The 71,496-nt window shown below is 38.1% G+C and overlaps 5 protein-coding genes across 11 annotated transcripts in view; 4 read left to right on the forward strand and 1 right to left on the reverse strand.

The window, feature by feature from the left end:
• The first annotated feature begins 3,239 nt into the window (after window positions 1-3,239).
• On the forward strand, window positions 3,240-12,704 carry mtmr8 (myotubularin related protein 8). 3 transcript variants are annotated; one of them, XM_084415322.1, is made up of 14 exons: window positions 3,240-3,393; window positions 4,807-4,929; window positions 5,278-5,440; window positions 5,839-5,996; window positions 6,695-6,823; window positions 8,017-8,151; window positions 8,593-8,725; window positions 8,889-8,998; window positions 9,084-9,209; window positions 9,903-9,952; window positions 10,172-10,372; window positions 10,540-10,668; window positions 10,942-11,068; window positions 11,153-12,704. In XM_084415322.1, exons 1-14 carry the CDS (start codon window positions 3,370-3,372, stop codon window positions 11,444-11,446), a joined length of 1,902 nt encoding a protein of 633 aa, XP_084271448.1. In that variant the 5' UTR covers window positions 3,240-3,369; the 3' UTR covers window positions 11,447-12,704. The 3 variants fall into 3 exon arrangements, with proteins under 3 accessions (XP_084271448.1, XP_084271449.1, XP_084271450.1); XM_084415323.1 differs by having other exon boundaries at window positions 11,156-12,704; XM_084415324.1 differs by lacking the exon at window positions 3,240-3,393 and having other exon boundaries at window positions 4,861-4,991.
• A 79-nt stretch (window positions 12,705-12,783) lies between these two features.
• Window positions 12,784-16,637, forward strand: asb12a (ankyrin repeat and SOCS box-containing 12a). Of its 2 annotated transcripts, none has more exons than XM_084415473.1 (4): window positions 12,784-12,889; window positions 13,724-13,924; window positions 14,012-14,584; window positions 15,915-16,637. In XM_084415473.1, the coding sequence occupies exons 2-4, from the start codon at window positions 13,735-13,737 to the stop codon at window positions 16,067-16,069; spliced, it is 918 nt and encodes a 305-aa protein (XP_084271599.1). In that variant the 5' UTR covers window positions 12,784-12,889; window positions 13,724-13,734; the 3' UTR covers window positions 16,070-16,637. The 2 variants fall into 2 exon arrangements, with proteins under 2 accessions (XP_084271599.1, XP_084271600.1); XM_084415474.1 differs by having other exon boundaries at window positions 12,853-13,624.
• A 1,173-nt stretch (window positions 16,638-17,810) lies between these two features.
• Window positions 17,811-27,467, forward strand: amer1 (APC membrane recruitment protein 1). The gene is made up of 2 exons (XM_084413438.1): window positions 17,811-17,919; window positions 23,125-27,467. Exon 2 carries the CDS (start codon window positions 23,230-23,232, stop codon window positions 26,086-26,088), a length of 2,859 nt encoding a protein of 952 aa, XP_084269564.1. The 5' UTR covers window positions 17,811-17,919; window positions 23,125-23,229; the 3' UTR covers window positions 26,089-27,467.
• A 5,163-nt stretch (window positions 27,468-32,630) lies between these two features.
• Window positions 32,631-58,552, forward strand: arhgef9a (Cdc42 guanine nucleotide exchange factor (GEF) 9a). Of its 2 annotated transcripts, XM_084414401.1 has the most exons (11): window positions 32,655-32,834; window positions 41,953-42,132; window positions 42,481-42,564; window positions 53,557-53,772; window positions 54,172-54,351; window positions 54,445-54,677; window positions 54,856-54,985; window positions 56,106-56,237; window positions 57,059-57,302; window positions 57,477-57,545; window positions 58,250-58,552. In XM_084414401.1, the coding sequence occupies exons 1-11, from the start codon at window positions 32,826-32,828 to the stop codon at window positions 58,420-58,422; spliced, it is 1,650 nt and encodes a 549-aa protein (XP_084270527.1). In that variant the 5' UTR covers window positions 32,655-32,825; the 3' UTR covers window positions 58,423-58,552. The 2 variants fall into 2 exon arrangements, with proteins under 2 accessions (XP_084270526.1, XP_084270527.1); XM_084414400.1 differs by lacking the exon at window positions 42,481-42,564 and having other exon boundaries at window positions 32,631-32,834.
• A 5,252-nt stretch (window positions 58,553-63,804) lies between these two features.
• The window catches only part of gab3 (GRB2 associated binding protein 3), a 23,321-nt gene continuing 15,629 nt past the window's right edge, over window positions 63,805-71,496 (reverse strand). Inside the window, exons 4-10 of one of the 3 annotated variants that reach the window (XM_084414399.1) lie at window positions 68,894-69,297; window positions 68,708-68,757; window positions 68,332-68,563; window positions 66,021-66,111; window positions 65,675-65,753; window positions 64,566-64,673; window positions 63,805-64,250 (exon numbers count right to left, since the gene is read on the reverse strand). In XM_084414399.1, coding sequence (XP_084270525.1) covers window positions 64,134-64,250; window positions 64,566-64,673; window positions 65,675-65,753; window positions 66,021-66,111; window positions 68,332-68,563; window positions 68,708-68,757; window positions 68,894-69,297 — 1,081 coding nt within the window. In that variant the 3' untranslated portion in view covers window positions 63,805-64,133. Of the gene's footprint in view, window positions 64,251-64,565; window positions 64,674-65,674; window positions 65,754-66,020; window positions 66,112-67,256; window positions 67,457-67,587; window positions 68,564-68,707; window positions 68,761-68,893; window positions 69,298-71,496 lie in introns of those variants that run through there. The other 2 variants (XM_084414398.1, XR_014627965.1) reach the window with 2 other exon arrangements.

Consider the following 71,496-nt stretch of genomic DNA (forward strand, 5'->3'; position numbering starts at 1 on the left):
GCCTTTTGTATGTGGGGGTAAAGGTTACAGACTTGTCTGTCTCTGTTTACTTTCTCTGAGACAGGGAGGTCAATTCACTATCAATGCACATCTAAACACACACACTTAGTTTCCAACTATGAAACTTTTTAATGAGAAGGGCTCAAGTCTTGCTTCTGAATCAGATTCAGACATCAAGAAGTGAAGAAACAATATACCAGGGTTTATTGTACAAAATATATCAAATTACCTGAAAAAAAAGTTGTGTATTATTATTGAACTGCATCATTCTATTATTAACATGAGGCAGATTATAGGAAAATGTATCATTTTTAATAAAAAACTTTTTTAAATAGCTAATTTTTTGTGTGGCTTTGGCCAATAATTTTCACTGCATAAAACAAAATCATTAGTCAGCATTCAGCATGTATATTGTTGCTAAGTGAACCTTTATTTAATGCAGTCTGGGTCATATTTATTAATTGTGCTTATATTTAATCTTTTCTTGCTGTCTACACCATACCTTGTGTGTCACCCCTTTTGTGAAAACTTTAAACCTCTAAAAAGACAGTTCTTTCATATACAGGAAAATCATGTGATTCCTTTGTTTCACTAAACCTACAGACTATTCAAATAAATGCATGTTATACGTTCTATTCATTTTATTCTGCCAACACGTCTCAGAATGTGCACATCTGTGTCTTCATTGTTCATTTCCAAATAGGTCCTACCCCGTTAAAACCGATTTTACCTTCATTCAGATTTTACATCTTTGGCTGTATCCAAAAAAACAACAACGTACATTGTCGTTCACATACATCTCTGTTGCAGCTGGGCAGACCTGATTGTGTCAAGCTAACAGAGATTAGTCCTCACACAAAAGACAATAAATTGCCATTGTCTTAGAACTAACAAATTAGCATCAGGTCAACAAAGCCTGTCTCCCGGTGTGACAGACTGGGCTTTCTGAGTGTGTATGTGTGTGAATGTGTGTGTGAGCTCCAGATGGTAAATGTATTTTCTAAAAAACAAAATAACTATAGTAATGTGACACCATTTGGCAGATTTTCTGGTTGGATTACAGAACTGGAAGGGAGACTAGAGAGAGAGAGAGGGGAGAAATAGTGAAGGAAAGAGGAAATAGAGGAAAAAGAGCCCGTTGGAAAGAGAGAAAGTGAGAGGAGCTGAAAGAGAGACTGAGAGTGGAATAGAACTAGTTTCAGGTTGATCTAAATATCTTCATTCACACCTTAATTTCTAAAAAGCAAAATGTTCAGTTTACTTCACAATTCTAAAGCAAATGCAATTTTTATAGAATTTTATTTAAAAAAAATACATTTCCATTCTAAGTAAACTAATATCTACTTTATTGTATAGTGTCTAAAAGTTTTTAGGTGACTTCTTATAACATGAAACCATTATCATACCACAGTACATGTAAAATGAGACAAACATCTCTGTCCTTTCTATAGCTTAACCCTTCTGACATGCTCAAACCTGGTATGCATTGCTCACATGCTGAGAGTGCAGGAATGACATGAAATGATATAGTCAGATGGATCTGAGGTAAGCGTTAGACAGCATTCAAATCTGTCTGCAGATTCTATCATTATCCTGAAGGGTCTGATTCATCTCTGTTTTCTTTATCTGATTCTCTGCTCGGCTGAGAGTCCTAAAAACACATTAGCGTCTGAAGGCCTATCCATCAGAAAAATAATCTCATGGGCTGCGTCCAAAATCACATATCTCTCTGAGTACTTCTTTTTACTTCACAATCATTCAAAAAAAGTATGTTCTATTCCGCATGAATGTGTGAACGTGATACATCTGTAATGCTGTCAATTTCATGGGATCTACAGCATCAGTTGCATCACTTCACTATTTACAACTTCTCTCCCTTGAACTCATACTAAAGTGTCCATGGATGCACACTTCAGAATCTCCCTTGAGGTAGTATCATTTGCCCACTGTTTTTTAAATAATTTGAATTCAGACATAATCTTTTCACATACTGTTTATCGCGAGGAAGTGTGCATATTCGGAGGCAGTAACACTGTATTTCTTGAATAAACAGCCTTGATTTGAATAAAACCCTTGCAGTCAATAATTGTTGTCATTGTGTCAGATTCTACAGCATGTGTATTTTGTGCTTTTGTGTGCAGGACATTGGCAGGTATTTGAGAGGGAATTTGGCTTAAGCTGGGTGAGCTGTATGTTAATGTTCTTCATTAGTGCTCCTGTTATCAGATAACTGAGCCTAAGAGTCGGGAGGTCGTTAAGGTGACAATGGGTCAAGCGATGGGGGTCCACCCCAGCAATTAGACAAATCTGGTTGGGCCACCCTGCAGGAGCAACCCCCCTGTGCTGCGTGTGTCTGGGTGTAAGTAAGGGTTAATGACGTTTCCAGATATGTTATGACTTGTCTTGGGGTTTTCGATCTTTTAGATGCCACAGAACCCCAGACATGATAATCCTCATGCGAGGGACCCCCACACTGTACAAAAATTGTATTATCAATACGTTATGACAACATATGTTTTACATTGCTTTAATTAAGTCATCAAAATAAGTTTGCAACTTTTATGCAAGATTCAACTAATTTTTAATTCAGTTTAATGTAATTTAAGTTGAAATGACTTAAAGATCCAAGTTGATTGTACTTAAAAAATCAAGGCATCAACATTTTTTTTTTTTTACAGTGCATCCTAAAATTTAAAAGGCTATTATATTATATTTTCATGAATAAAGACCTATGCAATTAATAGGTCTACTGGGGGGAAATCATATTATAAACATGAGTACTCTACTATTATATGTATTGTTTGAATTATTTTATTTATTTTATGTATTTTTATTTTTATTAATTTTTTTTATAAAATGTAGTTACTTATTATTATATTTGTACATTTTTACACTGTTTTTCCAAATTTTTCAACAAGCCACCAAGCACTCTGAAAACTTCAGCTCTAGAGTCATGTCAAAATGAAAAGCCAACTTTTATTTGTCCCTTTCACGTAGCCTATAGACTATTTATAACTTTTTATACAACAGCTGTTGTAGCTATAGGAATTATTTTTACTAAAATAATTAGCTTAATTTATTTTTAATTAATATGTTTTTATTTACATACATACTGCAGTGTTAAATTATTACAGCATCCTTCATTAATGAACTGTTGACGACCCGTACATCAAGTTGGCGACTGAAATCTCGTTGCTCTTTGACTTATCGCGATATCTGCTCCCGTCGGCTGACATGATTGTAGTCCTCTTCATGTTAGGGTGGAACGCTAGCAACGTATAACGATTTCCCGAAACAAACATGTCAACCACTAGACACACAAACAGCGAAAGTTTAACGTGGACAGTTAGATGATAACCCAATGAAAATATGGAGCACATTATAACGCCAAAGGTAGGTCTGAATCTGATCAACAGGTGTAAAAGTTACTCGTGTAAAGTTGGCAGAATCTCATGTAATGTCAGACTCAGTAACCCTCGGTAGGTGTAAAAACATGCAGAAGGAAGCGTTTAAATGGGTTGTTTAACACGATTCCGAGCTTTAGTATGCTGTTAAATTCATCCAATGCATTTTAAAGTTGGTTGCTTAATGTAATCTGAATGGACTTTGAAGGTGTTTTCAGTTGGCACTTCAAAATTCCACTTGTATGTTTGATCAAGGGAACCTGTAGGCAAAGGGAGAGAAAATTATTCTATGAAGCTTTGCCTGAAGCAGGGGTTTTCAATATTTTAGATGCCATATGATCATACTCGTGTGAGGGACCCTGCTCTAAAATTTAAAAGGCATCTATGTAGTTTATTGTATAAAGACCCAGTTTATACTGTGAAATAATAATATTATAAACATGTCTAAAATATTATTTAGAAAATATTTAGTTTCTATTAAGTTACATAATATTTTTTCCTACACATTATAGTACTTCATTTACTGAGTGGTTCTCAGTCTTGGTCATTAAGTATCCCGTCTACCTTATTTAAACACACTTGATGCTCATCATCTTATTTGAAATTTGCATATCCAAGATGTGCAGTCTGGGTTGCAGACCAGGACTGAGAAGTAATGCATAGAAAAAATGTTTATTTTGTTTATTTTTGCACCCTTTTGTATTTTGTGTGTTTGAGGGATCAGCTCAAAGGATGTCATATGTTGAATCAGCAGTATCGCAGGAACTGTGGTCAACATTAGCATCTAACAACTCTGGTTAGATCTGCTCTCCCCGTTCACAGAGAATTATTAGTTTGAATCCTGATCAATATAATCTTAATTTGACCTACTGTGATTTAGCTTGAGTTTCATGTCATGCAGAAATACAGGATCTAACCTGTTCACTTTATGGAGACAATAGAGATCTCACACCTGACCAGCTTCATTTTGCTATCCTAAAGACCTGAAAAGATTTTTCTAATCACTTACTGAAAAGAGTAGTTCTTCATCAAGTATAAACGAGCAGAATACATTAGACTTTGACTCATAATAAAATGTTCCTTCGTGCTGAAGTGGCATCTTGTGTTATTTTATGTGTTTCATCGCTTGTTACTCAGTAACAAAAGTGCAGAGATGGAGCAACAGGATGTGCTGACAGTAGACTTAAGTTAAGAGGTTCTGTAGGATTTCCTCTCCATTGTGTTAAACATAGTCTGGATGATGGCTTCTGCTCCCTGAGGGGCACATCCAAACCCAACAGACGTGATTCTGTCTGCTTAACCCCTTCAGTCATTGGCTAGTGCTTTGTTCATTAGTAGAAGACCGTTGAGTCAATAATCCTGCGCTAATGCTATTCTTACTGATTTTATTATTTTTTTGCAGGTGGAGTATGTGAAACTACTGAACAGGTACACTGAAAAGTCATCAGCTCTGGGCACTCTTTATTTGACCGCTACTCACCTTATCTACGTGGAACAAACCAACAGCACACGCAAAGAAACATGGGTAATGTAGGCCAGTGGGAACAGAATGTCATGGGCTGCATCCGATATCGCATACTCTGTTGAGTAGGTACATAATTTGAATAAGTAATCACTTCACAACTGCTAAGAAAGTATGTTCTATATTGTGTGAATGTGTTCAGTATGAATGTAATCCGGATGCACTACATTCGCCGTGTTGTCATTATCATGTGACCTACCAGAGAATTCGGACATACTACTTTTGTTTCTCGCCTGATTTCGGATGCAGCCATCTCTTCCACCATAGGGCATATGTTGTTGAGTCTTTTAGAAACACACATCTAGATATGTCTGATAACACTGGTTATATCTCAATCCTGCGTGTTTGAAGGTGCTGCATCATCACATTGCGTCAGTAGAGAAACTTCCTTTAACCGTGTCTGGTTGTCCGCTCCTGATCCGCTGTAAAACCTTCCAGATGCTTCATCTGCTGTTCCAAAGAGAGAAAGATTGTCAGGATGTCTATCAGTCAGTTTTGCGCCTTTCTCAACCAGGTACACACACCGCACACATACTGATGGTTTGCTCTATTGGTATGAGCAAAGTAGGTATTTATGAGATTTCCTTTTTTATTTTTGAATTGATAACCCACAGAAAATCAAATGTTTAAGAATGCAAGACATGAAAACACATGAACATGACAGTGTTATTTCAGTATTACGTATGTACTATGTATTTATTAATATTTTGAATTTGTTTTTATTTTATATTTTAATTTTAGTTTAAGTTTAGTATTTATGTGCATTTTTATTAGGTTTCATCAAATATTTTATTTTATCTTTATTTCAGTTAGCGAAAACAATTCTTAATCATTTTGCTTAACAACACATGCTTAATGAATGTAGCGACAGTGCAGGACTGGCCCAATAATTACATGCTTATGTCATTTCAGTCAAAGAAGATGAGCTTTATGCCTTTCTCTATAATCCACAACAAAATGAGGAGGACAGGAGACGGGGTTGGGAATTCATCAGTTTGGCGAACGACTTCAGCAGGATGGGTCTCTCCAATGAATATTGGGAAATCAGCCACCTCAACAAGAACTATAAGGTAGCATAGTAAACATAGTAAAGTGAACATGCATCCTGTTTAGGACCATTTAACCGTAATCAGCCAAACTTTTTTTCATCCACTGACCATCATGATAAATATGTTTTAGGCAGAACCAGCAACAGTTTCAATCAAACACACTACCGTTCAAAGTTTGGGGTCAGTAAGATTAAAAAAAAAAAATGTTTTATTCTGGAAGGAACCATAATATTAATAAAAAGTGTTAGTAAGGACTACATTGTTATTTGTCTGTTTTTAAACTGTTTTTAACATTGATGATAATAAGACGCAAGGACCAAATCAGCATATTAGACTGATTTCTGAAGGATCATGTGACACTGAAGACTGAAGTAATGATCCTGAAAATTAAGCTTTGTCATCACAGGAATAAATTACATTTTAAACCAATGATTTTAATAAATTGTAATAATATTTCATGATATTATTATTTATTTTTTTCTACTTTATTTTTTTTACTGTATAATTGATCAAATAATTGGTCTTGGTGAGCATAAGAGACTGATCAACAAATCTTGTGGACCCCAAACGTTTTAACTGTAGTGTATGCACCCAAAACTTTGACCAATTTTTATAATTAAATAATTTATAAATTGTGTTATATTATAATTATTTGTAATGTTTTTTTTTTCTGTTTCATAGATCTCTCAAAAATGTCCCTCTGTCTCTCTTTCACATAGATCTGTAGCACTTATCCATCCATCCTTGGACTCCCTAAAAGTGCCAGTGTTGCTACGGTAACAGGCAGTGCCAAGTTTAGGAGCCGAGGGCGATTGCCTGCTCTGTCTTACTATCACAAAGATACAAAGGTGTACAAGCGCATGGCATGCACTTTATAAATTCACACAATGGCTCTGTTCCACAATCTAGTGGGCTCCCCACCTAGACAGAATTCTAAGGCATCATAGGCACACTCCTAATGCAAAGGCTATTTCATACAGTAGACATCGTAATGCTGCTGTCTAAGACAAATGGCCAAATTCTAAGAAAGCATTGTTTGTATCCTTAAAGGGTTAGTTCACCCAAATATGAAATCGTTCTGTCGTTAATTACTCACCCTTATGTTGGTCCAAACCCGTAAGACCTTCATCTTTGGCGTTCATCTTCGGAACACAAATGAAGCTTTCTAACCCCCCGTAGACTGCAACGTTATTACCACTTTAAAGGCCCAGAAAGGTAGTAAAGACATCGTTAAAATAGTCCATGTGACTATAGTGGTTCAACCTTAATATTATGAAGCGACGAGAACACTTTTTGTGCATGCATGAAGACACACCATGGGTATATTCCAGGATGACAATGTCAAGATTCATCAGGCTCAAATTGTGAAAGAATGGTTAGGAGGGAGCATGAATGTTGAATGTTATTTCCATCAAGGGGTGCATCAATTTCTGGTCAAAATCTCTGGTCAAAGTCGAGCACTCTGTAAAGTCTACTAATTTAAGGTCTGGACTCAGAGGTGCCGAATTCATGTGTGAAAATAATTCTTCATGAATTATTCGTCATTCCTCACTCAACCATTCTTTCACAATTTGAGCCTGATGCATCTTGACATTGTCATCCTGGAGTATGGCCATGATGCGTCTTCCTACATGGTTGTTAAAGAAATGAAAAGCTACACACTCCATCAATTACGGTTAAAAGAACTGTTGGCAAACATGTAACATGCTGGAAACAATCACTGCAATAATCCATTTTTATTTATTTTTCAGTCTATTTTAAACAATATTGCAAAGTTATTGAATAGTCCAAAATAGTCCAATCTATTAAATTACATTTAAATTAATAATTTATAGGTAGGTTAAACCTAGATAGTAGGCAGCAAAATGCCTTACTAGGCTTTTTAACAGCTTTAACACCTCGACATATTTCACACAGTCGACAGTTTGCACCATGTTGAGGACATATAAATACATCAACAGGTTTATACTGGAAAGATGAGAAGTTGTGGTGCTAACAATATCTTTGTCTGTTCTTTGTATTTTGTGTGACTTTCTTGCAGGCTGCGATCTGTCGCTGCAGTCAGCCTTTGTCCGGTTTGAACTCTCGCTGTGTAGAAGACGAGCAGATGCTTCAGGTCATCAGCCAAGCAAACCCCAACTGCCCTTTTATATATGTAGTGGACACACGGCCTAAGGTGTGACCTTTAACCTTAACCTTTCTATATACATTAGAGGACAACTCATGATGGAACTTGTAAATGTTTATCTTTAAACATTCAACCCCAACTGCCCTGGCATATATGTAGGAGTCACATAGGTGTCATGTGTAATCTTTCACCCTGTGACCTCTGACCCCAACTACTCCTCTATTTATGTAATGAGCATTTACAGAATCTGATTAGTTCACCAATAAATTCTGGTCATAGAGTTTAGTTATGCAATGTATTTTATTTTTGTATGTATTGCAAATATTGTAAATACAGTACTGTTCTATTTATTGTTGCCCATCTCATGTTTCACCAATATAACTAGAAAAACAACATAATATTCCTTTCCCTATTCTTTTAGTAAACCATAACCTGATCATCTGGAGAAACGTGTGCATGTATTTATACACGGTTTTTTGTCTTTGTCAGTTGAATGCAATGGCGAACCGCGCAGCTGGTAAAGGCTATGAGAATGAGGACAACTACTCCAATATCAGGTTCCACTTCCAAGGAATTGAAAACATCCACGTCATGAGAAACAGCCTGCAAAAACTGCTGGAGGGTGAGAGGACAATCTTTTACATTTGTACTGGTATATGCAATATTAACTCTATATAAGCTGATTACGCTTGTGTTTGCAACTTTATGCTCACTTGAGTGTTGGTTGTACCTTTTAAGCAAGTAGTAGATAAAGTGATGGTTGGTTGTACCTTTGTTCTTTGCAGTGTGCTCTATGAAATCCCCTTCCATGAGTGACTATCTGATAGGTTTGGAGAATTCCGGCTGGCTGAGGCACATAAAATCTGTGATGGATGCAGGCGTGTTCCTCGCCAAGGTACTGACCTCAAATCTATAATTGCATGGAGAGACACACCAACACAAATGATCATCAAGTATTTCTGATTTACTTCGTGTTATAGGCTGTCTGTGAAGAGAGGGCGAGTGTGTTGGTACATTGTTCTGATGGATGGGACAGAACGGCTCAGGTGTGCTCTTTGGCTTGCATACTGCTGGACCCATACTACAGAACCATTAAAGGCCTCATGGTAATGAGCTAGTAACCTATAACCTCTACACTCAACACAGGACTCCTATGAATTTTAAGTGCACGCTCACATTTATGTCACTGTTAGGCAGGTCATGGCTTCGCTAAATAAGTCATCAACTATTCCTGTGTAACTAACTAAATATATACTGCTGTTCAAAATTTTTGGATTGGTAAGATTCAAAAATACAGTAAGACTGTAATATTGTGATTTATATATTACAATTTAAAATGAACTGTTTTCTATTTTAATAAGTAATGTGAAATGTGATGGCAATGCTGATTTTCAGCATTATTACTTCACTCTTCATTCTAATATGCTGATTTGATGTTCAAGAAACATTTCTTCTTATTATTATTATTATTATCAATGTTGAAAACAGTAGTGCTGCTTAATATTTTTTTGTGGAAACCATGATACATTTTTTTCAGGATTCTTTGATGAATAGAAAGCATTTATTTGACAGTGGCTTCACTGTCACTTTTGTTAAATTTAATGTGTCCTTGCTGAATAAAAGTATTAATTTATTTTACAAAATCTTACAGACCAAACTTTTGAACAGTAGTGTATATTAAAAGGTAAAACACCTAGACTTATGGAAAACGTTATGGTCTTGACTGTCTTGAAAATGTTTATCAAATAGCAGACTGAGGGAAATTCATTCATTATTTGACTCTTTTTTTTTTTTTACAGGTTTTAATAGAAAAGGAGTGGATCTCTTTTGGTCATAAATTCAGTCACAGGTAAGAACTTTCTCTGCTGTTACATGAATAACAGCAAATATAAATATTATATAGCAGTATTATTAAAATATTAAATAATATTAAAAGTGTTATATGTAATAATTACCTTTTGTATACTATATAAAGGCTGACTTTATTAATGGTGATCTCTGTAGTTGTTAATAACTGTTCAGTTTTTTTGTGACATCATGTGCTCATTTGTATACGTTTGTGCTCTAGGTGTGGCCATCTGGACACTGACCCCAAGGAAGTGTCTCCGGTGTTCACCCAGTTCCTGGAGTGCGTGTGGCAGCTGTCAGAACAATTTCCCTGTGTGTTTGAGTTTAATGAACGTTACCTCATAGAAATACACAATCAAGTCTACGCCTGCCAGTACGGAAACTTCATCGGCAACTGCCAGAAAGAGCGACTGGAAATGAGGTGAGGGTAGAATTCACATACACACACTCATTGATTTAAAAAAAAAAAAAAAAAATTACTCAGCATTTATTGTGTGACAGAAGTGAAATCAACCATACTCGTTTGTTTGTTTCCAAGTCTTGAATGATTTTAAATGCTTTGCTTCAACATTCTGTGTGGGATTTTAGGTTGCATGAAAAAACTTTTTCATTGTGGACACATCTTCTGGAGAACCAGCATCAGTATCGAAACCCCTTGTACCGACGTACCGTAGAGAGTACACTTCTCAGACCAAGCACTTTACCCCTGCACTTCAAGTATGAATACACTCTCAAACACATGAACAAACCACCTTTCCACTTGTTACCCACAAACACAGATGGGTGTAAATGCACAACATCACTCTCCACTGTGCTTACTGCAAACAAAAAGACAATAGTTGTGTAATACTGTTAGTGAAACCAAAATTCATTTGATGTCTCGTGTTTACTGAATAGTTTAGCACCAAAAGTGTGGTAAAGAAATATCACTGATGTATTCAATCAACACAGTTTTAATGAAGTGCTGTATTGTGTATTTGTGTTCCCCAGGTTCTGGTGTGGGATGTATAACCACTATGACAGAGGCATGCACCCAAAACAGTCTGTTCTAGACCAGCTGCTGTCCCTCACGCAGAAGCAGGTAGAAGGAGAAAGAACCATGACTGAATTACAGCGAGTAAGTGGGGTTGTGGGAGTTGCAGTTTTTGAGTGGAGAGGTATTTGTTTGGCATGTCACTGTCTCCCTCTCCTCAATTTACAGCAGCTGGCTGTTGCAGATGGAGTTCTTCCTGATCCATCTAGACCAATCGACGCACCTGCAGAACAGGACAGTCCAAATGAGAACACTCCCACTGCTCCTGTTGTCCAATCAAACGGAAGCTGTGCTCCTTTGAGTAATGGTGACGAAGAGGAGGCGGGTCCAGGAGCTGAGAAGTGCAATGAGAAAGAAGGGGCAGAGCCTGCGACCACCGAACACGATCTGACCTCCTCTAAGGACAAACCTGTTTCTGTGGAAACAGAACATTCCAAAGAGGAGGTACAAGAATCCCATTGAGTCTCCATAGTAACAGATTGGACATTTTTTGACTGAAACCCCAAGGAACAAATGTCCAGAGAATTGAAAAGATTCATGCAGTACTCTTTTCACAATTGAGGCTGCCATAATCAGAAAAAAAGTCCACACACCAGTTTGTGATTTGTGTATCATTGTACATGAGATTTTTCTAGCACTGTGTGTATTCTTTTACCCTATTATTATCTGTTCTGAACATTCCTGAAATGTTCTATATATTTTTGTGGACTTGAGTGTGTTTGTTGGCCTTCAGACCATGAGGATTGAAGCTACATGCTTTGACCAGAATAATTTATGTTTTGTTTAAATGCCATTCTGATCAAATTTGACCTTGTTTCATTGGAGTTATTTTGAACGGTAGTTTTTTAATGTCTTTCTTTTAATATAATATATGTAATATGTGTAGTACATTTGAAACCAGACCCTGATACTGATTTAATCAGACACACAAGCAGCTGTTGTGAGATTCCGGTAGATAAAGGGAACACACTATTAGAAAACGGGTCAAATTGATTAACTTTTTTCTTTTTTTTTTGTTGCTCAAGGGCATAGTATTATTTTTGTGGTTTTCTATATTGCAAACACTGTTTATTTAGCATGCAAAGAAACACAGCTGAAAAAAATGCTGCCGATTTGTTAAAGCCTAGCTCTACTGCCAAACAAATAATTTGATGCACATAAAACAGTTGATGATGGGCCTTCTAGAATATTACTTGTGTCCTTTTGTCCAAGCCTTTTGAATACATTGCATATATAGGTTTGCAAAGCAATATTGTTTTTTATTGTTTTCTACTGGATGTGTAAAATGAATGTATTGCTTGTGTATGTGGAAATGATTTGACAGCTTTAGTTCTAGAATTTAAGTTCTTGAACCCTGCTATGGAGCTCCAGACAGGCTTTTCTTATTATGTGAGATGCAAAATCAATGTGTTTAAAAATGCTTCCTTTATTGAGAAGCATTTGTTTACAGTATAATTTTTTGATTAAATTAGAAAAAAAAATGTTATTAAATGTTCAGCAATAGTCAAAAGGGAATTTTGAAATAAGCAATGAGTGATGTCACTGATAATGACAGCCTGTTGGTTACATTACATATATATTTTTAAAGTTTTGCTGTGTAATTAACATAATTTTATACACGCTTGTTTTGATCATTGCACTGTTTTGTACCTCTTTTGTACACCATTCAATTTAAATGGATATTTTCTTTAAATAAATATAATTTTTTGGTAAAAATGTGCATTGTATTATGTAGTCGTATTATTTGCATTATTATGTTTGTGGGGAACATTTAACCCACTCATTACACATAGAGGAATGACCGAATCCCAATGGCGGTGTTTGCGCGCACAGCGCCCCCTCTGGCCGCCCGCAGAACATCTTCTTCCGCTACTCGTCGTCGGTGTTTGGCTTATTATTAGCTCGGTGAGTGTCCTTGAGACGAAAACACACTTAAAATATCTGCTAAATGGTCATGGTGTATATTCGTTGTCGTTTGTACCGTTAAAATGTATGTTTGTTTGACAGCTGGTCGGAGAGAGCGAGTCAAACTCTCTGCGTTATTTACAGATAACGTTAACGTTACTCGAGTTAAATCTACCGAGCTCAAAGCTTGAGAATGATTTTTCTTCCGTGTATGCTCAGTAACTCTCAGTTGAGTTTAGAAACATAAAGCCTTTAAGAATTCAGTTTTGCTTGTATTTATGGGTTTTATCTCATTTGCTAGTCGGCTAACCTGTGTTGTGTTTGCTTGCTAGTAGTGCGTTAAAGCTAATGCAGATATATAAAGTTCATCATGACAAAGCGTTTTGAACGCTGTCACACATAGTATTATGTAATCATAATTTACTCAATAATATAAGACAAGATAAAACAATATAAGGTTTTGTTTTTATGCACACCTGAACTTAAAAGTGCAACACTTCACGTATTGGAAGAGAATGCAATTCATCTGGAATATTCTGGCTGAAAATCTAGCCACCAGTGTTGTTTTTGTTAACTAATTAAAAATATACATTTTGTCAGTTGAAATAAATCTGAAACAAAGCAAAATATATTCAACAAATAAAAATCATAAAAGCACATAAAATGATTCAACTGAAAGTGAAACTGATCTGCTAGTGAGCTGCCAACCTGGACAGCATTTTTGGCATCATCTATGTAGGCAGCTTTTTTACATTTTACAGTGTTATTTTCAACAGTCACACAAAAAACACTACAAAGACACTAATCTGTGCATAAACTTTTGTTTTGCTCCAGAGTTCTTCTCTATGCTCCAGCTGCGACCGGTGGAAGAGGATGAATCTGCTGCTGAGAGTCTGGAGCTGAACCGAGCTGTGGCTGATGATGACCATTTCCTGTTGGCTGAGCTACTGTCACAAGAACGCTACAGGAAGTGCATTAATCAGCAGAGCGGTTGGGGTATCCCAGGTACCCCGTTACGCATGGCTGCGTCCAAAGGTACATGCGTCACACCCTTACACGCACTCTCTGATGTCACATCTGAGTTTGTTGGACACCAAGACGCATATGTTTTGTTCCCTGCAGGTCACCTGAGGTGCCTTCAGTTGCTCCTGGCCCATGGGGCAGAGGTGGACCCCCTTGATGTGAAAGCCCAGACTCCTCTTTTCACTGCTGTTTGCGGGCGTTACTTGAGCTGCGTGCTCGCCTTGCTCCGTGCTGGGGCTAATCCGAACGGAAGTCACCTGAACAACAGCTCGCCAGTGCTCACCGCCGCCCGAGAGGGCGACCCGGAGATCCTCCGCCAGCTGCTTCAGCACGGGGCAGAAGTCAACGCCAGGTCAAAGGTGACGCTGTGGGCATCGGGGGTTGCCGTGTGCAGCGGGCCGCTTTACCTGTCAGCCATATATGGACACCTGGATTGCTTTAAAATGTTGCTGTTATATGGGGCGGATCCGAACTATAACAGCCCGGAAGAGAAGGTGATCGGCAGGGCCACGCAGCAGAAGACGGTCCTGGAATTGTGTTTGCGACACGGCTGTGGAGTCGAATACATTCAACTGCTCATTGACTTTGGGGCAAACGTCTACATGCCGACCCTCATTATAGAGAAGAGCACCAAACAGAATGAAGCTGTTGAGCTGTTGCTGAAAGAGCGAGGTGAGAAATTAGTTTTTAGCAGTATAGCGTCTCTTATTATTTTTGTATTCCATCAGTGTTGTTTTTGGTAACCAAAACTATTAAGAACATTTTATATATATATATATATATATATATACAGTACTGTGCAAAAGTCTTAGGCATGTTAATATCCTAACCAAAAAAAAAAAAAATGGTTTTAAGTCAGTTATTTATATCTTTTGCTGTAGTGTGAGTCAGTAGGAAATATCAGTTTACATTTCCAAACATTCTTTGTGCCATTAATTGTAATAATCCAGTGAGATTTGTGTATGCACAAGGAGTCTGACAACAGCCAGGATGATCTGATCTCACCATCATCGAGTCCGTCTGTGATTACATGAAGAAACAGAAAAAACTGAGACAGACTAAATCCAGAAGAACTGCGGGAACGTCTCCAAGATGCTTGAAGAAACCTTCCTGCAAAACTACCTGAAAAACTATGCGCAAGTGTACCTGGACAAAAGCTGTTTTAAACGCAAAGGGTCGTTACACCATATATTGATTTGAATTAGTTAATAGAAGTTAAATCATAAATAAATTAAATTTGTGATTTTATTTTTTAAAGCATTCTCACTTTACAGCATTTTAACACAAGTGCCAGTACTTTTCACAGTACTGTAGCTTTGCAGGAAGGTTTCCTCAAGCATCTTGGAGACGTTCCCACAGTTCTTCTGGATTTAGTCTGTCTCAGTTTTTTCTGTTTCTTCATGTAATCACAGACGGACTCGATGATGGTGAGAACAGATCATACCGGCTGTTGTCAGATTCCTTGTGCATACAGAAATCTCACTGGATTATTACAATTAATGGCAAAAAGAATGTTTGGAAATGTAAACTGATATTTCCTACTGACACACTACAGCAAAATATATAAATAACTGACTTAAAACCATTTTTTTTGTTTTGTTTTTTTGTTAGGATTTTAACATGCCTAAGACTTTTACACAGTACTGTATATATTATTATTTATAAAAAAAATAAAATTATTAAATCAAAAATAAATTAAAATATAAAAATTGGATGAAAAAGTTTCTCTTCAAAAACTTCGACTAAAATTAGAAGTTGAAGTACTAAAATTACTAAAAGTAAAACTGAAATAAAAATAAAGCTAAATAGAAATATTTAAAAAATTGACAAAGCACACAAAATTATTCAAACTAAAATAACGTGAAAACTGAAAATATACAAATAAAAGCTAATCCAAAATATTAATGAACACTATAATAGTATATGAATGATACTAAAATAGCACTGATTGCCATATGCGATTGTTAATAACTGTTTTATTAATCTCTCTTTTTTTAAACAGGGTGTCCGAAGAGTCTGGCATCTCAGTGTAGATTGGTCATTCGTAGACACCTGATACAGGTGAACAAGATTCACTCTTTGGACTCTCTGGAGATTCCACCCAGGCTCATCAACTATCTCAAACACAAGTCTATGAGCAGTGCATTGGTTTACTGACAAACCAGAGCATATTCAACTGTGCCTTACTAAAGGACAGACTCAAACAAACACTGGACAGGTAGACCATACAGACATCTAGAGGGGAGGGTCTTGACCTAATGACGTGGACTCACTCGTATACAATCTCACAGACGGACCGATACACTGCTAACAAACTCTGTTTACATGTATGGTGTGTTAAACTTGAACATCCTCATGCATTCAATGTAATACAACCAGAAGTGTTGTTTAAAAGAGTTAATGCTCTAGAACTATGCGTTGTCATATAGCCTTGTTCTCTCTTTTCAAGATCATCTGGAGGTTTTCATTTTTTCATAGTAAATTAAGCTGTTGTAATTAGTGTTTTGTTGATTAGTAACAGCTTGATGATGGATGCAAAACTGTTGGTAACTGTCTTATCAATCTTAATATGATATATATAAAATCCATTGTGATGTACTTGTGTCTATGAATCCCTTGTTTAGAGGGATGCACTCTTCCAACAGATGCCGTATAACCTCTATTGTGCAGGTAGAGTGTAATGGAGATCATTCTGTTCATGTGAGATTAAAGACTTTAAAATGAAGATCAGTTCCAGAGTCTTCATAAGGATTTATGACCGGTATTGAAGTATGTAGCTTGAGGATTTCACGTGTAGCAGTCTGTGCTAATGGGATATACATATGGCTTCTGCAAGTGTATTTTGACAACTTTATTATGCTATGGATGACAGCTGGCTTGTTAGTTTGTTCATAAAATTTAAGTACTGAACATCTGAATGTTTATCTGTGGTGGTTTTTCTTTATTTTTACATTTATGCAGTCATTTGAGGTGCTGGTTTCCACATAGAGAATGTTTTTATTCATGTCATAAAATGGTATTATTGCACTGATGTGGCAAACTTAAAATACTTTAATTTAGCACAGAGGAGCTAAGATACACAATGCAAAGACGGACTTTAAAAAATACAGTCAAAAGTGGTTGCGTAGCTGTCAATGGAGGGACAAAAATCTCTCCGATTTCATCAAAAAGATCTTCATTTGTGTTCAGAAGATGAACGAAAGTCTTACGGGTTTGGAACGACATGAGGGTGAGTAATTAATGACAATTTTAATTTGTGGGGGAACTATCCCTTTAATAGTTTTAGTTAACGACCCAGTTTTAAACTTTTTGATGTTAAAGACCCCCTTTTATATTGTCTTTGTACAAGCAAATCTGGAAATATCAATTTTTATTAGGATAACTATTTTTTTCTACCCACTATTAAAGTAAGGAAAAAACCAGAAGAGAAACATTTAAATTCTATTCAAATGTATTTGTAAAGTGTTTTTCATGATTAACGTAGTTCAAATTTGGAAACTTTTGTCAACACATTGTTTGATAGCCTCATTTAGTAAAAAAATAAATAAATTCTGTAGACCCCCAAGCAACCTCTTGTGGGTCCCCAGTCATGTAAATGTTGGCAAAACTCAAATTTGAATTGCACAAACAAATACCACTGCTTTAATTACCATATTCAAGAGTTGTCCTAGTACATGTGCAAAAGAGTATTTAATTTATTTTCATCAATGTCTAGGTAAATGTTACTTATTTTATTGTATAGGCTATTGATATTATTTTTAGTAATATTAATTCTGGCTCCTTGTCGTATTTTTTTCCTGCCACTGCTGTGTATATGCCAGTACAGTAAAAGAAATAGCCTAGATATACCATGGTACTACACTTCCCAAAATGCACGTAGCACGGAAACGCCGCCAGCCGCTCCAGCGCTCACTGAACAAAGTGAATCCCAACCGCGAGCTCCTCCAGCGCTGCGCGAGGAGAGAGCACATCACTGCACGCTTGGGCGGAAAAGATGGAAAAATAAGGCGAGTATCGCTCATTTTTCCATCTCTCTGTGTTATTCGCTCTTTCACTGTGTGAGTGGACATGCAGAAGCAGCTGTTTGTGTATACAAGTTATGTGAATATCAGTGAAAGCGGTCGGGAGCTGGTTAGCGTCTGGGCTAGCGCGCGCCAGTTGCGCGTTCATTTCGTAGTGATGGTGTCCAGCTGGGGACACGGTGTGCAATCTGTTGATAGAAGTTTTTTGTTAGTAATAATATTCTCAGTGCAGTAATCGGTGTAATTGGTTCATAGGATGTAGTTATTTGGAGTGCACGCTATTTGAATGTGATTTTCCTTTGTTTATGATGTACATACAGTGAGTGTTCAGGCCCGTTGGTTTCATTCAGCTTTTGTTTTTAGGGGTTAGGCTACTTCACTCACGTTATGTGTTGCATTGCAAGACTTATCACTTTGCTGCCTTTGCCTACTCATTTCATAGCTAAACTACACTGCATGATGATATGTTTTGTAATTGATGATAGTTGTAACCAGTGGGGAAACCACAGTGCATATAATGCTCAGTAAGACCCAATAGACAGTTGTAAACAAAAGGTATCATACGTGGTACTGTTTTACAGTTTCAGTAAAAAGCATCGCAGCCATGTTTACTTGAAGAGTATTTACTTGAGAATTATCTATATGAGCCCAAGAAATCTTATTAATATATTTGTAATAGACACTTTATATATTTAATTGAAATTCTGAATTATGTCAGGTTTTACTTCTTTTTATGGAGCTTTTGACAGACAAACAAAATGGGTCCTTTAGCCATGAAACTCTATTCACGTTCTGTAAGGTTCACAGCCAGCCAATGGATTTCACGTATCCATTACCACATCCCTTTACAACCATGGCACATCCAAATGAATACCCGTCCCTAACTCTGCGAGCTATGCAAATTCTTCTTCTAGCCCTCCGCCTCCCCAGCACCACCTGCCTAGATCTGCTATGGGAGTCTTCCTCTCTCTAGCTGCAGCAACAGCATATATCCATTAAGAAGCAGGTCGCATGCTCTGCAGCAGCAGCAACAACAACCACCATAGCAGCAGCATACCAAATATAGTCAACCAAGACCAAACCTATGTACATTTAATTTACATTATTTAATATGTGTTATAACTCCAGTAAACTATGGAGTGCCGCAGGGATCTGTGTTAGGCCCTCTGTTATTCTCAATATATATGATGCCACTTGGAAATATTATAAGGAAACATGGAATTAGTTTCCATTGTTATGCTGATGACACTCAAATATATATTTCATCACAGCCAGATGAAAACGCTAATTTATCCAAATTGACAGAGTGTATTAAAGATATAAAAGATTGGATGACGCGTAATTTTCTTTTATTAAATCCAGACAAAACAGAGGTATTACTTATCGGTTCAAAAAAACGCCCACAAAACCTTTCACAATACAACTTTAACATCGTAGGATGTCCTGTTACTTTATCCTCTACAGTAAAAGACCTGGGTGTTATACTCGATTGCAACCTGTCTTTCGAAAATCATATTTCGTATGTTACAAAAACAGCCTTTTTCCACCTTAGAAACATTGCTAAGCTACGTAATATGCTATCAGTTTCTGATGCAGAAAAGTTAGTTCATGCATTCATGACCTCGAGACTAGATTACTGTAATGCTTTATTAGCTGGTTGTCCTGCATCCTCAATAAACAAGCTACAGTTAGTCCAAAATGCCGCCGCTAGAGTTCTTACTAGATCAAGAAAATATGATCATATAACACCGATTTTATCATCACTGCATTGGTTACCTATAAAGTTCCGTATTAATTACAAGGTATTGCTACTGACTTATAAAGCCCTAAACGGCTTAGCTCCAGTCTATTTAACGGATCTTCTATCGCCCTATAATCCATCGCGCTCTTTAAGATCACTAAATTCAAGGCTTTTGGTCATACCTAGGATATCCAGAACCACCAAAGGAGGGAGAGCATTTTCACATTTAGCCCCAAAACTCTGGAATAGTCTTCCTGATACTGTTCGTTGCTCAGACTCGCTCTCCCAGTTTAAAACTAGATTAAAGTCGCATCTCTTCAGCCAGGCATTCATATAATATTTTTAATCTTACAGTTCAAACTACAATCCGGCCTCTAGTTCATAAATGCCAGAGGAGAACTGGCCCCCGACTGAGCCTGGGTTTTTTCTCCATTGGGTCACCTGATGGAGTTTTAGGACACCATTAGGTCACTTGATGGAGTTTTTCGGTTCCTTGCCACTGTTGCCTTTGGCTTGCTCAGTTGGGGATATTTTGGGGATATTTAATTTGATTTTATCAATCAATAAATTCCACTAGAAACAAACCTTGTTGTATTATTTTAATTTAATACTGTGAAACTGCTTTGATACAATCTGTATTGTGAAAAGCGCTATACAAATATACTTGACTTGACTTGACTTATAACCTTTCCCGAGAGTTGTTATGACTGAACTGGGATTAAACATCCTTGGATGTGTGACTGTTTACATCTCCCAATTAAAAAGTTTTACATCAAACCAAATGTTTACACATTCCCGCAGGTAGTGCAATTAAAAAGCGGGATATTCCCGCAAACATTTATGCGCTATGACATGTAGTTTAGATAAGTAAATTAACAGATTATCAGAACAAATCAGTGATTTGAAAACTTTCTGTGAGATGTAATTGTGAGTGATTCAGTGGTGGTGCATCTTCTCTCTCCTTCTCTCAAAATGTGCAAATGTCTTCACATCAGCACATCGCGTCTGCACTACAAGCGAGCTGCATGTTGCAAAACAAGACTTTTACTTGCATTCGGGCCAGTGTTGCATCATCACTAAAGATTATCATTTACACATCGTTTTAAGGGTACGTTTCCACAACAACAATGTACTGAAAATGTAAACGTTTTTCCTTTGCTTTTTTCACGTACAGATGACAACGTTGTCAAAAAGATCCCCATTCACAAGGATCTGCAAAACCTATTAAAAAAACTGTTTTATGCATGCCAGGCCAGTAGTTAGTTAGCAATGTCACTTTGTAAAGAAAAACTATGCGCTGTCACTGTCACTGAACACGTAATACGCATGCGAGTGATGCCACCAATTTTTTTTTTTTTACAAATAGGCATATTTGTAGTTTACACTGAGACAGTATCGTAACTGTATCGTTTTCAATAACTTGGTCTTTGAAACCTGTTTTCCTCCTAAATGCCATTAGGTAAATGGCCCCTAATTCTTCAGGGGTCCCTACAAAAATGTGAATTTGTGAAAACGGTGATGTCATGTTCAGTCTAGGTGTGTAGTTTTTCTTTATAAACTGACCTCACCAAATACTGGCCTGGCATGCATAATATAGCGTTTTTAATTGTTTTCGTGGATCTGTGTGAACGGGGATTTTGTTTAAAGAAAAAAGGAAAAACTTTTCAGCTTGTAGTACATCGTTGTCATGTGAACTTTCCCTCAGTACTCTTGCGTTCTCTGAGAGATTGTTGTTTGTGCGCTCTCATACATAAAGCCGCCTATCAAACAGCTTGCGCGTGTCAAATTCACTTATTTTTCATGGCTTATTATGCTTAAATGGTCAAATACACCCAAAATTGTCAATATGCCTGTCTCGGCAGGTATTTACGTAAATAGTCATTTTAAGTCTTAAGTGAATGTAAACAGTTGAGAAAGAAAACGTATGTTTAACAGTATAACCGTCGCATCATCCGAGTGGATGCTGCACGTTGCTGGTGGTTGAGGATATTCCCCCTTCCATATGTAAAGCGCTTTGAGTACCTAGAAAAGCGCTATATAAATGTAACAAATTATTAGTTATTTTTATTATTAAATTGGATCTGTGCAGCGGCTTAATATGTCATTTATGTAAAAAAAACTCTCACTGCTCTTGACTGAATAACTTTTGTAGCTTTAATAAGTATGAATCTTTATTTAATTTATACAGTTAACAGTATGCAGAGCTATTTTATATTTTCATGTTCTGTGGTATTTCTTACCTAAATACTACTGGTAGACCATAAAAAAGTAAAGCGCTGTTTATTTCATTTGTATGTTTATTCTATTGTGTTTATTTGTACTACTGCTTTTAATTAGTTTATTTGTTCTTGTTTTATTACTGACTCTTTACTTGTCTTTTAAAGTTTGAAATCAAGCTTTCCTGTGCTGTGTGTAAGCTATTGCAACAAAATGATCCCATTGTAATATTAACTTCCCCCTCAAATGCCCCAAAGAGTCACCTAAGGGAATTCCCCCCTTTTTCCTGAAATTAAATTCAGGCCCTGCCTGATAAACACAATCAGTGCATTAAAGGCACTTTAACAGTTTTCTTTATAATGGTTTTTATGGAGGAAAACATTTGATGTGAAATTGTGCAGTGTGCACATTTTTTTTAGGTTCTGGGCTCTTCTTGTCTGTTATTATGCATTGTCTGTAACATGTATGAATTTTGGTCAGTCAGTACAAACTCAGAGTGAGTTGGTGGCAGGATTATACTTTATTCGTAGGGATTAAAACTCAGTGTTCAAAATATTTGATCAAAATGTCATAACCTGTTAGAGCGACTGGTGACACTTTGTTTAACTTTGTTTACTTTTACTATGTGGTCTACTGCCCATACATCTTGTTTACAAGGTAATTTTGTCATCATCATTGAGCTGTGAAAACAGCATCTCAATCACAGATATACAGTACAGATGCATCTTTCAGTGTTTGAATAAATGTATTGTAAATTTTGTGGCAAGCTTCTCCCCTCAAGTTTGAATGTTGTCTAGAATGTTAGTAGGATCCTCCATGTACAGTATACACAATATTGTTATATCTTTGTCTTATTTTCCAAGGGCCCTGCTGTGTGAACACAATGTTACCACAATTTAAGATAATGTTACAAGTTAATGTTTAAGTTAATGTTTACATGACATTATTTTTGAGGCAGGCATACATTCAGAGGTGTTTAAAATGCTGGAAGAAAAACCTATTTAGCAGCTGAAGAAAAACCTATTTAGCAGCTAAAGAAACTTGTGACATTACATAAGATCAATGCGGTTTAAAAAAAAACAAAAAACATATGAAGTTCATTTATTGATTCAAAATTTGTCTTTAATTGATCCCCAAAGAACATCCATTCTTACTTCTGTTTTATTTATTTATTTATTTTATTTTTTTGACTGTTTCTAATGGTTTGTCTTTAACTTCTGTTTCTTTCACAGGTATAACATGCCTGATAAACACAGTCCCTGTTCCTTCCAGCCTGCCTCTCAGGAAGGAGAGTTTACCACAGACATGCTCCATTAGCCACAGTGATCTGTGTCACTATGGAGACCGCCACAGGAACTAAGGTTGTTGGTGTAATAGGGGGTCCACTGCCAGACTCCATTTCCCATGACACCCCTCAACCTCAGTCACCCCCTTCTGTGAAAGTACGGAAGTCGACTTTCAAGTTTTTTGGTGGTCGGAAGAGCATCTGTGTTCTGCCCAACTTTTTCAGTGGTCGTGGTAGAAGTCAAAGAAAGGGGTCATCAAAAACAGGTGTAACAAAGAGCCAAACATATGATGGAGTGAGCAGAGGATGCTGGGAAGATTTGGGCAAAAGTAGCGGTGAAGTGGCCTCCGGAGACTTTGAGTTCTGCACCTCCAGTGAACCTCAGAAATCATCACAGGAGGACCATGGGAAATCTCAGTCTCTACCACGGCAGCGCAGAGGTCTTCGGAGTCTTTTCAGCAGCATTCGGAGACACAGGAAAAGCAAAAATGTCGAGCTCGAAAAGCATGAGGCACTTGAAATGTCTTCAAGCTTCCATGCCGAAACAGTGCCTGGTGCCATGTCAAGCGTCAGTGACCGTAGCGATAACCATGGCGACAGTCAGGGTGAAGAGTTGGTGCCAGATGTGCCTAATCAAACCGCAGACAGTGAGTGTAAACTGCCATTGGCTGCCACTGAATGTACGAAAGATGTAACGCTAGTGCCTGAGAAACGGAAGAGCAGAGTAGAGCTGGATAAGAGGAAGAGAGCAGAAGAAGAGGAGAAGGGTGAGGAGAAGCAAAATGGGAGACAGGAAGGACTGACAACATATCAAAAACCCTTAGGTGCTGAGTCAGAACTGGACCGATTGGCTGAGCAGAATGTGAACGTTCCCGATGGGGAGCCTCCTGCTGCATCCTGTTCTTCTGAAAACTTAATCTTTGGTGATGTTTCATCATTGAAGAGCTTTGATTCACTGACAGGTTGTGGAGACATCATTGCAGACCAGGATGACGTCAGCGTCGCTGAGAGCTCAGTGTCTGCGGAGAGAGGCAGCCGAAACGCAGGAAAACGGAGCTCGTGTTTTGTCACATATCAAGGTGGAGGGGAAGAGATGGCAACTCCCGATGAGACCGATGCAGATTACTTGCAGAGCTTATGGGAATCTGAAACTAGTAATGAAGTCTGCTACATCCCCTCAGACAGGGGCTCGGATAGCCCTTCTCTCACCCCTGATCAGCAAATGAGCTCCATCCGTGCCACCTCCGACAGTAGCAGCCCACTGGGATGCACAGAAACGGCCCTCACTCCTGCTGACCTCTTGAGCCCACAGAGTGATCGGCAGGAGTCGGTACCCAACAGCGATGAGGGATACTATGACTCCACCACGCCAGGAATGGAGGAGGAGAGTAGAGAACGGCCACACCAGGAAAGGCTTCCACGGGACAGCTACAGTGGTGATGCCCTTTATGAACTTTTTGAGCCTGATGATCGCCTGATCAGCCCTGCTCTTCCTCCGAAGGATGCCCACTTGCAGGGCGACAAGAATACAACAAACCCTCTGTATGCCCTGGCATCAAATGCTCTTGAGACCGGAACCATGGAGACGGAGGAGGAGCGTCTGAGCAAGATCCAGCATGCTCTTCTGTGCTGTGAGTTTCAGAATCTCAGAAGCCCATCCAAAGATCAGCTTCTGTTCCATGACGACTCCTTCTACGATGATTCAAGCCTGCCCGCAGTCGACACTGGTCAGACAGTTTTGGGAGAAGTTATCAATCAGCACTATCCCCAATCACCACTGAAATCCCAGGCTGTAATAGAGCCAGTCCCTCTCAGCAGGGGTCAGATTCAGGAGAGTCCATTGTTTGCACCCCGTGCCGATTCGGGGTTTAGTTCACATGCCACCGACACAACCAGACCGCAGCCTCAATCTGAGGATCAAAGCCCATTACTACCCACCAGAGGCTGCCGCCAATCCCAAGAAGAGCTGATGGTCTGTTTCTCCCAAGCGCTGGTAGATTTCACAAAGAACACACGGCATTATCGCAACTCAACTGAGAGTCTTGATGGCTCAGAGTCAAGCTCTCCTTATGGCCCGAGTCTGAGTGCCCTGCCCGCCATTGTCACGTTCGATGTGGTGGACATGGAAAATGAGGGTGAGTGTGAGCAGCAGACCGAGCTTGTTGAGGAAGAGGAAGAGTTGGCTTCTCCTTACGAACCCTTTGAGGATGATGGCTGTTACCTTCAGCAAGATGCCTTTGCCGAGTGTGACCAGCGTACTTTCGATGCCTACGAACAAAGTCTGTTGCTCAGTAACACTTGGGGCATCGCAAGCCTTCCTCGCCACCTCAGTTTGGGTCGACCTTGTCCGCCAGTCCCTGCTCCATTAGCACTAAATCGACGCAGTCGCTCTCTTGACACTGACTGTCTGGAGTTTAAGACAAGTGAGCTTTACACAAGCGTTACCAACTATGACTCAAAGGGGGCTGTTTTTTCACAGCGTAGGACTACTGATTGTAGTGATATGCCGTTACCGCGACAACCCTGCAGGGTTTCTGTTGATAGTTGGAGGCGGGGATATGGCCGGGGTTTTGACTCCAACTCTTCTCAGCAAGAAACGAATTTGCCACATGTGAGCCAATCCACTGTAAGACCTTCACATCTCCCCCTAAAGAACAACTGCCATAATCCTAATCTCCCTGGTGCCACTAGAGCGGATGGTGAGAGGGAAATATTGTTTGGTGGAGGTGATGCGCTTTATCCCTGCAGTTATCCCCCAACAGGCACGCAGTGGAAGAATCGACCTGTCGGAGTCACTCAAGGTGTGCCTCATCTTCGCTCTGAGCAATCCGCAGACCGTCGAGAAATTACCATGAAGAACAGGAGGGGAGAGCTTGAGGGTGGCTTCACCCCTGCAACACCCAAATTATAAACAATCTCTCTCAATCAAAATAAAACAATAATACAAATAGACAAGTCTCGTCACCAAAGACGATGCTGGATGTTTACTGACATTCTTGAATTGTCTCTCACACACGCACACACACACACACACACACTGTAGTTGCTGTTACTGCCGGATAAGCTATAGATTTCTTTTGTAATGTACTGTGTAGTTTTTGAGCTATTTTTAGTTTGAGTATTTGTACCTTGTGTGTTACAGCATTATTCAGCAGGTGCTGTCTATATATAGATGCCATATTGCTTTGCCTTTATGTAGCCAGGTATTGCCATTGAAATTTATCCATTTTGTTTGGATGTTTTGGATATGCTATAATTATATTTGCAAAAAAAAAGACAACAATGCTACAAATGACTTATTTTAGCATAAGAATGAAAACCTTCATTAGCACACTGAAACCAATATCATCTTTGAATCCTGTTCAAATGTCAAACTTAGTTTGAATTGATGAACAAATCATTTTAATACAACACTTCTTTTTTTATATAAAAAAAAAAGCTATATGTTTCAAGGTTTTAATGTTTACATCTTGGAACATTTTAAATATCTTGGTTAGCTTGCCTCACGTTTATTTTCTAATTTTATATGGTCATGTTTGTTTTTGGCGTAGCACAGACTATATTCATAGGACTGTTAAATCACATCTGCCGTATTCAGTGGTATTTTGGCCAACACCCCTGTTACACTTCTGTACACTCGATTTACTGAAGACTCAAGGATATGTGTGTAGAATCTGGTTTATTTCCTTTTTGCTGCTAAACAGTATGTGATTAGTTGGGAGAACATAATGTACTGTATTCACTGTATGGATATTTGCATATTTGAGTATTCTCTGCATTCATGAGAATCAGATCTGGCCCAAAGTCTTCAGTAAATGTGATCTATGTAGGCTAGTTGTTAATCAAAGGGTACTATCTTCAGTCATTTAAGACAGAATGTCAGTAAAGCCTTTAATGACGTTATGTGATTGTTCTCTGCTGTTGTCCTACAGTCACAATCATCTACCCTCATCAGAATGCCAAAGTCAGCTTAATGGACTTACCATTTTTAGCTAGAGCTTATATTCAGCTTTTAAGAATGAACCAACCTTTGTGTAACCTTTGGAATCTAGTGCTGTTCTATAATGTTTTTTTTGCATTTGGTACATTTGTTGCGTTTTTTTAATACACAAGGATGTACATGGACAAAGAATGTTAGAACATCTCAGTAAGACTTAACTTTCATTAGCCTCAATGTTATCATTTTCAAATAAGTTTAAAAACATATCAACCCCATAGTTCCCCTGACACAATCTCTTTCCACACAGGAATCAACATTGACTGGAAATAAACCCTTCAGACTTCAGTGTTGCAAGTTTGTGGATTTTTTTTTTAGTAAAGTCAGAAGTGCTTGAGAGTAGTGCAGCTTTACAGATTTGGCGTTTTTGAATGTAGTGTCGGTAGAGAATCAAAGATTTTTTACACTCTGAGTATGCTTAAACAAAAAAGAAAGCTATTTTGTATTGCAGATTTTCAAGAGCGTTAATATAATATTGTATATATGGTTATATGACAGCATAAACGTCTAACTGTTTGACCTATCAAGACTAATGTCTGTTTTAATGACGAAAATGAGGAATGTAAAGTCATGACCTTTACCAAACCAAACTGTAGGTGTACGTGACCAATCATAGGCTTTTCTCATGCACTGACTTGTGCACTGTAATTTTCTTTGTTTGAAAGCAATTGCTTGCGTAGAGAAACACTAACTGGGCCAATGCATCACAGATGTGGTACTTGGGGAAAACAGCATTGGTCGATGGCTTATTATTTTATGAGCTGTTAGGCATTTGCCTGATTAGCAATGCTGATGCTTTGTTTGATTGACAGGTGGTCTCCGTTCTAAAATCAAGGAGGCTCCAGTTGTCATGGAAACTGGTTGAAGCTGTCGTGCACGTCTTACCGTTATGAGCTGGGGAGGAAATAATAAATGTAGGCAATTCGTGATTGACAGTAAATGATGTGTCATATTGTCTTTCGTTCCCTCCCCGCTCGCTTTTCCCTTGTATGTGCGTTATAAATATTAGAAGGAATCAGCGATCACTTGGACATCACATCAGGTTTTGGCTCCCTCTACTGGTGAATTTGTGTCTAACCACTGTGTATCGAACCTTAGACTGCACAATAAAGAAACATTTTGTGCAGATGTCATAATCTATTTGGTGGAAACATTTTACACCATCAAACAGAAGGAGCACTTTATTATTCTAAAAAAGAAAAGATAAAAACACCCTAAAAGTCTTTCAGGTTATTTCCTTTTAGTTAATTCTTATGTTTGTCCATTTGTAGGCCTTAGTATGGTTACATGTGTAGACAATTTAGTATACATTTAGTGTCATGTGACTTATTGTTATATCACTCATTAAATTAATCCAGTTCTATAAAGTAGCCAGATTTACGCATTTAGCTTCATTTAGTTAGCATTTTGTCACACTGTATAAAAAAAAAGAAGAAAAAAAAGAAAGAAAGGTTGCTGCCTTAAATTTTTAAGTTCAATCAACTTGGATGTTTGTCATTTCAATGTAAATTACATTAAACTGACTTAAATTAGTTGAATCTTGTATAACGTATAAAAATAAGTTGAAAATTGCTTAACTTATTTTGATGAGTTAAAGCAATGTAAAAACGTCAACTTATTGATCATATAATTTTTAACAGTGCAAAGCGACTTACAACTGAGTAATGAAATAATATTTTTAAAGATTTTAATATATAAAAACATTTAGAGAATATTGTAATGCAAAACACTGTCTTAAAGTGAGATAAAAAAATGAAACCAAAGTTTTCTTTTTGCTCAAGATGTCAAAGAGCTCTTATTTTTCCTATGGGGCGAGTCCACCACTCCATTAGAGGGCACTCTCACCTAAAAATACGGCTGAAACAGCAGTAGTGCTTTGATAGTTCTGGTGCCTAAGAACTTACAAAAGCTTAGTCATGCAGCGTGCACAACTGATGCAGATTTTTGGAAATAAAGTTTCAAAGTTGAACTTCACACAGCATTTGAACGGACTATACTGTAGATGGGCTTGTCTGTTTACTTTCTCTGTCCTGACCTCAACCAATCAGCATGCAGAATTCCATTGCATCACTGCAGGATGCACTCACAGGGTTCCTATGCAACTGCAATATTTTATTACAAAGGGTAAAACCACATTATTCAGAGTTTATTTACTGCCCGCTCAGCGCTTTTGAAATGTTTTTCTCGGCTCTACTGTGGGGAATGACAGTCATGTTGACATTATCAACATGTTTATTTGATTTTAAACAGATGGCTGGTTCACTAAACTCTGTCACAAGTGCACACTGTAAGGTCATTTAAAGAAAGGCGTATTCCACAAGATCCAGGCTAGTTTTAGACCACCAGATCTGTACGGTGGCCAGATTTTAATATGACCTATTTCCACATGATTTGCGTGAGCATATTGATGATTCCTCCATTGGCACGGAGCTGTGTGTGATGAGTCTCTTTCTCAGGAGAGAGTAGGCCTATATTACATAAGCCTTCAGTCTCTTTCTCTCGCTCCCTTAACAGTCCTGGCATTCATCCCAGATGTCATGCACACACATGGGTATTGCAGAGTTTGTAGACAAGCTTGTACTTTTGCAATTATTGCGATTGTCTCTGATTTCTTAATCTTGAAACGAAAGGGAAAGAAACTTCAGGACATGGAACCATATTCTTGGACAATACCCAGCATGGTATTCTTTGAAGTACCTTGAAGAACCATGTGATTAAACCGTGTATGCGTTTGGAGATCATTTAGTACCAATCAAAGTGCTTAACACTATGTTTTAGAAGTAATTAAGTCTTTTTAAGATTTTAGGATTAAGCTAACATTTTAATAGTATTTCTTTAGAAATCTTGGAGAATCATGCAAATAAGCGGTGTGTGAATATGGAGATCATTTAGAACCATTACATACATCAAAGTGCAATTGTACTACCAAAAATCCCTTTTGTGTGCTGCTTTGTACTACATTTTATAAGTATTTTTATGCCCGGTTTCACAGACAAGGCTGTCTGAACTGAAAGCAACTTGCACTGACATATCTTAAAATATTTTTTTCCTCAAGATGCACACCATGCTTTTTCTATTTACTTAAATGTCCTAATTGAACTAATCCTGGCTTAATCTAAGCCATGTCTGTGAAACCAGGCCATATATTTTTATCAGTAATATTTTGAGATTTTAGGTTTAATAGTAGTAAAAAAACACTTTCTTAAAATCATCCATTTCTCTGGAAATGACATTAGCCTGGCGCTCAAGACTTCAAAACCTCCTTTTATCTATAGATAGAGCAAGACTTCCACATTATAAAAGCAAATATAGCTTCATGTTTTATTTATGAAAGTTTGTGCTCTCTTCTCAGCTGATTTATTCATGACTCAAAACACATATGCCACAAAATACACTATTCTAAATAGTGCTCTGGGAATGAGGTAAAGCTTATGATGACTATTTGTGTCCATATAAGATGCCTAAAGGTTAAAACTGCATGGAGAGAACATATTGTCTCCAAAAGCTTTTATACACAAACATACCCACTCCCTCTCTGTTATACACGCATATGCTCCGAACTATTGAGTCCATTAGTGACATCCCAACTCACACACTGTCCTGCCTTGGTTTTGCTATGAATAAACTCTTACGTCTGAAAGAGCTGCATCACAGGAAACCTCGGGACACAGAGAGGGAAGCTGTGATCCCCCCGAATGCTTGTTACATCATCTCTCCTGCTTCATTGCATAATGTAACAAAGATATATACAAATATATATGTGAAAGTCAGCTAGAAAGATTGTAACGATAGAACAGCACATCTGGATTAGCATTCTGGGTCTCTTTCTGTCGGTCTATTTTTCAGTACAGATTTGTGAGATTAGGGTTCATTTGTCTCCCATTCAATTGCTAAATCATGGAGATGTTTTGGCTTAGCTTTCAGATTATACAAGGAGTTTAAATGGAAAGTTGACAGTGTTTCAGTAGGCAATCGAACCCATGCATGACCTTAATGTTTATTTTATTAAGGCTTATATAATTAGTATTTAAGCAGGTTTTATGACCTCATATTGACCTAATCTTTTATTCAGCAAGGATGCATTCAATTGATCAAAAATACAGTTAAGGCTTTTACATTGTTACAAAAAATGCTGTTCTTATTCTAGAACATTCTATTCATCAAAGAATCCAAAAAAAAAAAAAAAAAAATTTATAATGGTTTCCAGAACCATTTTAAGCAGCATAACTGTTTTCAACATTGACAATAATAACACCAAATCAGCATTAGAATGATTTCTGAGAGATCATGTGACAATAAAAGACGGCTGTTGAAAATCCAGCTTTGCCATCACAGGGATACCTAGAAACAGTTATTCTAAATTGTAATAATAATTCACAATATTACTCTATTTTTTAATTTTCAAAAACATTAAAAAAATCTTACTGACCCGACCCCAAGCTTTTAAACGATAGTGTATATACAAGCAGCAGCAGCTCACTCTTTACAGAAATGAAGCTGTGATTCAAACATCACATTAATTCTCAGCTCTTGTGTGGCTGTTTTCTGTGTGATTTCAAAACACACTGTATATAATTATGCCTGATGGCAGAGGGTAATCTGGTACAGCACATCTCTTCTCACCCATGAGATCAATGTTTTCAGTATCATATTACATTAAGCCTGCGTATGATGTTTAAATAATAATAAACTATTAAAAAATGAATGGTGTCCCTTAACAAAAATATCAAATGATGGAAATCCGAGAAAGCTGAAGAGAACTGTCTGCATGGTACATAATTAAACACATCTGAGGTACTCAGATTCATATTCAAAGAAACACCTGCATGTTGAATTTATTCTGATTTTGCACAAAATAAATATAGCTATTTCTGTTATATTCCATTGCAGTGTTTGTTAAAAACAAATTAGTTCACTTTTTACTCTGCCTAGCATGCAAAGCATTCTAAGAAACTAGCAAGAATAGCAAAAATTAAGCTGACTTCGTTTGAGAGAGCTATTCGTTTTTACTATAGTAATATTGTTTTGCATTGATTATTGGGACCCTTTTTTAGTGGTCTCTCTGTCTTACGCATGTCTCTGGACACATTGCAGGGTTGTATATTTTGTCAGGCTGTGATGTTCTTGAATAGAGATTCTGTGTGCTGACTGTTTGCCTCCGAATTATATAAAACAGCACGCAGTTTTGATTTTCTTTTGTTTTTGCTTGTTGGACATTTTCTTTCCTGCTTTGAGATGATGATGATGCGAGTTCCCAAAAGCCAATAGATCACCATTATTATTATTTTTTATTATGTAATGTTTGTAAGCCTCCTCAATATCAAAGTGAAGCACCCCTTCTTTTGACTGATGGTTGGGTCCTCAGTATGTGTGTATGTGTATGTGTTCTGTGTGCACAAGCGCCGCCCATACTTCAGCTCTTTTCAGAGAGAGAGAGAGAGAGAGAGAGAGAGAGAGAGAGAGAGAGAGAGAGAGAGAGAGACGCAGACTCCCACCTAGCCGTGAGAAAGGAACAGTGTCTAAACGGACGTGCGTTTCTCTTCCATACACCGCGCGTTGCTCACGGGGGCGCGGATACAGGGTTGCAGCTGGCGTCGGGGGCTCGAACCTGCGGAAAGGACACTGATCCAGGACCGGGACTGACCCTGAGGATGATGAAGGTGAGGCTGACTGTGATGCTCCCGTGAGCGCCATTCTTCTGGCTTACCGTCGGTCTCTGTTAACGGGTAGAAAAATAGAAGGTGGTTTGGTGGAAGGGGGGTGGGTGGGGGGAGTCTTTTTGGCGATGGTGGATATACATGAGCTGAGTAGAGGTCGCGAAAGCGCGAGAATGACATTTCGGCACCGTGCAGTATTTTTTTCCTTTTCATTTTATTCACCAGGGAGGCTGCGAGTTAATGGACGCTCCCCCTCGCGCCGCTGTCCGTCCGCCCGCGCGGAGAGACTCGCACCGTTCCAGTGCTATGGAAACGGGAGAGATGGAGCGAGCGCGCGACAGAGGGGGATACCCAGCACCTCAGCGCAGCCTCGGGCATGTCAATGACGTTGGTGTATTTTGCGCTCTCCTAAATGTGTCACGGTGTCCGTTAGGAGCTGCTCACCTTTAATTTAAGCGCGACGCGTGTGCGTGCGCCAAATCCATTTGGTTTTCTTCGTCGTGCGTGATTCTGATGCGAGTTTTCTCGTTTATTGATTATGAGCGACCGGCATTGTGCCGGGGCGCGCGCACGCACAAACGCGTGCGTCCGCTTCATATATTTTTTACAGATACGATCGGCGGTGCGCAGTTTATCCGTGTCAAACGACGAGATTTGTGCGCTAGACCGGAGATGACGCGAATCTGGCCTCTGTCAAGCGTTCGAGAGGATAAAAAACGCAAAAGCCGTGAAGGGTTGCGGCGGAGGCCGACGTTTCGTTTGAGGGCTGTAGGTTTTGTGGAGCTCTGGCAAAATGCGCGAGTGGTCAACGAGCACGTGAAAGAATGCTAACGTATTTTGTTTCCTTGTGGGGAAATACTGAGGTGTGTCCGTGAGCCGATCGCACTGATCACGGGAGCCTGACGACCATGTCCTGAGTGCTCATTCTGCCTCTCACATCTTTCATTTCTTGTGCAACATAGCCTACTATTGTCTTTGGTTTCTCTATAGTTAAATAGTTTTATTGAGCATCCAATAAAGATCTATTGATCTATAATCACACTACACTACACGTATTAGAAGAAATAGAGGAAGCGTTTGGACTTATTGTGAGATAAAACATGCATCCAGGCAATTCCAATTCCAACTAAATAGTCATATATTGAAGCCAAGTCTTACTGCACACCCCATTCATCCAGGGTTTAGGCTATACACACAGAAGTTGTCTTTAAACGTGTGACATTCCTTTGCATGGTTTGTCAGATTTCACACACTTTTTATGCAGGTAAATATGGTAGACTGTAGTAGGGGAGTGTTGTAATGAATCCTGTAACCACTGTGTAAAATACACTTACATTTTAGTTTTTGTTGTGATAATCAAATGTGCTTGTTCAAAATAATTATTGTGCCGTGCATTTTAATTCTAAATGGGAACATAAACAACATTTTCGTTTTAAACAACAAAACAAAATGGAAATACATGAATCATAGGCTAAAAACTCATAACTGTTTGTGTGCATGTAGTATTTGTACACTGTCCCAAATTGTGTGATCTTTGTTGGTCCAGTAAAAGTTGGAAAGTGCTACATCCATCCTCTTCTGATCAGACATGATACTTGTAAATGTAGACAAAACTCTTGTGTGGATGTTATATATAAAATGAAGCGAGAGACTCAGCTAATTGATGTTATACCAGTTCTGTCATTTAATTTAACATGATTGCAGGTCAAATTATAATATAAATTTTTTTTGTCCTGTAAATCTTTTATGTTTCTTGACAGAGTCTAACAGTTTCCTCTTTCACCTCAGAACACCGATGGTCATGTATGATAGGGATTTCACCATTTCTAATTGGTTAAACCGATGGTGTTCCAACATGCTTATCCTTAACCTGGCCCCTTCTAGAGGACATACAGGCGTATTCTCATTAAAGATGATTACGGAATCACTGTCATCAGCTAAAACATGAATCAGCTGAATCATTCCCTTGAACTCACGTTGCTCAAACTGTCAGTCTTAGTGTTTCGTGTGTTCACGCTGCAAGCACATTTTTGCAGACCTGGGGTTTAGTTGTGCGTTGGAGCATAATGGTTCGGATGCATCCCACTGAAGTGCTGAAACCGTTGACTCACTGTCTCTACGGAGAAACAATATTGCTCCTGAAAACTTCACTGACGGCATGCTGCATCAAACTCCTTTGTTGGACGCTGAAAGCCACAATACATCATCTCTAAACATCTTTCATTTTTTTAAAAGCCTTTAATGAAGGAAAAGAAGGTTTTGCATCAGTGTCTTTGTAAACTGATTCATTAGCTGCTCTGTTTTCCTTTAAGCAAAGTACACATTGCATATAACTTGTAACTGACATTTGATATGAAGCTGTTAACACACCAAACATGTAAGTTCTGTCATATTCCTTGTAAATAAAAATAGAAACACCAGACGTGTAAACATATTGTCACATGTAAAGAGGTTGTTCAATGTTCACACACATCGCAATTATGCATTGAGACATCAGTTAGCACTGGTGTGGGAAGTCGAATGCTTACTGTCATTCTGTATTGCCAGGCTATAGCAGGATATTTCCCTTTTGCATTAGCATGCAGTCCTTCTCTTCCAACAGATCTGATGTACCTGTTAATGGTGAAGGGAAGTCTGGGAAGTGTACTGCCAAGCAAGTGACTTCGTCTTGATGTTGCAATTGACGTAATATAGTTTGCGTTATATGCCCTAGAGACAGATGCAGTCTTTTAGTTGAAAATCTTGAGCGTATATGCGCATGTTGGCGTATTCGTTAAAACGGAATCTTACAGACTCATTTTACATCCTACTCTCTAGACGCCAGCAGCCTCTAATCCTGTCCTCTGTAGCCATCTTAAAATGCACTGGATTCAGCTCCGAAACTCTTACGTAAAAGGTACAAGTATGGAGGTTCTTTAGATAGTATGGAGGTTCTGATGTCATGGTGCACATTATAGGGGTGCGTTCTGACCTTTCAAATCAGCGACTTGAAGTTTCAGGACGGCTCCACAGAGCTGGTGCACGACATTCACATGGAGAGGCATGTGCATCCAAAAATATGACTACGTAAGTGCGGGAAAGAGTGGGAAAACCAAGAGAATGGCCAGATTTAGAAACATCTGCACTGGGAGCGTGGGCTGGGAATCCACCCACCCACCTACACACACACACACACACTCGCACACACAGCGGCTTCATGTGAGCTGTATCACACACGTATCTTTTGCATCTTTCATGGCTGAAAGGCTTTTGTGCGTTTTCTCTGCTTGTGTTTGTTTTAGGAACCGTGTGGGCAGGCAATGCTGCATGGGTTTAAAGCATTTATAATCTAAATTTAGACCTCAAGAAAAGTGCAAAATGTTTTATCAGGATGATTCATATCAGAATGTGGAGGGAATAACAGGCTTAAGCAGCATCATATGGCTAAGCAGCTCAAGAGTCGAATAGTTCCTTAAAACATTCGGTTCATAATGTTACTTCGCTGTCTGCACATTTCGTTTCTTTTATTCTCTCTCTCTGCGAGATATTATGAGAACTAATGGATGTATGAGTTTGTTTGTGTGTGTATCCAGTTATGAGAGCTTAATCCATAGCGTAGCAGTCTATTTTAATGCAATCTCTCTCTCTCTCTTCCGCTCTTTTCCCTTCTCTCTCCACGTGCTTTCTCCAGTTCTCCCTCCTAGACTCCTAGCCCACTGTACTCCGATTACATAATCGTCCTCCCCAGTCAGGTGTGTGTGCGTGTGTGTCTATGTTGAGGCAGCCATGCTAGAAGGATGCCATGCTATATTCCTTTGAGTTATAGGGCTTGTTCTGTCTGTAGTGCAGCAATGATGATGCTGAATGAACAAGGCACTTCATGTTCTGTTTAGACACCCAAAGCTCTTTATTTCATTTAAGGGAACCTGGATGGAATAATGGCAGTCAGTGAAAGTGTTGACCTATAGCAGCTGTTTCCGTCAGCAGCTGGAATGCCAGATGTTGAGGTATACACCCCCTTGATTGTTTTTAGGCCTCTGTTATTCTGTTTGTCCAAAGAACGGCAGCTTTCTTAGAGCAGAAAGTGTGCTGACATCTGTGCAGAGCTAGTGAAGGGACTATTTCCTAGTGAATTATTAAAAATGAAAGCGGTAACAAAACTGGTTTGAAACCTGAATCTGTCTAGATTCAAATGAGGCTGATGAATAGCTAGAACTGAAGAAATGGCTGCTCCTCACAGAAAGTTTAATTCAAATTTGACTTCGAATGACAGGACGAGGAATTGATTTAATTGCAACTCAAAGATATTCAACACAGGTATTCTGGGAATGGAGTTTTCTTCCACCACGGTTCACAAAAGTAAATTTATTAAACGTGATCTATCTATCTATCTATCTATCTATCTATCTATCTATCTATCTATCTATCTATCTATCTATCTATCTATCTATCTATCTATCTATCTATCGTACTGGCCAAAATTTTGCTAAACTTTCAAACAAGTCTACATGGACAAACTTTGCTTTTACAGTACAAAATTACAGTCAATTTAATTCTACTTTCTCACATTCACATTTCTTACATTTAAATTGCACTTCTGATTCCGCATTCTACCTCAATTCAAATTCAAGACCATGAATTGTAATTCAAAAGGCATACTCAATTTACTTTTGAACCCAGACATGTAACTTTTATCTAAAGCCAGAACACACCATTTCTGCTGAAAGACAGAATGGTCTAAAACAGAAAGTCAAACTCATCTCTCGTCAGTTGTCAGTTGTAGGGAAAGCTCAGTGATTTGGGTCAAACGTTTAACAGATGCCCATTCAATTAAACCGTGATCCACAATCAATTTAATGAGCGTGAGGTCTGGCTGTTGGCTGAAGGATGCAGTGTTGTAGATGTGTGCACCAAGGCATTTACACAGAGAAAGAGTGACTGAGCAAGACAGGAGAGGAAAAGAGGAAGAATGTTCCTGAGTACAGTTCATTCATGCAGGAATAAAGGCAGGAGGAATGAAGAGTCGACAGATAACACACACACACAAAGTCAAGGCCCTATAATGCTAGTGTTACTGTACTGCTGTATTCTCACTTTTTATGAACAGATTGCCTCTGTTTGGCTCTTAGAGACACTGTTTAATCCCGCTAAATTCATCACCATCCAATCTGATAATCTCAGGGGCTGTTGCATCATTTTATCATGTGTGCGGAGTAATATTTCAGTGTGTGGTTGATAGCCTACAGCTCTGATACACGCAGTGCCACATAATAATATCTTGCGTGAGAATAAGCTATGGATGAATTGGGATGTTTAAGGGTTGTGATCCTCATCAGCTGTTCTCTTTTTCTGTTCTAGTGTGATCTGATGCTAGCTGGGACAGGAACACAGCTTTTCCACTGCAGTTTTTCTGACTGATTTGCATAATCCTACTGCCTACTGTTCCCTTTAGAGAGAGAGAGAGAAAGAAAAAAGAAACACGTTGCAACATTATTGAGACTGCACTGAGAGATGTTTCTCAAATTAATATTTTGTTTTAACTTAATAAATCTAACTCATTCATTTTCCTGACATTAGTGATGAATCGGTAAAAAATTCTGAACAACTCCCACTGTAATGATCCAAGAACTGACGAGTGAGATTATAATAAAAGCATTGGAAGAAAATATGTTTATGACTTGAATGTGAGTTTAAACATGAAACAGAGTTGTTAAATAGCATGTTATTAGGTTAAAACATGTTAAACTATTCAGTCAAGAGTTTTAAATGTATTTTAGTATAATTGATTGTGGAAATGAATGTTTTAAATGCCTTTTAATCAAAAGTTTAATCAAGGAACAAACTGAACTGTGACTTGTGAAATTATAGGAAGTATATTTTAGACACAATATAGCCAGTAGCTTTGTCTGTTTTTACTCAGCCAATGAAAATAGTTCTAAACAAATGACAGCGGAATTAACAACAGCAGAGCATCACCTAGCAACACACAGTTGAATGAATCAGATTAGTAAATCTGTTGAGTGAATGATTCAATGATTCACTCACCTAGACAGTATCTGTTTCGTTCCTGAATGAAGCAGCGTTTTTGAACAAATCGGTTGAATGAATAATTGAGTGATTCATACATAGGCGATCACTTGTTACCACATTTCTTGGCCTGTACACAAAGCTGTCGAGCACGTTATACAGATACAGCCACCATAGCCAATTAGAAACATGTACAGGACACAAGTAATGCATTTGCACACACTCAGATACATATCACCTCTAGAAAAGATTCTGTACAGTAGATAAAAGGAATACTGATGGAGCGATAATTCAAACCCTTAAAGGCTGTGTGTATCTGTAGGTGTGTGTGTGTTTGTGTTCGGTAATTCAGTGCCCTGTACACACGAACAACAGATTTTAGTAATGGAGTTTAGATATCAGATCAGCAGAGAACTCTCGCATTTACCCACAGTGTGTTGTGACACTGAGATAACAACTGCCGTGGTGTGTATCAAATGCAGTTGCTATATACAAATCAAACAGATTTTACTCTTTCTGCTGACAACATAACATTTGTTTCTTTTTAAATGCGCAAAAAAAGAGAATTTTTTACAGCCTGGCTGCCTCTGAGAGAGAGAGAGAGAGAGAGAGAGAGAGGAAAACAGCCTGGAGTTGTGGGGGTGAAATCTTGGAGCTGATTATGTATGAGTGTTTCTGTGTAGAGAATTACCCTGCCATCATCTCAAGTCGCTGTCATGGCCCTGTATATGTTAAAGTCAGCAGGAAGCAATACTATAACGCATCTCGTCTTTACTCAAGCATGGAAGCCATGGTTACTCAAGCACAGCTTCTGTATAGCTCTGTGACCTTGTACATTGCAACTTCCTTCCTATATGAACACAAAAGAACCGTGAGAGCCAGTTACATTCATACACAGTTTAGTTATGATACAGAAATACAGTATATGGGAGAAAAATGAATTCATACTTCTTAATTTGGGAGGTGTAGCCCTACCTCACAGCTAATACAGCCAATCGCATTTATGATAGAGGACTAGAAGCTGCACTTTCTTGACTTAGCTTTTTAAAGGCAATCCCAAGATTGCCTGGTGAACTGGCTTGAAGAGTTTCTGTATTATCCAGTATAAATTTCTGTATATAAGTCACAACTTAATGTTTACAGTGAGTTTGATTGAGGTGTGCTGTTTGAATGAAATTGTAGTAAATAACTAGTCGTCTGACATGTTATTGATGTATGACATATGCTTTGTGTTTACTCTTTTTCAAGAGAACTGCCCTCAGAAATGCTTTTCGCAACCATCAAATAACAGGATAGTTTAATATATTGTTAAAATGATAGTTTTTATTTATGTATTATTTTTGTCATAAAAAATGATGAATAATGAGGATTTGCATATGTTTGTTGCCTAGAAGCAGAATTGTGCGACAGTGGAAGGAAAATGGATGCAATGACCGTGTTTTGAGTCTTTTATTATACACTACAGTTCAAAGGTTATTTTTTAAATATAATAATAGTATAATGTAAATAATATACATATACTTTTATTTGGCAAGGATGTATTAAATCGATCAAAAGTGACAGTAAAGACATTTATAATGTGACAAAAGTTTCAGTTTTAAATAAATGCTTTTTTTAAATTCCCATTCATCAAAGAATCCTAAAAAAAATGTATCATGGTTTCCTCAAATATTAAGCAGTACAACTTTTTTCAACATTGATTATAAGAAATGTTTTCTGTGCACCAAATTGGCTTATTAGAATAACAATATTTCTCAAATCACAATATTACTGTTTTTACTGTATATTTGATCAAACAAATGCATCCTCATTGACCGTAAGAGACTTCTTTCAAAATCATTAAAAAAATCTTGCTGACCCCAATTTTTTTTCTTCTTTCTTTTTTCTTTTTTCTTTTTCTTTTTTTTACAGTTTTTCCTCAATCACTTTGGCGCAATTCTCAAATTAGACTTTTTTTTTCCTCAAAACAATAAGTTCAGATCTCTGAACAATTAGTTTCTACTTCACATGAGATTTGAATTTCTTATTGATTTAAGCAAATTGCATGTGTTTTGGCACATGTGTGCAAAAGAATAAGTATAATTGTCTACAATTTGCAAAATGACTAAATGCACATGACTTGTTGGTCAAAACTGATGAGTTGATTCTCAGTGCAATTGTCAAGCTCTTCACAACTTGGTTGGTGGTCACACCAAATATTGATTTGATTTAGTTAATAGAAGTTAATTGATAAATAAAATCTATTTATGACATTATTTTTAAGTGCCTAAAACCTTTCACAGTACTGCAGGCCAGTTTCTTCAGGCGTCTTGGAGACGTTGCAGCAGTTCTTTTGGATTTAGTCTGTCTCAGTTTTTTTCTGTTTCTTCGTATAATCCCAGACAGACTCGATGATGGTGAGATCAAATCTCTTTGTGGATCATTCCGGCTCTTGTCACTCCTTGTCCATACAAAAATATCACTGGATTATTACAATTAATGGCAAAAGGAATGTTTGGAAATGTAAATTAATATTTACACTAACAAATGTATATTAATACACTGCAGCAAAAGATATAAATTAAATGGTCTTAAAACCATTTTTTGGGGGGGGGGGGGGTGAAATGAAGTACACAGTACTTTATCTATATATATTATTGACACAATAACTAGGTTTTGAAGCATGAATGAAATGTTTTGAGTGAGTTACTACGTTTCGCAGACACGCAATAGAGTTCTGATGTTCCAGCAAACAGTTGTGACAATTGCATTTGCAGTTTCGAAAAAATGTGCCGAAGCGATTGAGAAAAACTGTAATATTCTAATAAGGCCTATCAACCTCTCTCAAATTTTGAGAAAATACAGAGAATAGGGGTGTTGTGTCTATACTAGCAAGTTGCAACCTCATCTACACCTTTTGTTTCAAAACTGAGCCAAAGCAGTTAGAGAAACAGGGCAAACCAAATGAGATGCAGCGTTATAGCTCAACACCCCTGTCATTTTTGTTTCCAGAGCGCTGACTGTGGAGTGGAAGCCAGCATGTGACTGTTTGATGTTAATCCAGAATGTTTCTGATGTTATGTAACTGTTGTCTTCCTGTGGCTTATCCTGCGCCTCTCTTTCTATCTTTCTGTAGTTGGTCAGTGGGGGCTCTGTAGTGAATGCCGAGGCAGTATGGGACCATGTGACCATGGCTGACCGGGAGCTGGCCTTCAAGGCAGGTGATGTCATCAAGGTGTTGGATGCCTCGAATAAAGACTGGTGGTGGGGTCAAATCGACGAGGAGGAGGGCTGGTTTCCTGCCAGCTTCGTCAGGGTGAGTTTTAACACTTTTTTAGATTTTTAACACTTTCCTGTCTGACATATAGCTGTCTGATGCCCACCTGTCTAACAAATACCTGTCTAATACACACCTGCAGAACCAAATCTGTTTAACCCAGCTGTTTTCATATCCAATACTGTTTCTAACTGAATAGCAGTCAGATAAAGCTGTTTAAAAGAGATGCAACATTCAGGCCTGTTCGAGAAATGAACAATAGAATAAATCTGCAGATATCTAGTTGACACATTTTCAGATAATCAGTCAGAAGAGGTCGCATTCTTCCCTTTAACCTCCATCTTGAACCCAAACTCTTGTTTGTGTTGCTGTTGTTGTTTCTCTAAGGTGGAGTCCCACCCCCCTCAAACCAAACAGCTTTTTTATATCAACCCTGTCGCTGCATCACGCCTCACAAACGCCACGGCTAAGGTGCGTTTTTTCAAAACCACTGCTTACCGTTTGACCGTTGAATGCATCCCATCGCTTACTGCTCACATGCTGTCGCTGTGTTCCAACGTTTTGTTTCCGCCACAGTCGCTGCGCCTCGCTTCCATGGCAACTTATCTTCATGCCGGTGACAGTCTGGGTCTGTCTGAAAATACTGAAATAGGAAAAAGATATTGTTAATGTAATGTAATGCTCACTCAATTATAACATTTAACGATGACAACTATCAATATTTCCCTCTTTTCTGACAGTATTTGGTGACATCTTGTTTATTTCTATTTTACTGTGACTTGAACAGATGTTGGTCTTAATTTGAGCCTCTCTGGTCCTGTTTACACCTCGTATTAAGATGCGTTTCGGTCAATCGGATCACAAGAGGACGACGCTAAATACAGGTGTAAACGGGGTCTAAAACGTTTTGAGCTTGTCCACTTTCGACCACTTCCAGAGTCATGTGGTCGAATGCGTTCGAACAGCCAAAAAGACCGCCTACTGACCTAATGCGTAAACATTATGGGAAGCGCGCTAGCCAGACGGGATTTAAACTTTGATGCGAAACGCGCTGTTCGCTTTGAATAAAATAAAAGAGTAAAGTCAACAGTGTGCGGTAGAGTGGTCTTATTTTTGTCACTTAAATCCGTTCCTGCTATCTACCTGTACCTACCAGGCTGTGCATTTAAACTCTGTCGGCTGAAGACCCAAGTTTGGTTTGAAGACGAAAAATGTACCAAGCACAATGTTCTCTCACCATTCCTCACCAACGCTCGGCATTGTCTTGCGGCTGTCAGGGCAGAAACGAAAGCTGCTGCTCTCCGTATGATTTCTGTCGCCTCCGGGAATGTTCATAGGAAAATTGCGTGAGCTTATTTCATCCATTAGATTGAATGATCTGAAAAAGCCCATACATTTACCCACCCATAGACCATCCCCTCGAAGAAATCACTACAGAAGTGGTCAAAAGTGGACAAGAGACAGATTAAAACACTTGGTGTAAACAGGAATGTGTCTCCCTCGTCTACTTGTGATCCGAATCCGATCGACCAAAATGCATCTCAATACCAGGTGTAAACAGGGCCATTGACTGTTAAATATCTGTTTAATCACATTTGTATACATAAAGAGAGCTAGAGAGAAGGAAAACTCAAAAATAGATTTTCAAACAGAAGTTTAAACAATAAACCCTCAATCACAACACCAATTATATAAGCCCTTCAGCTGTTCTTTCAGCATCTCTTCTCCACCTCCAACCAGTGCTTAAAGTGTGTCAGGGGTTTTACACTGCACCGACGGGCGCTGACCAATGGCAGAAGACTGTTGCTGTTGGTCGGTGTTTGTTTTTGCCGAAAGTCTGAGAAGTGACGTAGTGTAATCTGGTGTTGTCCGCGTTAGTTGGCGTCTATCGGTGTAGTGTCAATTGGCCTTTAGTGGGGTCCCAGTTCAAACACCAACTTTTCTCTCTCCATAGTATCAGTGATACTATAAAACCTAGATCTAATAGCATGAGCAAAATGTATTGAAATGATATGAATAAAACTAAAGAAGGCATTATGAACATGCTGCACAGTAAAAATGAAATATTAATGGTGTGCTAGCACAGACATGCTTGATAATATGCATATACATGCAGATTCGCCGCTAGCTATCCGGGGGGTGATGTCCTTGCCCATAACTAAAGATTAACCCTCTATTGCGCGACATTCCCTCTGGGTAACAAATCCATTCTCTTCACATTGCAAGCACATGATGCCAATAAAATGGACATGAATGCAATTTCTTCCATTGCATTTTCATGAATTAACTTAAATGACCTATAAAGCTTATATATGAGTATATGTTATCTTTTAAATCTACATTTCATATTATAAATGATTACATATTATGCAGATTAAATACACTATCATTCAAAAGTCTGGGTTCAGTAAGATTTTTTTTTTCTAATATTGATTATAATAAGAAATGTTCCTACAAGGATATTATGTTCATTTGTTAACGTGCACATTATACTAAAGTTTATTTACCTATTTATATTTTTATATATTTATTATTATTATTATTACTATTATTGTTATATTAATATGTTTATGTATGTTTAATTATTTCGGCGGAAGGGCTATTGTGGGGAAAAAAGTTATAACTTTGTAATTATATGAAGCTTTTTGTTAATGCTTTGGAAACGTTTACAAATAAATATTATTATTATTATTTTAACAATAAGAAATGATTCTATAGAAGCAAATCAGCATATTAGAATGATTTCTGAAGGATCATGTGACACTGAAGACTGGGGTAAAGATGCTGAAAATTCAGCTTTGCATCACAGGAATAAATGACATTTTATGATATATTCAAATTTATAACATTATTTCACAATATTACTGTTTTTACTTGATCAAATAAATACAGCCTTGGTGAGCATAAGAGACTTCTTTCAAAAACATAAAAAAAATCGACCAACTAACCCCAAACTTTTGAACAGACAACATTTACATACATTTGTTAAATACATTGAATTTAGGAGCCAGTTGTATTAGATTTTGTTTTTAGAATTGTGACATCAGCCAGTTTCTTTATATTGTGACATTTTTGCCTCCAGGCAACATACCTAACAAGGACCCTCAAAATATTATCTTTTAAAAATTGTTCTTGATTTTAACAGTAATAATTTTAATGGCATTTTATGCAAGTCAGGTTTTATTTTTTACATTTTTTCATAATGCATGCAATAGAGTGTTTAAAACCGCTATCATATTGTTGATGAAGCATCTGGATTGTAAGTCCACTGCAGTTGTGGTCATAAGCTCAAACTTTTTTGCTTGTGTGTGATCTATTGGTTTCCTTTCTGAGAAATCCCAAGCTTAGTACTGAAATATGAACATAAACCCTTTTAGTGGATCATAGGTGAAGGGATAAAAGGAAGTGTAGGATAGAGATGTGCTTATGAGAGAGGAGTGTGTTCGTGAAGTTGGAGCGCTCTTTAATGGGACTTTTATGTAACTTGGTCGTAACTTTGGCTACATGCATAGAGCTTCATAAGTGCATTTCTCAGTTCCCCCTTTACTTTCTCTCTTTCCTCTCTTTTCTAACAGTCATCTATCCCCCCTTCCTCCCCAAAAACACACTTACGCAGATGGCAGGTTGTGTAAGCCACTCTCGGGCATGACAGGTGTGAGAAAATCTCTTCGCTGTACAGAGAATATCACCTGTGTCTACACAGACATACATATTAAATACACACACACACACACACACACACACACACACACACACACACACACACACACACACACACACTATATCAATCTGTACAGCATGTCTTTATTCTGACCCTTTGGGCATCTCTTATGCAACACTGAGAAAGGACAAGGAGAAATAGACAGGAAGAGAATGAGTGTGAGAGAGATAGATGAGTCTGAAAGCATTATGTCACACCAGTTGGTGGCGCTGGCCTGCAGGTTTGGCGTCTCTCTCCTGCTGAGACCTGAAGCTCTCGTGTCATCAGAAATCATTGCTCACTGTTTATTCACAGTCCACACCGGTCCACACGCACAACACAACTGTGCCTGCATACGAGAATCAGCAGCGTACAGCGGAGCTGAAAGTTACATATATAAAAACAAATACAGCTCAAATCTGAGGAAAAAAATCCATTTTATTCCGATTGCAGTGTGTAATTTCTGCGGCATTAGCAGCATAAAAAAAAACACAAAAAAAACTGTTTGCAGTCAGTTGTGGCATTCACAATTCATTTTTTTTCTTTTGAACAGTCCGACATGTAAGCTTATTGCTCAATCAATAACATGAATTGTTGGCAGGACTTACCCATTGTTGTTTATTTATTTTTCAACTCTGTTGGGTGCTGCTAGTAGCACAAAACCTACACACTTCACCTTTAAAGGGAGTATATGTAAGAATTTTCATGTATTAATCGCCTTTGTATTGCCAATGTGTGAACAGCTTGTTACAAAACTTAAAAAACGAGACTTCCCCGACTTCCTAGGTTGTCTGTAAAGGCCTGTAGACTGATTTTATATGTGGCCGGTTTCACCTGGATTAACCTTAAGAAAAGGGATTAATTCAAACTATAGCCTTACATAACCAGATGATTCATAATAATAATAATAATCAAACTATCATAACAGTGTCATTTTAACTACGACATCTGTCGGCAAGATGCTGGTGAATCGCAGAACTGGTGCAAATATCCAGATCGCTATGATCGGATACTTTCTTAACCTTTACCTTGTTATGTGTTCTAAGCGAAGAACGAAAAAGAACTTCACTGTGATTATATCAGGGCCTTGAATCACGTTCAGTCTCTAGTACATTAAGTTTACACGAGATGAATGCAAGCACGAGCAATAAGTTGCTGGCTGCAGTTCACTTAATGGCCACCGGTGTTGCTAATAACAAAAGTTTCTGAATTTTACATATAGACAATTTCAACGGCTATTCGTCGGTTTAAGGAAGTGATGTCTTTGTTCCTTGGACGTTTCCGCTCAACGTTAGTTGTTGAGCGCATTCAAAACATCGGCGGGAGGCGCTTGATGCACTGTCGGATTGCGATCATTTATTTAATCCTGCTATTACAAATATCAAAATTAAAATTAGGACCATGTTGCTCGGTGGCTGGATGCTCCCTCTGGCCAGAAACTAACCTACTTTAGGAAATGAAAGTGTTTAGATTTATGAACAACGATGTGATGCCTGGATTGCAGCAGTGAAGCGAGAAGGCTGGATACCAACTAGCAACTGTATGATATACAGCACACATTTTGATTCTGGTAAGTAAATGACCTCATTCCAACATGCACTGATGCATGTTGACAGTAGATGACAGAAGTATTTGTTTTGTGCATTAACGAGAGTAAATAATTTCATAAATAATAATTGTTTTTCTACTTTTCTTTAGGAAGTCAGATCACCATGCAATTCCAGACTACAAAACGGGTTTAAATGATGTTTTTCATGCTTGAACCATAAACAATTATTGCACGTGCACCTGTGGAACAATCTTTAAAGGGGTCATCGGATGCAAAATTCACTTTTATATGGTGTTTGCATTATACACAACCACCATACAATGAAAAAAATCCATTCACTCGTTTTTTTTTAATCCTCAAAAAGTCTAAACATTCTTAATAATAAAGCCGTTTCGATTTTCTGACCAATATGATGTCATATTGGTCCACCCACGACCACTGACGGACTGTCCCGTATTAGCATGTTTCCGCCCTCAGCCGTTTGTGTACTCACATTTGTATACTATACTCACAGCACTTTATGTGTCTTGTGTGACACCCCCTATGGAAGAGAGGGGTGGGGTGAGCAGTTGCTCATTATCATTTAAAGAGACATGCACCGAAACGGGTCGCTGTGAACAGAGCTGTTTTTGAGGAGGTAAAAAGGGTGTTGTTTTACACAACCATTGAGGAATTTTAACCAAAGTATGTTACAAACTTTACACGAAGACCCTAAAGAATCATACCAACTTGTGGAAAATGGGCATCCGATGACCCCTTTAAGACAACGGTTTAAAGGCAGTAGACAATTAAGGTCACAGTTGCAATGACTGGCAACTTAGGACTCTAAAGAGACCTTTCTACTGACTGAAAAACACCAGGAGAAAGATGCCCGGAGTCTCGGATCCCCTGCATAAACGTGCCGTATTCCTGCTGCGGGGGGGGGGGGGGCATGAGTACTGCAGATGTGAACAGAGCAATAAACTGCAATGTCCATAATGTAAGACGCTTAAGACAGGGAGACAGGAAGGACAGCTGATCATCTTTGCAGCGCCAAACCTTGTGTAACCATATGTCCCCCAGATGTGTCCGAGAACTTGAGGATGAGATGCACTGTAGCATTTAAAGCAGCTGGTGGCCACACTAGACACAGGCCACACATCTGCTACTTTTAATATTGACCCACACTTTGTTCAGGGACTCATTCCATTTCTGTTCGTCAAATGTCTGAAATTCGTTCAGTTTATGTCTCAGCTGAATCTAATATTTACGCGTGTTAAGAAATTTGCTGTAAATAAAAGCAGTAGAAAGTTTGAGGATGTTTCTTTTTTTGCTGATTGTGTGTGTCTGTGTGCATATATATATATATATATATATTTGTTTGTGTGTGTGTTGAAGTTCATATCTGTATGTGACTGTATACTTGAAAACCATATAGGACCGTTTTGCATATGTTGTCATTTATCAGGTTTCTGCAAATGTTTCCCTTACCTTCAAGGACCTAAAATTACTATACGGTGTAATTTATTTTGCAATGTTGCAATATATTTAGTAGCGGCACAGCAAACGGAAACCACAGAATCCAATTTGACCTTGTGGTAGCTCCCAAATGAAGCCTATTTGCTTTGCTATGTTTTGACCAGTTGCTAATTGTGAACGTTCTGAACGTAGGTTTGTGTCTCGGGAGGAGCCTAATCATTCAACCTTGTCAATCATCATTATGAGCGTTTCACGAGTTCACACGTACATGGAATCTGATGTAGTATTTATGCGTATTTGGCTTGCTGTCCAGGGGAGGGCTCCGAGCTCGGAATTTGGCCCGAACCCAGAGTACTCCCCCCTTATACTGGGGTAGACCCAGCCGAGTGTGAGGTGATGGGGTGGTGGAGGGATGCTGAGAAACTTGTCGTGAGACAGAAGGTGAGGAAAGGCTTTATTTATACCAGCTTCCTCTTGTGCTGATTGGTTGATTACCTGAACGTGCTCCTCCCGAACTTTGTTACATGAAACTTCATATATAAGCAGCAGTCATTGCACCGTCACAGTGGCAATTCCTCCGGCATCCCTCCATCTCCTCCACTATTTCTCTCATTCTTCCTCTACATAGTACTGTTATAGGTGAGTTGAGCCTCAGGTTCGAGCCTCTGTCAAGGACATCAACATATATATATATATATATATATATATATACACACTCACCTAAAGGATTATTAGGAACACCATACTAATACTGTGTTTGACCCCCTTTCGCCTTCAGAACTGCCTTAATTCTACGTGGCATTGATTCAACAAGGTGCTGAAAGCATTTTTTAGAAATGTTGGCCCATATTGATAGGATAGCATCTTGCAGTTGATGGAGATTTGTGGGATGCACATCCAGGGCACGAAGCTCCCGTTCCACCACATCCCAAAGATGCTCTATTGGGTTGAGATCTGGTGACTGTGGGGGCCATTTTAGTACAGTGAACTCATTGTCATGTTCAAGAAACCAATTTGAAATGATTCGAGCTTTGTGACATGGTGCATTATCCTGCTGGAAGTAGTCATCAGAGGATGGGTACATGGTGGTCATAAAGGGATGGACATGGTCAGAAACAATGCTCAGGTAGGCCGTGGCATTTAAATGATGCCCAATTGGCACTAAGGGGCCTAAAGTGTGCCAAGAAAACATCCCCCACACCATTACACCACCACCACCAGCCTGCACAGTGGTAACAAGGCATGATGGATCCATGTTCTCATTCTGTTTACGCCAAATTCTGACTCTACCATCTGAATGTCTCAACAGAAATCGAGACTCATCAGACCAGGCAACATTTTTCCAGTCTTCAACTGTCCAATTTTGGTGAGCTCGTGCAAATTGTAGCCTCTTTTTCCTATTTGTAGTGGAGATGAGTGGTACCCGGTGGGGTCTTCTGCTGTTGTAGCCCATCCGCCTCAAGGTTGTGCGTGTTGTGGCTTCACAAATGCTTTGCTGCATACCTCGGTTGTAACGAGTGGTTATTTCAGTCAAAGTTGCTCTTCTATCAGCTTGAATCAGTCGGCCCATTCTCCTCTGACCTCTAGCATCAACAAGGCATTTTCGCCCACAGGACTGCCACATACTGGATGTTTTTCCCTTTTCACATCATTCTTTGTAAACCCTAGAAATGGTTGTGCGTGAAAATCCCAGTAACTGAGCAGATTGTGAAATACTCAGACCGGCCCGTCTGGCACCAACAACCATGCCACGCTCAAAATTGCTTAAATCACCTTTCTTTCCCATTCTGACATTCAGTTTGGAGTTCAGGAGATTGTCTTGACCAGGACCACACCCCTAAATGCATTGAAGCAACTGCCATGTGATTGGTTGATTAGATAATTGCATTAATGAGAAATTGAACAGGTGTTCCTAATAATCCTTTAGATGAGTGTATATACACATACATAGATGCCTCATTAGTGGGTGTTTCAATGGACCGCTATATGTAAGCCGTCCGCCATATTGGAATGGTCAGAGATGGTCCTTGAACACTCGAGAGCAAGTTGACTGCGTCTACAACCGTAGTTAGACGCATATATTAATATCTATATCTACAATAGACTGCAATAGCAGATGATTTGCTTAACTAACACAATACAAGAAGATGAAGGCATCAGCTAATACGACATTAAAAAGTTACCATACTATAAAAACCTGTAATATTGAGTTAATACATATAAAAAAACACAAATCAACACATTCTTACCTGTGAAAGGTTATCACATGTCTTCGGAATTTAAATCTCGGCAGATTCACAACCAGAAGCCGCGCAATGTTGTGGCATCATTGAGTCGGAGAGGTGTGGCATTTATGTATACATATCTATGGACAGCAAGCCAAGTTTGTTTACCATTAACTATTAAGACTGCATGGGCAGGCAAACTTGTGAATAGTACATCTGAGAAGGATAGGTGAATATAATAATTGGAAATACCCAAGTAAAAGAGATTGGTGAATGTTGTATTAATATCACCTGCAAGGGTTTGTTTTTTGGTGTAAGATGCTGACACCTTTTACACAGTATCTTGTTTCTCTTCACTGTTCAGTGGGGTTGAGTCATGAAGCATAAAATGAGACGTCACTTTTCATTAGAGGACAGGGGAGAAGAACAGACAACCCCCCCCCCCCCCCACCACCACCACCACCACCAAAAAAGAAAAACCAGATTGCTCTGGGAGGAGAGGGTGAGAGAGAAAGTGAGAGAGGCTAAAATAGATTGGATGACACTGAGAGGAAGGAAAGAGAAGATGGAAGTTTGTATGCTTGTGTATTTGTGGGCAGGTGTGTGTGTGTGTGTGTGTGTGCAACATCTGCGTCATCAGTGTTCTTCTGATTTCTCTATTTCTTTATACACACAGCCGTAGCAACACACACACACACACACACACACACACGCACACATGAGTTGTGTACCCGGGGAGCAGGATCCCTAAACTAAGCCTTTCCATTGATGAGAATGAGGACAGACAACTAGCAAGGCTAATGCACTGGAAAGTTGCGCTGAGGCAGAGATTTCTAGGTATAATTTGAGATTTTAATGAGATCTTAATCCGAGAAACATCCTTCAAGAGATTAGACATCATATCCGTGACTTTGTGTAGAAACAGAGTGTGTGAGAGAAAGAGAGGGCGAGGGAGTTATGCAGGACATGGTTTCAGGGTGAATAGAATCTGTGACAGGCTTGTGTATTTATGAAAATCTATTTTTAATTTTGTCTTCTTTTTTTTCCCAGTGTTTGGGACTCCAGATCAGGTCATCAGTATGCGTGTGTGTGCGTGTGTGGGTCAGATTTTGCTATCTCTGTGCAATCCAAATGTCCCTACAAGGATAACAAAACCTGAAATCAATTACACTGTGGGGACCAACCAGTTTCCACAAGGAATATGGCTTAAAGGCACAGTTCACCCAAAATGAAAATTTGTTCCAAACCTGTATGCTGTATTTTTCTGTAAAAACATTCTTTAGAAATGTCCGATTGGTTCTTTTGAGTTGAATCGGTTGATCTGGTTCACACAAAACAGGTCTGTATGATTCACTCACAAATTGGAAAATGTAAATGTCAGTCTGTTTGTCACACAAGCTATTGTACAGTATGACTTCAGAAGACTTGGATTAAAGTCATATGCTAATTTTATGATACTTTTATTGTGCATTTGTGAAATGCTTTTTGAAGCTTGAGCACTCCAGCCAGCATTCTTTGTAAATGCAAGGAAAAAAGAGAATAATACTTCCTTCAAAACTTCTCCTTTAGTCATCCACAAAAGAAAGAAAGTCATACAGGTTTGGAACTACTTCAGAGTGAGTAAATGATAACCAAATTTTCATTTTTGTGAGATTCCTTTAATAAAGGGACTAAAATAATGTATTAAGGGATTATGCTGATTTGATTAGTCTACTGATATGACATGGAGTCGTCTTCTTGTGAGTGTACATGATTTTACATATTGTTCAAAAGTTCAATGAGTAAATGATAACAGAATTTTCATTTTCGAGTTGTCCTTATCCCTTTAAACACCTTATGTGCACCTTTAAAATCTAAAACGGTTTCTGTAGAACTAGTACTAGAACATAGAAATATTACTAGCTCGGAATAAAAATGTGGGCATATTCGTGTGTTTTCATTGTGTGTGTGTGTGAGAAGAGAGTTTGTGTGTATCCGCACATGTGTGTTCACATCAGTTGGCTCACCTGGGAAAGCAAATGATAAGTTACATAATCAGGGCAAATAAAATTACATCAGATTCTCTCAAACACACACACACACACACACACACACACACACACCACCATGCTCCTAACTGCGCATCTGTATTGCCCTCCTTCTCTTTTCATCTCCTGGCTTGTGTGTGTGTATCTTGGCAGCAGTGTAACAGGTCCAAATGCAGATTCATTTATGTCCTGGTGCAAACAGATTTTGTAAAGTGTTTATTACTGCAGTGCCTCTAATGTGGTCAAATGTAGTTTGGACTGGTGCCACCAGAGGGCGCAATCTGACTCTTTGTTTCATGTCAATGTAACTTTAACCCCTGAAGCTTTTAAAGCAACATCTAGACACTTTAATGACCCTATGAAAGCAATCATGCAGACTGTTAACTCTGGATGCTCTGAGCCGAATGCTAATCGAATGTGAGCACAATCATCATGATTAGTTTAATTGATGATAATAAGACTTGAAGATCAAGTCATGTCTGTCTTAATGTGTGTGTGTTCTAGTTATGGGTAAATCAGGAGGAAAACACAGCGGTCGAGGCTGCCGAAAGCTCCAGCGAGGTGCAGAACGGCCACGCGGAGGCCAGTCCGAACCCCAGCACCGACTGCCTGTGTCTGGGCCAGCCCACCCAGAACCGGGACCAGATGAGGGCCAATGTCATCAATGAGATCATGAGCACAGAACGACATTACATCAAACACCTGAAGGACATCTGTGAGGTAACAATCTTTGGCTGTCTCAGATTTGTCTCCTAGGAGAAATATACATAAACACAATTGAGATAAAAAATGTAAACACAGGAAAAGTATAGCATGGCTCAGATGATTTGCCTTTGTGAGAATCTAATGAGACATCATAAGAAATGTTTATTGAGCACCAAATCATCATATTAGAATGATTTCTGAAGGATCATGTGACACAGACGACACAGCTAAAAATTCAGCTTTGCCATCACAGAAATAAATTGTTAAAATGTGTTAAAATAGAAAACAGTCATTTTGAATTGTACTGATATTTGACAATATTACTGTTTTACAGTATTTGTGATTAAATACCGAGAATAAGAGACTTTTAAACAGAAGTGTAAATCTGCGTATGTATTTGTGTTTCTGTTTCAGGGGTATCTCCGTCAGTGTAAAAAGAGGAGAGACATGTTTAACGACGATCAGCTGAAAGTGATATTTGGAAATATCGAAGACATTTACAGATTCCAGTTAAGCTTTGTCAGAGACCTGGAGAAACAGTTTAACACGGAAGAACCTCATCTCAGTGAGATCGGACCCTGCTTTTTGGAACACGTCTGTATTCCAACATAGAAAATCATTGACTTATACATAATAGGTCAAGGGGAAAACTGATTTAATTTAACATTTTGATATTTTTATTTACAGCAAGATGGATTCTGGATCTACTCGGAATACTGTAACAACCACGTTGACGCCTGCATGGAGATCACACGTCTTATGCGAGACGCACGATACCAGCACTTCTTTGAAGCGTGCCGATTGGTCCAGCAGATGATCGACATCGCCATTGACGGCTACCTTCTCACACCAGTCCAGAAAATCTGCAAATACCCTCTACAGCTAGCAGAGTTACTGAAATACACAGTACAAGAACACAGGTAAACACAGAAACATGGATATGCTAACACGGTGCATCATGCAGATAATGGCGGTCGGGTCCACAAAATATATGACTGTAAATGACAAATTTTGAACTGACATATCTACTTTCCACTTTTTGACAGCCCTCGTTTCTTTCTCTTCTCTTTTGCTCATTCTTTTCCCTTTCTCTCCCAGTGATTATCGGTATGTGGCTGCTGCGCTAGCTGTAATGAGAAATGTCACTCAGCAAATCAACGAACGCAAACGAAGGCTTGAGAACATTGACAAAATCGCCCAATGGCAGGCCTCTGTACTGGACTGGGAGGTGTGTGGCTAAAGCTTTTCAGACCAAGTTAATTAGCAGTATATAAGATATAAAAGAGAGCACTAGTAGAGTTGAACCTGAAAATGTGGTTGTTTATTGTTATTTATTTATTATATATGTATATGTAGGTTTTGAAGGTTTTGCTTCTTAATATTTTCTGGAAACCATGATACACATTTTTTTGGCATTTTTTGAAAGAGAAATCTTTTGATCAATTTAATGCAACCTTGCTAAATAAAAGTATTCTTTTTTTTTTTCTTTTTTTTTCTAAATCTCAAACTTTTGGGGGGGGGGCAGTTGTGGCCTAATGGTTAGAGAGTCGGACTTGGAACCCGAAGGTCACAGGTTCGAGTCTCAGTACCGTCAGGAAAAGAAGGTGGAGGGAGTGAATGAACTGCTCTCTCCTCCATTCTCATTACCCACAACTGAGGTGCCCTTGAGCAAGAGACCTAACCCCCAATCGCTCCCCGGACGCCGCAGCAAAAATGGCTGCTCCAGTTGTGTGTTCACTGTGTGTGTGTGTGTGTGTGTGTTCAATACTCACTGCTGTGGACTTGGATGGGTGAAATTTCAAAGAGCACAAATTCCGAGTATGGAACACCATTCTTGTCTACACATCACTTCACTTCCACTTTTGAATGGTAGTGTATTACAGTTTCCACAAAAATATTAAGCAGCAAAACATTTATAATAATAAGAAACATCATATCAGCATATTAGAATGATTTCTGAAGGATCATGTGACAGTGAAGACTGGAGCTGAAAATTCAGCTTTGCCATCACATGAATAAATTGCATTTTAAAACAATTTTATTTTAAATTGTAATAATTTTTCAAAATATTGCTGTTCTTACTGTATTTGTGATCAAATAAATGCAGACTTTGTGAGCAGAGACGTTCATTATAGTATATTTAAACATTTTTACAAAAACAAGATTTTTTTTCTATGCAGTTTCTAATGAAATCTGGCATTTATGGCACATGTTTGATGTTTGTTATTGACGTGCAACCTGCACCACAGGCATCATATTTGATTGGAGAACTGCATACTGAGACATGAAGACATCAGAGTCTCAGTGGTGTCAGATGTAATGATTCATTTGTTATTGTGTGTGTGCAGGGTGAGGATATTCTGGACAGGAGCTCAGAGCTTGTGTACACCGGGGAGATGTCCTGGATATATCAACCGTACGGGCGCAGCCAAACCAGAATCTTCTTCCTGTTCGATCATCAGATGGTCCTCTGCAAGAAGGTGAGAGAAAGAGGGGATAAAGGCACAAATAACACTCTTAAGTTCAATTGATGATGATGAAGTAGGAGTCCGCTTTAACTGGGACACATTGGTCTGGAAATAAAGTGTAGAGAACAGGTAAAAAGAAAGTGATACCTATAGATAGATAGATAAACAAAAAAATTAATTAAAATTAAAAATAGTGTCAGGCATGACTCTTGCAGTCCTGTTTTTCGTTTGTGAGGAGTAGGAATCTTTGAGGGAAGGTAGCAGGCAGCTGATGATGTTTTCAGCACATTGCACTCTATAACTTTCACTCGGAGAGCGAAGGTGCTGGATTGAACAAGACAGGCATGGAAAAGCAAATTATGGTGGTGTAGCGCAACTGAGGGTTTGTGATTTGGATTCGAGCTGAAGGTAAAATCCGTTTGTGTTTCACTGTCCTCCAAACACCCTCAAGCTCAAAGCACATGGCCCATTTTTAGTCTCTCCACAAAGGTGCAAAAACATCTCTCCAGCACCATATGACATACACAGACAGTTCAGCAACACAAAAACTGAGACAATCAGCGCCTGTTTTTCATAAGACTGATATGAGATTACCCAGACCAGCCAACCAATTAGCAGTCTTACTATTTATATCAAACATGTTTAGAGACTCGTAATGCAAATCACTATGATCTCTAATAGAAAGGTGACACACGCATCCTATCCCACCTTGTATGTATATGTACATGTCGTTTTATATTTAATATAATATTTAGTTTCATTCTGTCTGTAAATTGTCTGGATCGTCAGTACCGACTACAGACATACTAATAAAGTCTCTCCGCCTTCCACAGGATCTCATTCGCCGTGATATTCTCTACTATAAAGGCCGAATTGAAATGGATCGATATGAGGTCATTGACGCAATCGACGGCCGAGATGATGATTTTAACGTTAGCGTGAAGAATGCCTTCAAACTGGCCAACAGAGACACAGACGAGATCCATCTGTTCTTGCCTAAAAAGCTGGAGGAGAAAATGCGTTGGCTTCGGGCGTTTCAGGAGGAAAGAAAGATGGTCCAGGAAGATGAGAAGATTGGTGAGAACTTTTGCATTTAGTCATTATTCATTCTCATGCCGTTTCAAATTTGTATTCTGTTTTTATTCAGGCCGACCTTTTCGATACAGTAACCATACAAGTTCACCACTCTCACAGTGATTTAAACTTTGTTCTGTTCTTCACACAATGTTGTCTGTCATTTTGTCGCTTTAGGGTTTGAAATCTCTGGGTATCAGAAGAGGCAAGCCGCCTTGACCGTTAGGAGAGTCACCAAACAGAAAGGTATGAAATCTTGAAGCCTGCGTGACCATTATTATGTTCAGTGGTGGGTAGGTTACTCTAAAAAAGTAATTAATAACTAGCTACTAATTACATCTTCAACAGTGTATTGTTGAAGTAAAGTATTGCATTATTTATTAATAATACATTTTTACATGGCTACTTGCCACATAAGTAAATAGTTTGACACGAAAAATGTCTTGAGTTCCATGAAGAAAGCAGTTGCTAGCAAGGCAAGTTCAAACTAGACGGACATTTAAGGGATACGGTACAGTCATACCACATATTACATGGCATTTCGCCACATAAGTAATAATGGGGATAAGAGATTAAACTTTTAAAATCATACCAGTTTGTTATTTTATAATCCATTACAGTGTACAAAACAATCGTCGCAAAATGGCAGCAGCTGTGTTTGTGTGTATATTGCTATCGACAGGTTTATTTTTTTGCATAACATAATTTCCATTTCCAATAAATGATACTGTATTCTTTTGTATTGCTGTTACCATGGTGAAAAAGTCCCAATGAGAAAATACAAGTAAATCAATGCAAATTATAATTGTTTGCCTTGCAGTAAATGGTGCCTGTGGGTGTTACATACAGCATAAATGTACACAGAATTCAAATAAAAGTCATTTTAACCACAGATAAACCTTGAGTTTATGCATCAGGCTTTTTGTTTTCTTATGTGCCCATCTTCTCAGGTGTGGGCCGGTCGGTCCCCCCAGCGTACCCACCACCTTTGGACCCCATGAACCCCGGGCAGTACCTCCTCCCTGACGGCTACGGGCAGGCGGATGGATATGAATACGAGCCCAAGCGCAGCACATCACCCTTCTGGCAGAACTTCAGTCGGTTAGCTCCCTTTAAAAAATAGAACACACACCTACCAGGGGTTGGATACACCGGCCTCTGTATACTTGGAAAAGCACTATTCTACTTAAGATACATCTGTGGGACTTGAGGAGGACTGACACGACACAAACTACAGGAGAGAGGACGGACCTTGCTTTACTGGGGTTTACCAGGCGTATTTCTTTTACTGGGGTTACGGGGACACCTCGCCGGGCTGGCTGCACTGAATTCTGCACACGACATGTTGTAATTCACACACACACACACACACACACAAAACATACACATTTTATCCCTCAGCACTCTCTTTTTAGAGAGGTTTTAAATTATGAAATAAGAAAAATCACCTATGGTTTCTTCTTCTCTACACAAATCGACAAAAAGCGAATTTTCACTTTTTGAAGCACTAAACCACCGTAATGACTCTTTCTCTCTAGCGCCGCCCTGGTGTTCCTCCGTGCACTGTGACTTTTCGGGGCATTCTCTCTCACCCAATCTCTCTTTTATCTCTCGATCTCATACTCAACATTATCACGTGTTTTTCCAACAGTTTCGAGTCTGGTCAAAGCTGAAGATTTTTTATTTTATTCCTGGACAATTTCTCCTTGGATGGAACCTGCTGCACTCTTTAGTTTGTTTTGCATGAGAATCAGTTCATTGCAGGTATTTTTATTTGTGTAATTCTATTCGTACGGGTCTCAAAGAACAGTGGATCACGATCTGCAAATTTGTCACTCGATCACAGTCTACTGGAAATACAGATATATTGGAACAACTTTGACATTCAGAGAAACCTACAATCGATCAAGCTTAAAGTCGTTTTGGTTTGGTGGAGCTTTTGGGCACCCTGAGAAAACTACAGACCAGAGAAACCTGAAGGAGGAACTGTTTTGCTCTGAACAGTGGACCTCTGTAGCGTGTTTACGTCAGAGCCTTGTTTATCCTGAGCTCTCGGTCTTGGCTTTATCATTGTTTCCTCTCGCCCATCATCAGTGCTGATCAGTTGTTAAAAAGTAATAATTCCACCTCTGAGCCCGTCTTCATTTTATAGGGAATGATACTCAGACCAGGACGACTTTAATCCTGCTGATCAACCTCGTAATGACGTGCCAATTCATGTCTAACGTGCCAAAATAGTCTGGTTGCCAAATTTTCCTCGAACAGGTGCATTGGCATGTGCGAATGCCAACCCCATGAGCTGGTACCCCGCCATGTGACTTCTCAGGCGAAAATTAAGTCAGTGAAATTTGGTTATCGCTGCTAGGATTAGCATGACATAGAGTTTCAGTTTTTCCTTTTTTCTTTTTTTTGGGGTTGTTTTTGGTTCTCTCTCTATATATACAGTATATATATATATTTATTTTTTCCCAAATTAAAGGGACTTGTGCGAAATTTAATTTATGGTATATTCGGGTTTTGTCTGATAACTTCAAAGGATAGTATTTAGTCCAATCACAATATTTAAAGTATTGCTATAAAACATTATTTATTCTATTATAGTGTGATTTTCTTTTTTTCCATCTTGATCCTCTTTCTATATTTTAGAGCTTCTGCTGGAGTGTTAAAGACCTTTTTAGGGCATAAAAAAATGTAAGAGGACAGTATGGAAGAAATATGTCACACATGTGTACTAAGTGCCACATGAAACTATTATTATGTTACAAAGGAAAATAACAGTTTAATATTTTTGATTCGGTGATATGATTGAAATAAGAACATTATATCATTATTTCATAATAAACTTAATTATGGAGAAAACAGAGTTGAACTGAATACATGCTTCGTCTGGTTTTATTTGATTTCATATATTTGCTAAACAGTGATGCTGGTTTCATTTAAAAATAATGACAACATAAATGGGTAAAATGATGGAATTATATATATAGGTTTATTTGAATAAAAATCTAAAACCACAAGTATTTATCATTAGTATTAAACTGATTCAAAATAGATATCCAATACCGTTCAAAGGTTTGGGGTGATTAAGATTTTATATATTTTGTTTTTGAAAGAAATGAACTTTTATTGAGCGAGGACACAAGGATGTTATAATGTGATTCCTATCCAACTAAAATATTAAGCAGCAAAACCACTTTCAGCATTGATAATATTGTTACAAAATGTTTCTTGAGCACCAAATCAGCATATTAGAATGATTTCTGAAGGATAATGTGACACGGATCCTTTAAAACACATTTAAAAAAATCGTATTGACCTCTTTTGAATGGTAGCGTAGGTACAAATTGTATATTTATGTATATTTTATATTTAAAAAGAACACATTAAAGAAGAGTCTTTGATGTTTTTTTCTTTCCAGTTTATTAAGCTGAATTGTTTTAAAGTGATTTTATTGTGTTCCATATGCATCACAATAATTTACCTGCTGACAGATAAACATTCATTGATTCACACAGGTTAGTAAGGTCTCTAAATTTCAGACACGCACGCACACACACACACACACACTGTCTCTCACTCTTTCTCTCACTCATGTATTACATTTCTTCATGAGATATAAAGCATACACTGAAGAATATCAGGATTGGCGGGAAACTGATGATGTCACAGTGATAGTTTCCCATGAGATTTTTGTGCTCTTTTCAGTACAGCAAAGGTAAAATCTGACCACCATAAAAAAACAAAAAAACAGTGTCATAAGCACAGCATGACATGGCACTAAAATTCTACAACCCAAGACAGAAATACATTCGTAATGCCTCATAATCGTGAACCGGCCCAGGTCGATGGGAAAAATACATTCCGATAAATGTTGACAGACCTCCGTAACCCTGTTAGGTCATTCATTTGACAGTAGTCTAACATATTCAACATTCAGTATTCACTCAACATTCAATCTTAAAAAAAAAAGAAAAGGCAGATTTCGCTTCTACAAAACATTCACTTTCCTTCATTGATTTGTTTCAGCGTCCAATCACAGTGTGTGGTTTCAGTGGTTTACAGTGGTCCGACACTCGTGAAACATATTTTAGTAATGCAAGTCCATGTTAAACATGGTCTCAAGGGTCTTTTTAAATCAGTGCAAGAGACACATTTATTGGCATTATCTTTTTCTGTGACAAGCTTAAGGGATTGTACGCATCATAAACATATTCAGAACATCCACTTAAAGCTACACTGTGTAATTTTTTAAGTTGATTCTTAGCAAAAAAACACTTTGTTCTTTCAAAATGATATGTGCTCATTAATGTGTAATTACTTCTACCAACTAATCAAGTATTCTCGTGAGCGTAGAATCTGCCATTTAGAATACATACGAGCGAGTCGCTCGAATGGCGGCAGCCATCTTGAAAATCCATTAGCCAAAGAGGGACATACCTGGAAATTCAAGCTTCGCCTTTCGCGTTTTTACACTCAGTGGCACCGTGACGAATGCGAGGGGGAGATTACTCGCGACTTGAAATAATACGGCCAGCGTAGGAGTTAAAACGCCCTCGGAATGGGAGGGGCTAGAAAGTAATATTCAGTTGGTAGTCATAAACAATTTCACCGCTAGATGGGAGAAAATCCTACACAGTGTAGCTTTAAAGACTTCATGACACCTTTGAAAACATTATTTCAGAATTCACAGATAGGCAATGTAACATCTGAACCTTATACATCAGTGATGTAAAACGAACAGTGTGTATATTTGGGGAATTATTCCAAAGTAAATGTCCCAGGGAGTGCCACAAAAAGTCACTCTGTACTTCAAGATAAGCAAATTAACAATATCATTTTATAAATAATTTCCTTTATTAAAGTCTCAAGAGTGTGTGTTAATTTGTGCTCTGGTAAACAAATTCATATTCTGTAGAATTACTGAAGAAATTCAGTACTTCTGTAAATTCAACTTTAGGCTTTGGTGATAAATGTTTTCAGATAAGATTGTTTGTATTTCATTATCTATTTAGATTTAGAAACAAATTTCAATAGAGCTGTTCAGTCAGTTAAATAAATTAAGGTCTGCGGTTAGCATAGGATTTTCTCTGTCATCTTAATAAAAAAACATTCAAAAGTTTGGGGTCAGTAAGATTTTTTTTTAAAGTACTAAATGCTTTTAATCAGCAAGGATGCATTCAATTCCTCTAAAGTGACAGAACTTTCTAATCATCAAAGAATCCTGAAAAAAGCGTATCAATGTTTTCAACACTGATAATAATAAGAAATGTTTCTTGAGCAGCAAATCAGCATATTAAAATGATTTCTGAAGGATCATGTGACACTTTAGATTGGAATAATGCTGCTTTGGCACCACAGGAACAAATAATATTTTTAAATATAAATGTTTTTTACTGTATTTTTGTTCCATTAAATGCAGCATTTATTGCGCATAAGAGACTTCTTTGAAAAACATTTAAAAAAATCTTACCAATCCTAAACTTTTGACTGTTCTAAAAACTATGGAAGCTTGTTTCCGCCACAGAATAAAACATTTTAAGAGATAATCGCGACTTTTTATCTCACAATTGCGAGTTTACATCTCGCAATTCTGAGTTTATTTCTCAGAATTAGGAGATATAAAGTCAGAATTGCGTGTTATGAAGTCAGAATTGCGAGATATAAAGTCAGAATTGCGTGAAATAAAGTCGCAATTGCGTCTTATAAAGTCAGAATTCGGACTTTTTTTCTGGCAATTGCGACTTTATATCACGCAATTCTGACTTTATAATACGCAATTGGGAGATATAAAGTCAGAATTGCATGATATAAAGTCGCAATTGCGTGTTATAAAGTCAGAATTGTGAGATAAACTATTCTGAGGTAAAAAAAAAAAAATCTTTTCCCCCTTAGAATTGGACTTTATATCTCACAATTGTGAGTTTATATCTCACAATTCTGAGAAAAGATGTCAGAATTGCGAGATATAAACTCGCAATTGCGTGTTATAAAGTCAGAATTGCGAGATATAAAGTCAGAATTGCGAGATATAAACTCGCAATTGCGTGTTATAAAGTCAGAATTGCGAGATATAAACTCGCAATTGCGTGTTATAAAGTCAGAATTGCGAGATATAAAGTCAGAATTGCGAGATATAAACTCGCAATTGCGTGTTATAAAGTCAGAATTGCGAGATATAAACTCGCAATTTTGTGTTATAAAGTCAGAATTGCGAGATATAAAGTCAGAATTGCGAGATATAAACTCGCAATTGCGTGTTATAAAGTCAGAATTGCGAGATATAAAGTCAGAATTGCGAGATATAAAGTCAGAATTGCGAGATATAAAGTCGCAATTGCGAGAAAAAAAGTCAGAATTCTGACTTTATAACACGCAATTGCGCCTTTATTTCACGCAATTCTGACTTTGTATCTCGCAATTCTGAGAAATAAAGTCAGAATTGCGAGATGTAAACTCGCAATTGTGAGATAAAAAGTCGCAATTATCATTTAAATTTTTTTATTTTGTGGCGGAAACAAGCTTCCATAAAAAACCCATATGAAACTCCAGAGGAAACCCAATCTAAAATGCTAATTCACTTACTGGTTTAAGGACTACACAATGAACAGCTTTATTCTTGAATTGTTGGACTGGAGGTCTTTTATTCTGGAATAATTTTCTAAATATTCTGCCATTTTATTTCTGAAGGTTTCCTATCCATCTCTGCACTGGCTCCTTTTTCACAGCCGTGTACAAGACTCAACATGTACCTGAAATTGTAGGAGATGAAAACTCAAGTTTTGAACCAAGTAATAATTTAAATGGATTATTTCCTCCCCCCCCCCTCAGAAGGCTTTAGGCTTTTGACTGACGGACATCCTTCCACTCCATCTTGGTGCTTTGTAAAGCCTGTGTCTTCTTCTCGTCTACCTGCACGTAATCCACCCTGTACTCGTCTGCCAGCAGCGGTTTCTGAAAACATCAATAACGCAATATGAGCAAACCATCAAAACACTAACCAGCACGGCGGAACTGTATCAATCCTGCAGGCAGATTTATGCCATGTCGTGTTTAGAGACAAAGCAACTGTCACTGGGACAGGAAATGCTGAGTCACTTTAATCGCTGCCTGAAGATTCACAGAAGAGCCACAGAAAAGATTACTACAACAGATAGCAGTGCCCACTAAAACCCCATGCACACACACTACATATGTGTTTGTATAGAATGCTTCAGATGCTTTTAAGAGATTTATTTCTGAAACTTTCACTTTATGGCCACCACTGACCTTCTGGACTGGTGAGGGGGAGGCAGAGTTGAAGTCAAGTGACAAGTAATCCAGCTGAGAAGGCCTCATCCAGGGGGCAGAATCACAAGCTGGGAACAGCCGAGAGTCCTAAACAAAGGAAAAACAAATATACCCACAATATATAATAACAATACACACACACATATATATATATATACATTTGTGTTCAAAACTATCACCAAGGCTGCATTTATGTTGTAAAATTACTACCATTTAAAATTCTATTTTAATACACTGTAAAGTGTAATTAATTCCTGTGATGGCAAAACAAAATTTTCAGCATCATTACTCCAGTCTTCAGTGTCACATGGTCCTTCAGAAATAATTCGAATGCGCTGATTTGGTGCTTAAGAAACATTTATTATTATTATTATTATTGTTATTACTACAGTTGTGCTGCTTTTTGTAGCAATTGCTATATTTTTTCTAAGGTTTGGTAAATAAAAAGACACTTATTTTAGTTTTGCTGTTTGTTTCGCTGATGAATAGAAAGTACATTGAGTTAAAATAGAAATCTTTTGTAACATAAATGTCTTTATTCTCACTTTTGATTAATTTAATACAACCTTGTCAAATAAAATATTAATAATTAAATTTGAATGTTATTTTAAAAATCTTACTACCCCAAACTTTAGAATGGTATATATATATATATGTGTGTGTGTGAATATATACCATATATATATATATACATATATATATATATACACACACACGTATATATATATATATATATATATATGGAATTTATGTATAAATAAAGTGACAAAGTTGTATACTGCGTATAACAGTGTATATACATTATAAATATTTTTTATATTTTACATGTTTATGCTTAATCTTAAATTATGATTATTTACATAATGGTTTGCATTTCTTAACTATATGCTGAGTTTTTCTATGCACTCTATGCTAAAGCTATTTTCGTTGTAATTCACAGAGATTTACTGTTGTTTTCTTGCCTTTTTATCATTCTTTTGTTAGTTTTTTTCTCCCTCTGTTGCCCTCTTGCTCTTTCTAATTTTAAGGAGAAACAGAGCAATAAATTATTAATGAGAAAGGAGGGCTTAAACGGGAAGTCACGTTACCGTTGGCGTGATGCTCCCTTCCTGTTCAGAGCCGTTTAAGCCCCATCGCCTGTCCAAAGGAACACACTGAAGTGATGTGCTAGAGACAAAACACACAAACACAAAACAATATCTTACATAAACATCAGTGTGTCACAAACATGTAAATGAGAAAAGACTTGCGCAGAGGCAGGAAATAGAGATCAGGTGACACGAGGAAGACATCAACATTTAGGACACAGACAGAAATACTAAAGAGAATGACACAGACGGAAAGGGTTGAGAAGAAGAACAGATTTGCAGAGGATCAGTTTCAGGTCATTTTGATCTTTGAGTTTGTCATAATTCAGTGTTGTGTACATCTCACCTGGGTTCTGTCATGGTGCGTGTGAGGGGGACGTGGAAGGGACATTCAGAAATGGTGGACAGGCCCCGTAGGTCTAAAGGTGGCGGTCGAACTGTGAAACCAAACACAATGCAAAACGCTCAAACACTCCTTATCTTTTTCTTCATCCACACAACACACACAAACACACTATCACTGAGTTTAATGAGGCATTTCCTTTGTGTGAAGGTGCATGACCTGTAGGAGCCCTGTGCCTCCACTCAAGACACAATGCTGTCTGCGGTTCCTGATCTGCGTCTCTGACAGTATCATGCACTTCCTCTCTTGTGCTTTTGTCTTGGCAAACCTACATTCTCAGTTTAAAAAGAATTCGAAATATGTCACAAAGACTTTCTTAAAGAAGTATGCATGCAGCTATTCAATGAAATACAAAAATACCAGTGTGTTGCTCAGTGCACACTATTATATATATTAAATATTGTGACGTATCTGAAATTCTTTTAACAAATACTAACATAAGTGTGTCAATCATAAACATCACAAACATGTATGAAGCACCGCTCACGCAGAAGTCACTTTCAAAGCCAAACAGCTTTCTGTTGGTCAACGTGATGAATTTGCATGACTAACTTGAACCTACTATGGAAGTCTTTGCCAAAATTCCCAATTGCGTGGATTCCTATTTAAAATGACTGGATTTCGCCCTCGAGCAAATCACTGAACCACCATAATCGTGGACCATCTCCAAGCAACTCACAGTTGTAGAATCGCTTCTTGAGGGCGAAATTCAGTCATTTTAAATAGGAAATAGGAATCACGCAACTGGGAATTTACGCAAAAGACTTCCGTACTGGGTTCAAATCATTGACCAACAGAAAGCGGTTTGGTTTGGAAGTGACTTTTGCGTGAGCGGTGATTGATATATCGCTACATTATTGTCAATTGACAATGAAACTTTTTTTGCCCGTGCTAAAGTGACCGCACATTAATTCGGCTGTGGCTTTGTATGGAAGGCAAAGTATTTGGCAAAATTGAGAATTCGATATTTCAAGGCAATCCTGTCAATTTACATTAGTAAAACAACTCTTGAATTTAGAGCTTGAAATAGAAATGTGGTTTCTGTGTGATACACAGATCATGAGCCTCTGCTGCATCTCATCTTCCTCATATTCATTTTCAACATGCGTCACTCTTCCGTACCTCTCCTCACATGAGAACATTTCTCATTTTTCCATTTCTCTTTTTTTTTTTTTTTTTACGTAGTTAACTGAAATGAATGAAATTGCTTCATGGCAGCAGTTCCAGCTAACACAACGCACTATATCACATCACTTATTTCGTAAAATATACGGAGCCCCTAAAAATACATGTTGAAGGAATATGTTGAAAGAAAAAAAAATTAGATGGGGGGGTAAATTATTTGTCAATGCTTTTGCATTTGTTCGCAAAATGTTTGCGTTCCCCCGAAATTTTTTGCGTTCGCTTGCAAACACCTTTGTGTTCTTTTCGAGCAAATGGAAAGTTAAACGCAAAACATTTTACGAGCGAACGCAAAGATTCTCGGGGGAACGCAAAAGCATTGACAAATGTTCCTTTAGGGGCTCTGTAATCAAACATTCTTAAAAATAAAGATTATTTCATCGGTTCTATGAAGAATATGGAGCTTTCCATTGCACTAAAGGTTCTTTATAGTGGAAAAAAAATGGTTCTTTAAGAACTGAAGGGTTTTTTAGGGAACCCAAAATGGTTATTCTATTCTATGACATTTATGTCAAAACCTCCTTTTGGAACCATTAGTTTTTAAGAGTGTACTTGTGCAAACACCTTTAAAAAGTACAAGGAATCAAGTTCCTAAAACTATGACATCACATCCTGTTTTGACTAGATATTAGTCATTGGTACAATTTTTTTTTAGCATGTGGTAAAACGTGTTAGGAATATACACTGTGCAAAAGTCTTAGGCATGTTAATATTAGCCACCCCCCCCCCCCCCCCCAAATGGTTTTAAGTCAGTTATTTATATCTTTTGCTGTAGTGTGTCAGTAGGAAATATCAGTTTACATTTCCAAACATTCTTTTTGCCACTAATTGTAATAATCCATTGAGATTTGTGTATGCACAAGGCGTCTGACAACAGCCAGGATGATCTAATCCCACCATCATCGAGTCTGTCTGTGATTACATGAAGAAACAGAAAAAACTGAGACAGACTAAATACAGAAGAACTGTGGGAATGTCTCCAAGATGCTTGAAGAAACCTTCAATACCATGTACTTTGATTGTGAATGATACTGGTAAACTTTTACTACATTTTCAACCCGAAAACATTTACCCCGTCTTTTTGGTTTAAGGTTGCGGTCGACTGGAGGAGGCTCAAAGTCGGGTTTGGAAGGCGCGGGCAGCTCTGTTTTGCAGTTGGTCAGTAGGGAGACAGGCAGGCTGGAGGGGCTCATGGGTATGTAGCCGTCTGAAGTGACATTAGAGCAGCTGATTGGTGGGGAGGCCATGGGCACATATGAATCCTCACAGTGGTTTTCAGTAACTGTGGTATTCAGAAATATCGGCTAGAAATAGCCGAGGTACAGAGAGAGACACACTATGATACATGTGGTTTCTGGCAGTGAATATTCAAATTGATGCTTATTTACAGTGTATGTTTAACTTTCTCCAGGCTCATTTGACTATATCATATTTGAATATTTCTTTACCAGGTTGAGGCTTAGACGTTTGTTCCAGTTTCTTCCAGCAATGTCTAAGTCTACTGAAAAAAAAAAAAAAGACATTATAATAATAAAATATATAATAATTTTTTTGGAGATGTTTCAATGAGAAAAATGGCAGAGGGGGGTGAGTCATTGATAATATCTGTTGTGTGTATTTGTGTGTATGTTTACCTCTCCTAAAGTGGTCTATTCCTGAAAGTGACGTCCTGCGAGGGAGGAGAACAGGTTGCGTCTGATTACGACCGGTATCTTCGTTACTGTGGGGATCGGACAGGTGTGTAGGTTTGGGTGGGAGGGGAGGAGGCGTCTGTGGGTCTGATGTCACGCAGAAGGGTCGGTCGAATCTGAAAATGTCCGGTGGACGGCGTAGAGAGATGGGAGATGAGAGGCAGGACGAAAGTGACGAGGAGAGAGAGAGCGGACCACAGGGGGCGCTGAACGGGGGCTCGGACACCCCCGCCAAAAGGAAAGGGGAGGGGGAGGAGTCAATGCGAGGGGTGGGGCTAAACACATCCTCTGTGTACTCAGACGAGCTCTGCTCAAAGGATCGTTCAGAGTTAGAGATGCTGTCACACCTATAGGGAAGGACAAACACACATAAATGCTTAAGAAATAAGCACTTTTTTTTTTTGTTTATTCAACTAAATAGTGTTATTCAAAATAAAACCTGTTGACGAAACTCTTCAATGGAAAAAAATGTCTTCAGAGAAAGCATATGGAAAAAGTATGCTTTGTTGTGTCATAATGAAACTATTTTTTTTATACAGGCTTTCTTTGCTGAATCATTGCTCATTTAGAAATGATAAATTTGCATAACAAATTCCAAACTCTCTTTTGCATGTAAAGCCTTAGGAAGACAACACAAAAAAATCTAAATAGACAAGTGAACTCACAAGTTAAAAAATTAAACATTTGCTTAAGTGTTGGAGCCACTCAAATCTGGTTCACATTAGAAAAGTTGTTTTAAGGTCATTATGAAATAAACATTTAACCTATTTTTTATTATTAGACTTTCCTGGTCTTCAGCTGTTCATGTTATTATAGAAGAAAATAAATGTTGTTTTTAAGATCAGAAACACAATTATTTCTTTCCAATTTCCAATTCATGTTAATTTTAATTAAAAACTTCGAAAACAAATTTCCTGGAACATATATACTACAGTTCAGGTGTGGCGTTCTTTTTTATTTTTTTTAAGAAATTAAACATTTTAGATTAGGGAACACATATTCACTATTAAGTAGTTGCTTATTTGCATTCATGTTACTAGCATATTAGCTGTTTATTAGTATTTACACATATTACGTCAGATAACGTCAGTAAATTATGGAGTGCCGCAAGGATCTGTGTTAGGCCCTCTGCTTTTTTTCAATATGCTGCCACTTGGTAATATTATAAGAAAACATTGGAATTACTTTCCATGGAATGCTCCATCAAATGCACATTATTATCTGCTTACTGTTATGAACAGCAGCTACGCTAGTTCTTTTCCATTTGCTTTTCTGTTTTATCTCAGGATGCTCATCCTGAGGCAACTAGAAAGTATGTCAGCTCCAGTTTGGATCCAGCCTCTTATGAAGAATTTTCTATATATCCTAATCATTTGTTAACAACATGTATTCATTACTTCAATGAGCTCATTGTTTTCTGCCTTTACTACATTGTTAGCTAACTGTGTGATTTGTATATGTACTTTTCTAAAATGTACAACTTAGACACAGTCACATCTGATAGCAGATCACTCTAAATTGTAATGTAGACACATGCATTATCTGTAAATCTGATTTAAAACGATATGTATTGTAAAAGGGGCTAAACAAATAAATGTTAATTTACAGTGGGGAATTCTACATCGCTTAACCCTACCTCGTACCTAAATATAACCACTACACCAACTACCTAACTTAAAGCTTGAGTGATCGAATGGAATTCAAGCGTAATTCAGGCAGGCCACTGATCGCTAACAATATCAGCTGACGGTCATACAACTGATTTGTTACTCCGCCTACTCTAATCAACTACAATATAATCCTATTTTCAGAAGCGGTCCCGAGTGAACTATCAATATACAGGGATTAGGAGTGTATTGATGGAAAACTCCAGTTAATAGTGAATATGTGTTCCCTAAACTAAAGCGTCACCTTACTTTAATTAAGCAAGGATGCATTAAAGTGATCAAAAGGGATGGTAAAACGTATAATTATAATTACAAAAGATTTCTATTGCAAACAAATGCTGTTCTTTTTTTTTCACAAACATATTAAGTAGCTGTTTTTAACATTGATAATAATAAGAAATTATTATAAGAGCTCCAAACCAGCATATTAGAATGATTTCTGAAAGATAATGTGACACTGAAGAAATAAGGTACTGAAAAGAAAGCGGTTATTTTAAGTTGTAATACTATTTCCAATATTACTGTTTTTACTGTATCAAGTGTGAGCATAGAAGATATCTTTCAAAAAACATTAAAAAAATGTTACCGACCCCAAACTTTTGAACGGTAATGCAGCTCTGAGAAACCTGCAGTTATTTCGGTAATCAGCTAAACCCCTCCATAATGACGATCAGTATTCAAAACAAAACAGCATTACAAAAATCATTATGCGTTCTTATAAAACCATTAAGTCCCTACTTTGCATGCAGGTCCCTGAAGATTTTATTTGAATCTAATCACAGTGTGTTATGCTGCAGTGACCAAGATCAAAAGATTTCACTGATGCGAAAAGCATGAGAGATTTTCTTTTCTCATTTATTCTCTCAGTCACCTTTATTA

Source organism: Rutilus rutilus, assembly GCF_951802725.1.
Source record: "Rutilus rutilus genome assembly, chromosome: 7".
In the NCBI taxonomy this organism is placed as follows: Eukaryota; Metazoa; Chordata; class Actinopteri; order Cypriniformes; family Leuciscidae; genus Rutilus; species Rutilus rutilus.

Excerpts from the sequence above, each read along its gene's own strand:
- amer1 (XM_084413438.1), top strand. The coding sequence starts at position 23,230 with ATGGAGACCGCCACAGGAACTAAGGTTGTTGGTGTAATAGGGGGTCCA.
- mtmr8 (XM_084415322.1), top strand. The coding sequence starts at position 3,370 with ATGGAGCACATTATAACGCCAAAG. Across the intron at positions 8,999-9,083 it reads CAGGCGTGTTCCTCGCCAAG|GCTGTCTGTGAAGAGAGGGC; the intron begins GTACTGACCTCA and ends TTCGTGTTATAG. Across the intron at positions 9,210-9,902 it reads GAACCATTAAAGGCCTCATG|GTTTTAATAGAAAAGGAGTG; the intron begins GTAATGAGCTAG and ends TTTTTTTTACAG.
- asb12a (XM_084415473.1), top strand. The coding sequence starts at position 13,735 with ATGCTCCAGCTGCGACCGGTGGAAGAGGATGAATCTGCTGCTGAGAGT. Across the intron at positions 13,925-14,011 it reads ACGCATGGCTGCGTCCAAAG|GTCACCTGAGGTGCCTTCAG; the intron begins GTACATGCGTCA and ends TGTTCCCTGCAG. Across the intron at positions 14,585-15,914 it reads GCTGTTGCTGAAAGAGCGAG|GGTGTCCGAAGAGTCTGGCA; the intron begins GTGAGAAATTAG and ends TTTTTTAAACAG.
- arhgef9a (XM_084414401.1), top strand. Across the intron at positions 54,986-56,105 it reads CCTCTGTACTGGACTGGGAG|GGTGAGGATATTCTGGACAG; the intron begins GTGTGTGGCTAA and ends GTGTGTGTGCAG. Across the intron at positions 57,303-57,476 it reads CCAGGAAGATGAGAAGATTG|GGTTTGAAATCTCTGGGTAT; the intron begins GTGAGAACTTTT and ends TTGTCGCTTTAG.